Here is a 72089-nt window from a genome sequence, read left to right as displayed (position 1 = left end):
AGGGCCCTTCCAACCCCTGCCATGCTGGGATTCTGGGATTGTGTGATCCTTTAAATACACCTCAGGTGTGTTAAAGACAGCTGAAAGCCAAACTGGATGTAAATGACGTCTCTTTGGAGCTTCTTACAAAAGCCCGTCTCAGGGATCCTCTCCCTTGAGTAGCGACACAGCCTTTTTGCAGAAAATAGCCACAACGCTAATGAATGCCAGAGAGCTGGCAACTGACACCCCAAAGGCAGCACTTCCTGACAAACAGGACGGCATGTGGAGTCACCCTGCTCCCATGCCAGGGACAGCTCGCTCTCTGTCAGCTGAGGAACCGTCTCTGCATTGCCCACTTTTAGCTTAACTCCTGATCTACGCTTCACCAAATCTCTGGCAGTCAGACAGATGTGTTGTGTCACTTGCCTTGATCAGGAAGACAAGGAGCTGACAGGAAAGCCCCTTGGCTAAACAAACCCCAGCTAACGCCAGCTTGCCATCTTTCACATCCCTGTCATCATCTCCCTGGTATGTGTTAATGACTGGACAAGATCAAATCACTGGCAATGGTCACAGACCCAGCTTCTGAACTAGCCCTTGGAGACGTGGGCTAACTCCTCAGCACCTGACAAACCACCGAGCACTCTGTGAGAGGTATCACGATGCTCCAATGCAAGGCGCTGACCAGGTGTGCTCTACATTTTGTTCCACCAACGGTGAACAGTGCCACCCACTACAGGAGTCCCACGGCATTAATGTGTTCTCTGGCTCTCCACTCCTAGCAACGCAGCACTTTGTCTAAAACCAGAAGCAGTCCCGCTCTCCATGCAGCAACAGCTCCTCCTTCAGTGCTGAGGGCAGGAGAAGAAAAGATGCTCACCTTCACTGAGTTAATAACTCCGCTGTGCTTTGGCTTGCACTGTTGACTCTACTCCCACTCAGACAGAAGCATCTAGCTTGAATTTGGTGATGCCTTAAATCCAAGCCGAGAAAAACAAGCGGGGTAAAGCTAGAGACCTACCGACTTCCAATCCCCTTCTTACAAACAGAAAGTTGGACACTGAAGTGCTAGCCATCAACTGCACGTTCAGTTCTTCTGCTAATGGAGTCACTCCACAAGGTAGATGGTCACAGCACAGGGCAGTTTCTGCTCTTTGGAGAAGGTAATAACTTGAACTGAGTAGTGTAATGAAGATAAGCATTGTATTCTCTGCCAACTGCCTTTCATTTACCCATCTTTCTCTTAGCTCCAGCTGCCTGCTCCCCTCCTTTGAGACCCCAGACCTTGCCTTTCTGACCTGCAATCTGTGCTGTGACTGTTAATGCTATTTTTACAAACAAAATAATCAAACTAACCAAAATAGTTGCTTCAGAAAATCTTTTGTATCAGTCTATATATCTGGCACCTACTCTATCACTCCTAATAAACTAGTATTTAGATTTGCATCTTTATCTCACAGTTCTCTACTGTTGTGTTGATGACTGAATACAGCCTTAAGTGGACAATTCACATTTAACAGGAGAGACTTTGTTATGATTTTTGCCAAAGCGACTTCAGGGTAATGGGCAGGTATCGTCCCACACAAACCTCACTGGCCTCCCCTCTTGTGCTGGAGAGGAGGAATTGCCTGTGTGCTGTACGTGGGTAAACCCTGCGCAGAGCACGCCGGCAGACGAGCGCTTGCACCATGGTTTTATTTCTCCACGAGCCTCCCCGTCCATTCACTTGTCAATAGGATGGAATATGAAATCATGGCTCTCCCCTTCTGAGCAAGAGGCCAGACAGGTCAGCTACAGCTGTGTAAAAGACCCGGGCTTTTTCTTCGGTCACGGGAGACCCAGGCTCCGTGTAACTAATTCAACCTGCCTAAGTCAAATACAACAAATGCTTCTAGTGCCACACCTTGCAATCATTAGAAATATCCCAGAAATTAAAAGCACAAACCTGGTGTAAATAAAAATCCGGCAGTGGGGAAATCGCCTTCTTTCCACAGACTGTTTTGACATCTGACGACAAACTATTCACGTCCTGAAAGGGAACCTCATTTCCATCCCAGTACTCTGTCCTCTTGAGAGCCTGGGATGGGGGCGTGGAGGGGTGGTAAAGGGAAGAGACTGCAAAACAACACAGGGGAAGTAACCTTCCAGAGATAATCAATGGCTTCGTAAGGAGCAGCCGACTCGACTGAATATTGATTAGCTAGCACTGGCAAGGCTCTGCTCCAGGGAGGTCAGCGCTCCTGCCAGCTGCCTTGTGCGAACACAAAGGAGGCCTCAGCAAAAGGCAAATTGTAAATGGCAGGTTTTATATGAGAGGCACCATTCAGGCCTGCAGTAGAGGAAAAAAAAACCCAAAAGTATGGCCACAGCACTAGGAAGCACAAAGCATCAGCAGTCCTGCTAACTTTTGTTACGATACTGTGCTATGAAGAGCAATCCCAGGTTTGCCCTTGTTTTAAAGCCCATCACTTGCAAATACGCATGATCCCACGCGTTGCCGCAGGTTCCTCTTCCCAAAAGATCCCTTCAGATCTGTGAATGGAGTGCTTTCACTGACATCCACCCTCAGAAGCTCTTCCCACGTTACACCTCAGCCCACGCAGGGTACGTTCACACAGCTGAAGGCGATACTGTATGCTGGTGCCTAGGCCAGCCCTAAGCACACTTCATGCGCTTGAAGCAGCACAGCTGTGTGTTAGTGCTCCATCCTTCTCACAGTACTCTCTGTTCTTAATGTCCCATTAGGATTTTAGTATATTTCTTTCTTGTATAAAGAGTTAGATATTAATTTTATGATTACAAGCATTGGTAGATACACACAGAACTTTTACTGCTGAGGAAATTAGCTCTTAGTGACTAAAAGGTTATCCTACCTTTTCAGAAGCAGACAGTCGTTTCTCATAGGCTTTCTGTGGAAAGAGAAATTGTGACAGTCAGGGGAAAGAGATCTGGAAACTGTGCTCTTTAAAAAAAAAAAAAAAGAGAATAAAAAGAAAAGAAAAAAGTTGCAGTTCCTGCCTGATGTAACTCCTCTGATTTCAGTGGGGCTGTCCCAGGGTAGATTCGTCCCTCTGTCTTTGCCAAAAAGCGAACAGGAGCCAGCCAAAGGCATCTGCTTTTGCATTTCCTCAGTGAATCCGTTCATTATACTCTCATGATAGGGACGCCGTAAACAAAGGCACTTCACGATGTTGCATTGTGCTATCCATAATTACACTGTATGTGCTTCATCCGTGTACATGCTTCAGGGCACATTGCAAAAGCTTTTCATGTATTCAGGACTCTTTCTGAGAAGGTGGGTTAAATGACGAGAGGGAAAAGCTAACAGTTAAAACAGAAAAGGCAAATCTAACAGTTACTTAGAAAGGAGCTCAGCGTAAGAGGGAGGAGAGGAGGCTTTATGGACACACGCTGCAAAGAAAAGACGCCAGTAAAATTCCTGCCAAGCATTATCCCAGTGAGTTTGTGTGCTTTAATGCTTTCGGTTACCCTTTCTCCTTCAGATTACAAGCCCTCTAAAACAATAACCATGTTTGTGCAGTGCTACCACATGAAAACCTCAGTCTGGATGGGGACTTTGAAGAACTTTTGTAAAACAAAAAGCTCTGGACCACAGACGGAGGTAGCAAGCAAGTGTGAACACAGGGGTTGGTGGAGAGACAGAGTTCTGCAGCAAATTCTACCTTGTATTACCTGTGTGCACACATAACGTTTTCTGCTGCAAAATCCCAAGCTTAGATTTGTTTGGTTTTCAATAGAAGCAATTCTTTGGAAGTGAAAAGAGACAACAGAACGTGACCTATCTCAAAACACACTGAAAATGGCACTCAACAACGTCAAATTGTTTTAAATGCTAGATTTCACTGTGGACTATGGAACAAAATAGTTTCCAAGTGCATACATCAAGGTATGTATGACTAGTTTAACAGAAGAACGGAAGACTTCTAAACTGTGCAATTCCACTTTTAAAAAAAAATTACTCCATATCCCAAGTTTTTTTATCCATATCCCAAGTTTTCGTCTGTTACTGTCAATTGCTCCTCTGCTAGAGACCGCATAAAGAAAAGTTCAGACAGTTATTTTCTGTTACATAAAGGTAAAAACTGCCAGGCCTGTGTTACTTGAAAAGTGTTTACAGATGAGTAACTACAGCTAAACAGTAGCTGCTTTCTCTAGAAAGGACTGCACACACACATGCTGCCATAGTCACTGCTCAAGTGACAACGGGCACGAGGTATGTTGGGGAGCAGCCAGTGACGACTGTGTCAAAGTGACAGGGGAAGTAACCTACTCATTTCTCACTAGAAAATCAGAGACAAAAACTCTGCCTCACCTGGGCCCCAGGGTTTAGCATCTTACTTACAGAGCATATCCCAGCAATTCTTTAACAGGAGCTGGCTCTGAAGGGAGTGGTTACATGGCAAGCCTTTACAACCTTGCCGTTAAGAGCTGCGGACTTACTCCTAATGTCATTCTTTAAAAGGTGCTTGGATTTCTCCCCCAGTCATCTTATTCATGAACTTGCCCTTTGCAGAGAGGAAAGCAAGCTGGCAAAGGACATGAACAGACATTACCATGTCAGAAAACTCCCAGCCAAGGCATAATCACTCCATGAAAATTCCGAAAGTTGGAGACTTGCTCAGCTGGAATTTTGAGGTTATGCAGTTCAGTGTAACAAAGAGGAAAGGATACTCAACATAGTGAAATGGTAATACACTACTACTTTGCAGCAAAATATAGTCACTTCATAACAGCTGTTGTAGAAGTCCTCCCAGCATTTATAACAATAAATTATTATATTAATAATTATTAATAACATCTTACCTAGCTATTCAACTCCACAGATGTCAGTCTTTCATGAAGAAAGGAGCGTCGTTTGCTCGTTTTGCATTACCTAAGGTTTGACCCTGCCATCATGGCAGGCAGCCATATTGTGACTACTGGCACAAAGCAACCCATGAGAGCTGCAGGAACCAACATGTGGCCTCTGCAAGACATTTCCCCAGACTTTGCACTATACAGAACAGAACAGAGAAACCTTTTAGACTTTTTGTGAAGGAATCTACTTCTAAAGGTCAAAAAGTCTTTAAGGATTAATTTTTTAAAAATTCCTTCGGACTAATTAAACCAGAAGAATGCTTAGGAAGAGTGCCAGTGTGCACCCTTTGCAATTAGTTTGGGGTTCTCCGGAGCCTTAGTGTAGGCGTGAGTTTGTTCTGAATGAAATTACCTGTGGAAAACTGGATGAGACCACACCTCGCCGCACCAGCTTTGAAGTTCAGCTGTATGGATGTGTCTGTAATGACCATCTAGCTCAACTGGAACCCCAGTCATCTATCCAAGACAAGTATACAATGCTCACCATTGCTGTGCACTACTACGAGGCCATGGCTAGATGTACCCTGCAAGTACTGAATCAGTGAAAAGTACAGGAGGCTCCATTCGCCGGGCTTTAAGCAAAGGCTTCACTCTGGGCGAGCCTAGGTCCGGGCCGCAACGAAGGCTGAAATACAAAGCTGCATGCAGCCAGAAGTGCTGTGTTTCAAGTGGCTTGGGATCAAACCCATCCTGATCTGCACCCAAACCATATACCATTCCAGCCTTGCTTGAAACTTGGCCAGCTGTTGCTGAAGGGTTCACAAACTTTCGTGAACTCGCCCTGAACTTTGCATTGGAAATGAAAAAGTAAAACAAAACTTTCAGACTACACACTTTCCCAGATTTCCTTCTCTATATGTCTAAGGACTTTCCCCGCTTCATCAGCTTCACAGAAACTATAACCTTTAAGATGAGGAAGAAGATCTCCAGCTACAGAGACACTGTAGGCTAAGCATAATTCTTTCACTCCCAGGAGTAAAATCCCTCCATCCCAAATCGCTTACTTAAGTAACAAGAACAACAAATTCTTAAAGGTTTTCCAAGGCAAAATGAAAAGTTGCTTTCTATTTTTATGGAAAGTCATAAAACAATATAGAAGAACTTTGAAAACTGATCATTGTCCCATCAGTGGTAGTAGTTCCAAGTTTCGATTCACAGGTTCAGTTATGTGCCTTTATTTATCACTCTGCTATACATATAGCCCTTTGCTATTCACCAGAAGTTACGGCAGCTTTGAATCTTCCCAGCGGCAAGGACTCCGCTGTTTCCCTGGATGAGCCCAGGTTCTTCTTGATGAGGTACTTCCCCTCAGTTTCAGCATCCATTTTTAACACACTCACTTAAAATCTCTGTCTTAGAATAAGCACTGCAGGTCTGGGGAGCTTTAAGATAAACTGCAAAGCAGTTTGCAAAGATGAGAAGCAGGGAGAGTGAACCATCTGTTACTATATGGAACTCCTGAAGCTCTGTTTAGATAAATAGGATTTACTTTAAAGCAAAATCAGTTTACCCCTGAACAATGAAGCTTACCAAAACTTGTCCTAGAATAGCCTTCAACACTACTCACGTTTCTCCATGCTCTTTTTTTAATCTGTTCTAATTGTCAGCTTCTTTTTTGATGTAACTCCCTATTTTTTACAAAGAACTAAAATTTTTGTAGTGGCAGTATTAAACCACTTTAAAAAAATAGCTTACACAAACCTCACTCTGATATTCTGAAAATAAAAAACAAACAAAAAAAATCCACCACTAATTTTTTGTAAACCATTTCACATCATCAAGAATTGCATATTTGAAAACAAAGAAGTTATCAGATTCCTGAAAAATACATTTTTGATCCTGCACACTTCTGTTTCTGTAAGGCATTGCATAGTCATTTCTTGAGTTTTGCTCTCAACCTGAAGAACTGCTGAGTAAGAACGGTTCCTGTCTCTACCCTTTTCTTTTTCACCTGACGATAATCCACTCCTGCTGTTGCTCAAGGGCAGAGCAAAGTGACAGCAGGATCAAACACAACATGCAAATAACCACGAGTCACTGAGGTTTCTCCTTTGATCTACTGAAACAATGATTCCTCTCTGATAATTTAACAGAATCTTCCCTGAATCTTTTCATATTTGGTGTGTATTTTACAACATGGGTCCTGACCATGTCTAGGTAGGTTTGGTTTTCTTGGAAAGACTTTCTGACAGTTAATGAGAATGTGGTACCGTCCCGTGCTCTCGTGGCAATGACGGCGTAAGGAAATTCCAGCTGACCGACATCCATGCCGGTGTTTGTGCTGCTCATGGGACTGTGCTCTGAAACATGGCACTTCCACAGAAGTGAAAATGAACTGGGGCAAGCGAGAGATAAATGAGGTTTTCAGACATGTCCACACCCTGACTTGATTCTTCGTGCATCCCACTCAGAGTTGTGTTGCTACAACTGTGTGTGTGGAGGGAAGAAACAGATTAATACACAAGCAGTTAGGGGCTGGAACTTCTCAAGGTACGAGTACCACCAAAAAAAGCACTTCAAAGCCAAAAACAGTTGTGAAAGCTTCTCAGCAATATTCTACCATTTTTTGTTACACAGCTCTAAAAGAAATCTGGAAACTCCAATGTTCCATTAATCTTAGATGCTTTTTAACTTACAAATTGTAGATGTCATTCAAATTCCAGTTCTTCACTCCTGCTACCAAGAAGGCCTCCTCCTCCATCTGCCATTTGTCTGTAATGCAGCTACAGGCCACTTTCCAAATTAGGGACTTGCTATACAAGGCACATAGACACACACAGTCTCCCACAGAGCTGTGTGCTTTCTGGTGGGAATAAGCAAAGATTCCCTGCAAGAAGAAGAACTGAAGCAGAGATGAAGCAGTTTGTCAAAGGCTCTGTTGAGAGCTTCAAGCAGAAACAGGAGTGAAGACCGATCTTCAGTGTCTTCACACAGGGTTGTACACGTTTCTCAGTCTGGAAAGGATGAAATCTGCTGTACTAGATGCGTGAAGCTGGCTCGAGCAGATACAGTAAGACAGTGTTGTTGGGATGCACATCGACCCACAGCGCAGGTTTCTGGAGGCCGGGGTTTGCACAAAGGTTGGCTCCTGTTCCCTGGGGATCCATGTTAGCGGTCCCCAACACAAACAAACATCACTCCCACACAGGATTTTGGAACATAAGACAGTGAAGTCAGAGGTGTCATCCTCTTAGGGCTGACAGACATTTGGAAGTAAACAGGATGGAAAAGAGCACATGTCCGCTAAAACAAAGCTGTTTGCAGAGCTCTAGTTTCAGTAAGATTGGAAACACTGCGAGATCACATTGAGATAATATTATTATTATTATTATTGTTGTTGCTACCATATGTTGTCATCCTCATCTCCCTAACAAAGAGGCACTCAAGCTAAGACACTTTCTAGAAGTGCACTGATGTACTCAAAGAAACAGTGGCAATTCAAGAGGCCACTGTCTTCTCCTCAGGAGAGTGGCAAACCCAGGTCTTCTGGACAATGGGAAACATTCCACCATTTATGACCACAAAAGTTCCCAGGACGTCTTGTGGGCAGATTTGCTCTGGGAGCCTTCACCTCCTTCCAGCAGCTTAAATTCAAATTTGATTTTGGTTTGGGGTTTTGTGTTTTTAGGAGGCTTTCCCCTGTTTCCAATGTGTTTTGCTGATGTCAGTGCCCCTGCACTCTCTCTCTGCTGGGCATCCTGGCTGGTTACTTACATGGGATGTGAAATTAAAGCCTGCACTTTTCCAATGAACACTGCTATACTCACACCATTTAGAGTTTTTATTTGGACTAAGCAAAGAACAAAAGTCAGTCCAGCAGCTATTGTAATCAGCATCTTTTACAAGTTGATCCAAGCTCCAGAACACTTGCAGGATGATTGACAGTTCCAAGGATGAAAGCTTCATTGTTTGAGAACTTCCCATTGCAAACTGATATTTCAGTTTTCCTCTGCAATTATAGCACTTTTTTTTTTTTTTTTTAAATCAGACCCTTATGCAGTCACTTGCCTCCAGGAGCTCGGACTTCAAGGGAAAAAACTCCAATGTGAAAACTTTAACTGCCAACATTATGAAAGCTATTTTCTCCTGAGCATTGACATTAATATTTCTTGCATATTCTAGTTTACCACCCACGCGCTTCTCACCACACCTAAGGGCCGGGTCTCTTTTTCAGCAGGGAGAGACTGGCTACCAAACTGTACCAGGGTTGTCCATTTAGCTAACAGGATTAGAGCAAATAATACCAAAAAAACCCCACTTATTAATATGGAAACAGCATTAATCCATTCTGCCTGCCCCACCCCATAACTTTCTGTCTGAGCACAAAAGCTGTGTCTGTTTTGGCAGCAGAGAAACATTTAAAAAATGTTTCCAAATACTAGGAGTCTCTCTCCCCCCCCCCCCCCCCCCCCATTCTTTTCAGTTTAGCTCTGCAGGAATACACAGACAAAAAGACTATTACATTCTCTCTCATGTAAATAATACAGGGCATTTGTGTTGCTTTCTGGGAATAACATCAAATATAAATACCAGGAACAGGTGGAGAAAATACAGAAGGACCTATGAATAAAGCTGTACCTTTTATGGTGTTAATTTCGTGTCTCCTATGCCACCATAGTGTGTTACTAATCAGTATGTACAAATTTTAGTAACCAGATTTGCAACACTTACTAGCCCAGTTTTCCAGATGATGTCCAAGGGATAGATTCATATCACCTGGCCAATATCAGTGGATGTAATACTGACCTTGCCTGAGTTAGTGGGTCTCGCTTATATTAATGCCGAGAGTCAGCTGGAACGGCTGAAGAAAACAGCAATGCTGACTTCAGTTTATGTTAACGCATCTGGACGTTAAAAACAGTGGTTCAGGGTGGCAGAGTCACATCCCACCGTACTGTCCCTGCGGCAGAAGCAGTCTGGTTAGGAGAATTTGGAGTGGGAAACCTGGACAGACAGATCTTGAAAATCTGCCCATGAACTTGTGTCTGTGCTCAGGGCTTGCACCTGAACGATGGTAAATAACTCTCGATTCCCCTATTGCCTGGAAGTTCTTTAAACCCCAAAACGACAATCTCATCTACTGCATAAGGACACAAAAGGTGAGCTACCAAGGTTTATCTTGCCATTTTCTTTTGCTGGAATCAAAATGACAGTCCACTTAGAATGACCATCATAAAGGTTATACTATTTTCTCTAATCCACAAATGAATTCACTGATTCCATCCAAAAGCAAAGCTGAAAGTTAAAGAACAAAACCTGCTTTTAACTAAGGAAGAAATGCAATATTTCTATTAAAATGCAAAGCAAAGGAATAGCTTGCTTTCTTTTTGTTGTTGTTTTAATTCTCCATATTATTCTACACCACTTCTACAGGAACTGGGGTAGTATGACTGGAGGTCCATGGCCCTACAATAACTAGTTTTTTCACACTGAGACACACTCTTCCTCAGTGCAAATGCATTTTTGCAAATAAATCAGAGTCCAGTGCAGGGAAAGAATACTTTTGTTGATACTTGGAAGTTCAAATTTTATTTTGCTCCTTGTTCCTGAATGGCAGAGTGATCTAGCTAACTTTTAATAATGCCCTGCCCCAGCATTTTTGTGGTTATTTATATGTCATGCTACCTGGCACCATCTTCTTCAAGGCTTGCTTTTATTACACAGCTGTAACACCACAAATTCTTCAATATTTGCCAATTTTCATCCAGTTTTGTAAATAATCACACTTGAAGCACCCTCCTCGAAGCATCAAGCAGGAGGTTTTATTTCTGTACAACACCAGCTCTGCTTTTCTTCCAACAGAAAATACCAGGAGGAGAAAAAAAATACAGCACCTTCTTAGATATCTATAATAATGAGAAACTTTCCAAGAAGAGCATCGAATATTCCAGTGTGCCCAAGAGGAAGTAATTTGTTCTCAGCCATCTATTTACAGGTTCTTAATCCACCCTGTGTACTCTACTAGTCATGCAGGATTTCAGTCAAATTTTTTTTTAACCTAATCATAAAGCCACAATTCAGCGACAAAGTTCTGCCCCGATTCACAAGCTCCAGTGCTGCAGCAGTCTGCAGGTTCATTGCAGGAACTGGGCTTAAATTAATAGCATGAAGAAAACAATACAGGTTTGATTGATAGCGGTTTTTGAGACCTGTGATAGCTGAGAAAGACACTTTCGCAGAAAAGCCACAACTGAACACAAATGTACATTCCCCTGCACAAACGAAGGTGCAGTCATTTTATGAGAATGAGATTGTAAAAAAGGGATGTGGCTGGCTTTTCTAGCGATAATTTCCCGGGCTTTATAAAGAATGTTTCAGAATTGATCTGCACATCAGTCGCTCACAGCCTGCACTCTCTGAACACACCAGTTGGAGCTCAGAGCTGGATCCAGGAGATGGCTTGTTGAATACTAAAGATACCGGAAAAAATTTCAATTCTTCGCTTTTTGGAGTGGGGAAAAGCGGAAGCCAAACTCCCTGGCACATGCTGAGTGATTTACACTGCCCATAAAGAACCGAGTCTCTGCCCAGAATGTGAAACCAATCTGAACCGAGCTCGCTGTCAGCTTCAGTACATTCCAATTTTCCCTCCACTGTTGTCCATTTCCACTGCTTTGTGTCTCTCCAGCACTTGGTCCTACCCAGCACTGTGAGTACTATTCCTGCATAAAACAGGCTGCTTTAATATTTGTGGCCCAAAGGAATCCAGAAAATTTGGGAACAAATACAAGAAAACTGAATCAGAAATATTTCCCCTGAACAAAATCAGTCCCACAGAACATCTTACTGATGTTTTAGGAGTTAAGAGTGCACCTAATCAGCCTGTGCACCCTAGCAGCTTGACCCTAAATAAAATACTGGCAGTTTTGACCAACTGAGTGAAAGGAGATTCAGTATTCTGGCTGACACATCTGAGACAGCTTAAAAAGTCAGAGTTCCAAAGGGAGGGGGGAGGGAATGTTTAAGGCTTCCTGAAAAATATCCCTCTTTAGTTGTCTCAAGTTGCATTTCTTAAAATCTTGGCTTCTACTTGGAGGACTGAAGGCTAACAGTAAGCTTCAGTGGAGTTCTATTAACAGCCAAATAAAAAACACTTTACTGAGAAAACATGTATTTCTGCAAGCAGCTGAACCAACATCGTCCTGTTTCCTACAGATCTGCAGTTCTCCTGTGTGCAAATGGAAATATTTTACCACATTTCTGGTGTTTAATAAGGGATAAATTTAAGCAGAAGCCCTTCCCTCAGGAGGGGCATTAGCTACGTCTCTGTCTCCACTCCCTGACTACCCATTTCTGCCTCCCTGATGTGAACTCTGTAACTTCTACGTCACTGAAATTTTGCTGAGATTGGCCAGAGTGTTCAAAAGTTATTAGGGAGGAGTTATAGACACAGCAAGATCATGTAAGCATATCTAGTAACTAAAAACACATCTTGTAATTTCCAACAAACACTTCTGTTAAGGTAGCTGGAAAATAACTGTGAAGGGAGCCAGTCAGCTCCCATTGCAGTATTTTCATTTTTTGATCCAGCTGCCACCGACCAGGTCAGGACAGGGATGGTCCACTGGTTAAGCCCCTGTCTCACACTCTGTATATCAAGGCTCAGCTCCCTTCTCTGTCAAAATCTTTCTGTGAGCATAGTAAGTTATGTTGGGAACAAATTAAAAAAAGAGATAGGAACCTCCAACTGGGTTTTTCAGAGCCAACTTTCTGGTGCTTAAATCTTGCAATAGTTAAGTGTTCTCGGCAGAGTACATGGAGGGTGTTAAAACAGAGTAACAGCATGCTTGGCAGGCAACAATCGTATCTAACCCCTACAAAAAAGTGACAGCCAGATGTATCTGAAACCCCTTTCCCCCTCACTAGAAACCTTTCTTCAGGGTTGTCCTTCGGAATCCAAAGAGAGATCCCTCTCCTGAAGAAATTACCCATGTCTTCAACTTCCAACCTGTTGTCTGTAGATCCAGGAATGAGAAATAAGGTATGGAATACATAAGCAACGTCTCCGAAAGGGGCCACACTCTCACTAAAGATCTTTTAGATAACAGGAAATAAGAGAAGGCTAAAAATTGCCTCTCTGCATCCTTTTTTTCCCTCAAATGGATGGCAAAAGCAGGCAGGTAGTGCCTCCACACTTCCTTGTGATGACAGCTTAATAGCTAGAAAATTCATTCACAGTATAGGAAAAACAGGCTCCTCTTTCCCCTTGAAAGGGATTCATCCCGTACACTTGAAACGCCTGCCTGCACCACTGCCACATACATACAGAAAGATAATCCAGCCCTACAATGTTTATAACCAGAAGTAAAAATCAAAATTTAAAAAACATAAAAATAATCAAACAAATTTGTTACACCCCCTTACAGGCAATAAGCTGAGCCAAGGACAGTAAGGTAATGAATACAGAGTAATAAATCAGCTGCACAGCTGAGAATTAAGCCCTTATGCCCTAAACCATAGGACAATGATTTAAGTACTTCTATCTTTCATTTGGGATTCATTCTGGTAGTTTTATGTAACATCTACAAGTTCATAGTGTTCAAGTCATTATGCAGCAACAGCACCTGGAAGCTCCTTAGAACAAAGTACCCCAAAGTATGCACACAGACAAGAAATTAGATCACAAATCTGCTTCACCATTATTTTGCCCTTCATACGGTTTTTAGACTGTTAAAAGAATACCAAGTGAGCTGACAGAAAATGCCTAAGGTATAATAAGTAACAGGGAAATCACATGCATTAACCAACTGTTTTTGACGTTCAGAGGTACTGGATGTTACTTGAGAGAATCAGTTCAACTAAATTTATGTTAAATCTGAATTACAGCCTGCTTTTATTTTGAGGGGCTCTGCTGTTTATTCTCTTTCACACAAGCTTAACTTATTAACTACCGCCTGTTTTGAAAAGTTAGTGTGACCTGAAATCAGTATGGAACATGACGTCCATCTCCCTTCGGGGCTACTTTTTGTTTCAAAGTGTTTCAGAACTCTTTATTTTAACAACTTCATTTAGGCTAGAAAGACATCAGCTTATTTAAATCAGTATAAATCATCCTTATACATAAAAAAGGGATTGCCCACAGGAGACTTCACTAATTTAATCGTTCCTAAAACTTCTCTCAAGTTTATAAAGCTGTTTGCTTCTTTGTGAGCAAGTACCTTTGGACATGATACAGGTAAGCAGCCACAAACTGAAAACTGAAGAGATTATTTGTGACAGGAAGGACTCACAGAACGAGGAGAGCCCCTGTTCAGCAGGTGAGAAACCAGACATGCATCTGTGTATAATCTCGTGCAGTTTGACACCAGAAATCTAGTTACAAAATAATCAAAGTCCACCTGTGTGCAATAGCAACACACGTAATAAAAATGTCGGGGAAGCACTGCCCAAGCCTGCGATCTGGCAGCAGACCTGCCCTCACGGGCTGTGCAGCTCAACCTTAGAGATCCAAGGGGTTTCATTACGAGTAAGGGCTGCCGGGTGTGAAACCTGTTGGCCCAAGTGGAGAATCTCGCCATTTCATGAGACAGCTTGAAAACAACCACCTTTGTCAACAGGTGGAAGATGAGAAAAGCTCTTCTCTCATCCCCACAAGTTGCAGTTCTCATCCCCACAAGTTGCGGTGACCCCTAAAAGCTGCAGCCCACCTTGGGGACACACGAGCAAGAAGCTTCCCCGACGACAGCTTGCAGAGGACCGGGTGGGTGACATGGCTCTCTCCACACCACTTACAGAAAAGCCACATACCTCTGTTTCCCCTTTTGGGGTAACACTGATGACAAGCTATAGGGAGCTCCTGATGATTTCCAAGTCATAAGCACCTGGAGCCCTATCTGCAGCCAAGAACTGGAATAATTTCGACGTACAGGGGATGCACACAGGCTATTACAAAGGGTGCCTCTGTAACACAGCAGCACCCTTTCAACGCTGCTTGCCTTGCCTCCCCTCCCCTCCCACTAAGGCAGGCTTGATAGGTTCTGCCAAGCTGCAGAACCTGAGAAAAAGCAACACTGTGCTGCTTTTGTTCTTGTGAGGGGGAAGGAGAGAAAAAATAGCACTTTTTGAATGAATTAAGACTTGGGAGAGACTGAAGTCATGGAAGAGCGTCAGGAAATAAGAAAATAGGGTCTCAAATCTGAACAGTCTTTAAGAAATCTCAGCAAGAAAGAAGATTAATAAATTATTAGATGTTGTTGTAATAAAGAGGTTTAGTTGTCCTCTCAGCTTAGTCAGGCATTGTAAGATTCTCAGAGAGCTTTCTGAAGTAATTTGTGATTTTAACAGAAGCTACATTACTTCTCTTCTCTCTACATCCACGCAGTATGAATTGTTCCTTCCCGACTCAAAGGGCTTATGTGCACTGTGCAAATACAATGCTATATGCTAGCAGATACAACCACAGGCAGAAGCACCTCTCCTAGCTTATGAATTTTAATAACTCTTCCTGTCATTCAAGAAGTAATATCCACACAGAAATGGAGTAAACATAGCATACTCCAGATGTGCATCTAAACGAAGTATTGAATGATACCATGTGATTTATGGTTTAGTCCACATGGAGAACTTTGTGTATGTATGGGCTTACCTAGAGAAGGAGCTGAGCAAGCATCAGGCCTCCTCCGTCACACACTGTCAGTCCCTGCTTCCCTGCACTGTAGTGACATTTCATGTTATTTCTTGCATCAAGCTGTAGCTTCTTTGTAACAGTCCAAACCCAAACAGTTCATTTGCCACTTGTCAAGTTTAAAAACAACCATTTATCCTAAAGGATAATATGTGTGCACAAGGCCACTGTATGCATGCCACTCAGTGTTCCCTGCACACATCACAATTAACGCACAAAAAATCTACACATTGGCTTGAGTCCAAGGTATTGAAGCTGTTGCACAGACCCAGACCGACTAGTAGATGCACAACCACTAGCTCTGGCTCATTCTGTAACACAGGTACAGCTCTTAAAACTTACAAATTCACTGGGTGCAAACAGGTCAAACCACAACAAACCCAATCAAACCAATTAGAAACCAGACAAGGTGCAACCTTCCCATCCTGGACCAGCACTCTGCAAAGCCCTCAGGAAGCTGTGCCTGCCTCACAGGATGGCTCTGACCTGCTGCCCTCGCATCTGCCCTAGGGCTATTTACTCCCCACACAGCCCTACGGATTCCTACCCCTTTCAACTTCACAACAGATCCCTGCAGCAAGCAAGCAGAAAGATTACAAGGAAAAGTCATATGAAATAAGTGTCTCTATCTGCCCTCTAATGCAAGGAATTAGCACCACAGGACAAACCCTACCCATAGACAAAAGCAAGAGCACCACAGATATGGAATATATATGGAAACAAAGCTATCTAGCAATCTAACAGACAAAACTGTTAGCACTGTTCAGGTTACATTTTTCTGTTACAGTTTTGCACAGCTATGCTAGTAAAAACCCGAGGTAGCTACTGCCACAGAACTGTAGAGGTGCCCGTGGGAGAGGGCTCGTAGCTGTGGAGGCACCACCGGGCCCCCACCTGCGGTCTCCACCCCACCATCACCACATTATTTCCTACCTGCCACTCACTCCAGGAGAAAAAACAGCCAGCAAATGTTGCTTTGACATTTGTTTCGATCTATCTGGTGATCTGCCCATCAACTAAATGCCTCCAAGAGGAAGACTTGAATGTAATAATACAGAGGCAAAGGAAGACATATTACACATTCTAAATTTACTACTTTAGCATTGTTATGCATAAAAACACCAGGATTTTAAGCTCAGCTGTCTCAGTGCTGCTCTGTTTAAATCTAAAACCTTAAACCTATCACTTCTGTAGGACTGAAGGTTTTCTTACTTGGATCTGAGTATCAAAGCAGCTTTCTGCAAGGTGAAATGGAATGAACTACAGCGTTTATACCTGGTCCAATGCCTCGTTTCTTCGCTATTCAGTAACACACTAGGCAAAAATATTTTAATTAGACGTGCCCAGGTCACATTTAAAACAAGTCCCCCCACAGCCTCAAGGCTGATTCCCTATTACAGTTGACAAAATGTTCCAAACTCCTAACTATTTACTTTGAAAATGTGAACATTATAAAGACTAAAATACATTCTGTTGCTCATCCAACACAAGAGATGACTATAACCAACGAAGAGCACTGCAAGAAATTTCACCTAGAAATTAACCTAAAATAATCTCAAATCCCTTGCAACGACGTAACAGTATATAGAGATAAACTGGCCAGCAATTCCTAGTGCATTGCTTTGTGCAGTACTCCATTAATAGCCCCTCCAAGTTTTCCCTTGTTGGATTGCCTGTTTCTGGGTACAGTGTCAATATTTAGTAACAAACCACGAAGGTAACCGTATGGTATGCATTAATGAATTATCAAATGCTCCAGCAAATCTGGATCAATTTGTCTTTCAAGCACATAGGAAGTTAACTAAAAATCTCACATATTTGTACTAAAATTCCTTACCTTGCAGAGCTTCAGCAACAGCCAGCACGTCAGGTACGCTGTCAGAGTGAATTTCGCTTTCATGTATCTCTCAGGCAAACAGGTAAGGTACATTTGTACCAAATCCAGCTCTTCATGGACAACACTACTTGCCGCATTATTAATATCGTTTTCCCCACCCTCTTGTCTTCCGTTTTTCTCTTCTGCTGATGCACCCAAACATCTATTGAACTCCATCTCAAAAATGTTTTTTTCCCCCCTTCTCCACAAAGCCCTGATCTTTCCGGAGACAACTCAGGAAAGTTTTTATTTCCTATCAGTAACGAAAATCCCCGATCCTCCACAAGTATGTAGCCTTGTCTTTCAGCCAACCCAAAAAGTTAAGACTACGGTAGAACAAACTTTCTTTAAACTACACTGGCTCTTTGCCTTTCTCTTGTTGAACAACCTCTTGCAAATGTGTATACAGCTACAAGATAAATATAGCACCAGCTAGCCCTGTCATACAGCACAAGAATACTCTTGCTGTTGCCAAGAGAGAACAGAAAGATTCCATTTATTTAAAGAGCAAGTCGTCGGCATCAGTGCTCCCTTGTTCATTCGGGGGCGGGGGGGGGAAAGATGAAAAAATCTGTTATCTTTGAAAACTTTTTGGGGGCTTTTTGTGCCAACTATGCTTCCTCAGAACAAATCCCAATTCTGCAAAAAAAAAAAATATGTTCTTATGGAGGAGGGTTATATTAATTCCAGAGACTTCTAGCCACAGTAATTCATTGTCTGTGATATCGCAGATGCCAAGCTTGCAAAGGCTACAAATTTCAAAAGAATAAATGAGGTCTTGCAGATGGACGAGAGCCAAGACATTCTGAAATAACAAATAGCCCTTCCATAGCCCAAAATATGAAGAAAATATGCAAAAGATTAACTAAGTAATTTTTAGCTAAACATTAAGCAGCTCATCTGTGCCTTGTGACAGCTCAAATTTGTACATTACAAACAAATTTTAAAACCTTTAGCCTACTTTCAGTGACAGTTAGAAAAGACCTAAAGGTTTAGGTTTAATTGTATCAATTAAGAAGATTCAAAAGCATCAATAACTAAAAGACATCATTTTAATCAATAGATTAACTTTGCTGGTAACTTCATGCAGAAAGTTATGCTTCCTTCAAACTATTTTCCCTCCCGCCCCAGGGAAGATATTGAAGTAAAGCAAGAGATCACTGTGGTTTGCTGAAAAACTAATCAAGAGCTCTGATATCTTGAAACATTGCCCTTTTTAACATACAGAGGATCTATTACCCAGAGATTCCATCACCTTGAACCACTCTTAAGCATCAGACACAGCAGTTGCCCACTAAATGCTTAACATCCAATTTTATGATCTTCAACCATATTAAATACTGCCTTGACCTAATCTCAATGATTTTCGTAGGACTACCTGTGAGTTATACATTGTATTGTTAGAATGGGTGTTTCAGAATATAAAAGTTAAAAACAGAGCTGCTACACACCCGTATACAGTCTGCCCATAAGAAACGGCTAACGAAACACAGCAAACCTAACACATTTCTATTGTCTGATATATTTTGCAAGGTGTCTGGCTCACCTGGTTCCTCTGATGGGTACAGCTGCCACTATTTCCCTCTCTTTTCATGATCACACAAATTTGAGAGAGAGAAAATACCATGAATTACAGAGCCAAACCTTCCTGTGATAGCTTGCTGTAATAATGCAGAACATCATTTCTATCCCTGCAGGCAATCCTGAGTACAGATGTTGAAGGCAAGCTGGCTCTAGCAATTGCAGAGGAGCTGGATAGCATCCCAGTGTTCGCTCCTCCTAGCCACATCCCTCTGCTGCCAACAACACGTGCCTGCAATTCCCACATCATGCTTACTCTGATACAACACAACTCTGAGTAACTCCCAGCAGCAGTCCCTACCTTTTCCTGCTTGCAGCTGACTAGGGTACTGCTCATGGAGCTTCAAATGTCTGCAGGCAGCTCCTACAGCCTTTGTGTGGTAGGCTGCTCCACACAGGGCCAAGCGAGCACTCCTTGATCACTGGAGCAAACCAGTTCATGTGGAGGAGAGTTTCACAACTCTTGCTTGATCTCTTGTCCCTAGAGGTGAGTAGCTTACCATCGTTGTTTGAAAGCAATCACCACTGAAAGCCTGTATCACCACTGCTGCCAATTGTAAACACATTTAAAGAACATTCGTCACAGAAAATGGCAGAGAAGGAGAAGTCAAACCAAAGAAATGTCAAGAAGCAAATAATGGAGCAAGCTTATAAACTTCTAAAACACGGTCAGCTGAGCTTAAAATTGCAAGAGTGGATGCAGATAAAAAACGCATATATTACTAAGGCACTTTCCTTTAGTCTGTCCATGAAGGACATGACATTGTCACACACTGGCAAAGTTATAGTATTTTCTTATTTTCATTGCTTTCAACTCTTTGACCACTAAGGAGTTTATACAGGACATATTTTTACCCCTAATATTTCTTCTCTAACCCTCACCATTTATGATGAGAATAACGACATATGAACCAACAAAGACAAGACTGCCCAAGCTGTTCTCTGGCCCTGGTAAGTGCAAATGAAATGGTAGTTAAAACAAGATCCACTCACACCCTTCAGGTAGCCAACATTCCCAGCACTTCTATCCTAAGCAGAAGCCATGATAGCAGGTCTCAACAATTTCAGGAATATAAGTCATATAGAATTGGACCAAGCCTTAAAGCTCCTTGATCTGCAGTTCTTACACTTTGCTGTAGTTAATGTGGCCATTTTCAGCCTGCCCAGATAAGTGCTAAGTGGACGTCTTGGGATTTACATCAAAAGAATCTAGCCCTGCACTGTCACACTGTACACACTTAATCTTCAGCTTTAAAATCTTCATGCAGGTAAAGGTGTATTTCTGTGTTCACTCATATCTGATTAGATACCGTCTCTCACCTGTCCACGGAGAGAGCTTTTATGACTAAGTTGTAGGATTGCTTATTTTGTAATTTGAAAAGCAAGCTTAGAGCACTAGGGTTCTCTTGAAAACACACACTACAAACTGAAAACTACCTAAAGTCTTTAGATAGTTGAAAGTCCTGAATTTCTTCCAAATTTTCATCATACTTTTAGAAGTATAAAAATCCCTTTACTCCTCGTAATAATTTCCTGTTGCCTCATTCAGTGATAATATCCCTTCTCTAGTCCCATTTTCCATCCCTGAGTGGGCCAGCTCTCATATCCGCAACACCTTTTCAGGAATTTCCAACATGAAACAAAATCAGAATGACTTGTAGAAACTGAATTAAAAAGCAGTCCGCATGCACTGGCCAGATAGAGGTTTTGCTTGTCTTCATAAAGTCTGGTATCTGAAATGGCTTCAAAGTCTTCAGATAAAACAAATTTCTCAAATAGTAACTTCTTATTATAACTTAATGAGTAATCAATGCAGTTATGAAGAATTAATTTTAGTGCCCCACTGTGATAGGTAATTTTCCCCTCACAGCCTGTAGGCACAAGTCCAATGTGTTGGACATGATTACCGTGCAGCTCCCCCAATCTCTTCAGCACAAAGTGTACTGTAGAAAAATGGGCCCAGGCTCTTCGTTTTTCTGTTTAAAATTAAAAATTACTCATAGCAAAAGCATGTTACTCTCCAGACGAGTGCGTGTAAGCTCCTAGCAGGTCATACCCAGTTCCCTGCACCGTTCTACCCAGCTTGAAGAACAGCTGCTTACAAGAGCTCTAGATAGGACAACGCTTCCTCCTCCTAAAAGTTAAAAACAACCAGCACTCCCTCCCAAAAAAAACAACAAAAACCACCCAAACCACTCCATAGTTTTGATTTCTATTATCCTCACCTTCACCTCATTTTCTCATCTGTTTCTAAGTGTATTATAAGGCGGCTTTCTGCAAACTGGGCTCAGAAATTAACTTTGATTATCTTCATGCCAGTGTTTTTGCTGCCATTCTTGGGCATTCAATTAACACATTCAACATTACTGTAGCATTCAGTAGCTACAGTCTGAGGTATTTAAGAGATGAAACATGTCTGATGCGAAAATTGTCACAATTCCATGTTAAAAAGTAACTAGAGGCTGTACAGAGGAAGCTGAGAAATTTCCGAGGAATGGGATTTTTGAAGTGCAAGCTGCTAAGAGCTATTGAATTGAAATGCAAGGTAACAAACACAATTTGCAGACTCATGGTAACACCACATAATGCAGTTGAGAAGCTGCTCCAGTTATGAAGGACAAACTGGTAACAGTACTGGAATGCCTTCTTAAGTTAGGTGATGAAATAAACCGACAACACACGAACACTCAGCACAAACACAACCCTTCCCACCTTCAAACGCTCCAGCAATTTCACCTAATTAATTCTTACAGCCCTGGGAATGCAGCTAACCTTGACTTTACCCAGAAGACTGCTCAACCCCGATGTTCCCCCAGAGGGCTCAGATAGCTTACACGGATATCTTGTGATTGTGTGTCATATTAAAGCTCCAGTTCAGAAAGGTTTATAGTAAATACCTGGTTGCATACAGAGTACAATTTGAGTTTATATGTATATACTCTCTATATATTTACACTACTTACCACATCTATGTAGCTGATATAAGCAGGTTTCAGATGAGTAACTGATGGTCACAGGCTCTACTAATGCGCAGTCGAAAGGCCCACTGAAATGGCAATAAAGAGCATTTTAAACTCCTATAAACTGTCTAGAATCTATATAAATAAAATCTTCAAATGGGGCATAGCCCATTTAAGTCCTACCATGACTGGTTACTCCTTTTATCAAACTTGTTTCTAGCAACAATAGCAGCAATCAGACACTTCTAAGCTGGCGCTAATATTAATGGTACCTAGAATGTCTGCAAAAAACTACCTCCATCTAAATCACCCCACCTCTCACTGCAGGTTCTTCTATCATTAGCACAATGGGGATTTTTCTACTTGTTCGCATTTTTTCATAACTGGAAGAACCTTTTTCTTTCATTGTTATGGTACAGGTACAGGGGAAAGACTGGAATAAATCCTTACAGGATGAGACAGCTCAGGACCTGAAACGGAACGTGAACCTGCCTCTTCCTGATGGAGACTTCACTCCTTTACTGACTGCCAGAGCATTGCCCCTTCCTGCTCACAGCGACCGGCCCTGAGCACCCCGTGACCACAAGTCGAGCCGCAGAACGGTCAGAGTAACACATCCCCTCCCACTGCCAGAATGGAGTTTCTTGCATGAGTATTTCAGAGCATTTTACGTTTGCTCCCAAGATGTCCTCCAGGACTGTGATGGTTAAAAATCTGATTAAAATGAGGACTCTGGCTCCTCGTAAGTTGCTTGATTATGGACAGGGAGGCATTAAGACAGATAACATTGTTTGTAAATACAAGTTCTAGCATGAGCGAAGAGCACTGGTCCTCCACACTCCCTCTGGTATTTCTGCAGCTAGGAAGTACTATCTCGTGACTTGTCTGAGGTTCCAGGACCTGCCACCCTCCAGTCTTGCCCTAGTCCCCTCTCCCTTTCCTTTAAGGAAACTTGACATGCCTTAATGGAATAGGATGGAGCTAACCTACTGGAAAGCTGCTGTCTTCCCTGCCCTCCTCATTGCCTTTTGCTAAAAGACCAGAGTTTTGCTTTGCTGCATTTGTCTTCTTCAAAACTCTGGCTCTTCTAGCCCTACAGACAGCATCTTAGCCACCAGAAATCCTAGAAGGAGCTACAGGGCCCTGAGCAGAATTCCTCAACTGTCTGAGCAACCTCCCAAAATAGCCAGGACACGTGATACTTCTGATTGTTTTGAACCTGCTGGCAATCCTGCACTAGTGCTTAGAGATTTATTCAGCATCTAAGAAGACAGAAGAGCTTCCCTAATCTGCACAACGATCCAGGGATGCACTGGAAGCAACGGAGTTTCTTGCGGTATTTGATGGACTATTTCCATCTGGCTGGACTATTTCCCAGCACACTGCTCTGAGCTTTGTAACGCTTCCTCCTTATTCGCAAAGGCGCTGCAGTATTTAGAGCCACTTCTCGCACGAGTTTTAGCCATCGCTGGAGAGCCATCCATTAAAACCTCCACCGGGATATAAACAGCAGGCAGATGTCCGCACTGGAACCGAAGGTGTGACTACACCACATGGAAACGCGCCCAAGCTACTGCTAATTCACCAGCTTGCACGCCAGCAGCAGGAGAGCTACGGACTTCAGCTTAGGCTGTACAAAAACCACCGAGCAGCTTTGAAATTCATCTGGTGGCCGGCGTGCATGCAGATACGTCACCGCTGTCGGTGAGAGAAAGCCAGGACAGGAAGGTCTCTGCACACTACGTTCTGGGGAACACGCAGCCTGGGTGCACGATGCTTTGCCTCACATTACGGGAAGAAACTGAATCACGTGAAAAAATACGAGGCTTTCTCACGTGAAGGGCTATATGCGAAAGGATTCAGCACTTCGGTTTAGCTAAATGTGTAAGGCTGAAAATGTCGTGTTTCTGTGACCCACACAGACCACATGAGCCTCACAAAAAGAACCCAAACCAGGATATCTGTTGAGAGAAAGCAACATGTTTTTTAGCATGCTCTCTGCCACATGCTGCTTGGGCCTGGGTCAGCAGCGCTCCAAGAACAGGGATACTCACTGTGTTCTCCTACATCTGGTTCTCGTCCCAGCAAGTGTGGAGAGGTGTGAAAATGAAAACCAGCTGTGCTGGAAGTTCACCGGGCTCCTCTGATGGCCAAGGAAGCTCAGCCCGGGTCTCAGCCGGCAGCTTGCGGTTTGGCATGGGAGAGGCCGTTCCCGTTCCCCGATGCAAACACCTGACGCGAGCATCGCTCTTCTCCGGGAGATCGCTGGCCGCCTGCTCGGGGCTTCATCCCTGCTCCTCGCTCGCTCGACGTGCCCTGGGACTTGGTGAGGAGGACTGGCAGCAAACGCACGATTTGTTTGCTGTTTCAGATCACCTCGGTATCTTCGCTGCACGCCCCAGGAGAGGGGAGGAAAGCGAGAAGGTTTCCACACGGAGGTTTTCCCCCTTTTTACCTCAGGGTCTCCCCGCCCGCTCCGCACCGCGCAGCTCCCCGCGCTCCAACCCCAGGCACAGCGGAGCGGGGACCTCAAGTTTGCTGGCCCGTCCCCAGGGCTCTCAGAAGCAGCCCTTTCCCCCCTCCCCGCCCAGAGAGAGCCTTACCCCGGCCCGGCGCCGGGCTCCTTCCCCAGCCACCGCCCTCGCCCCCCGACGGCTCCCTGCGCGCCCTCTTGGCGGGCCGGGCGGGAAGGGCAGCTCGGCGCCCCCGGGCCCCTCCCGGCCCCCGCCTCACCCGGCCGCCATGCCGCGGGGGGGCTGGGTGCCTTCCCGCCCCGAGGCCGGCGCCCGCCCCGAGGAGGGCGCTGAGGGGACGCGGAGGGGGAGCTCGCCGCCGGAGCCCGCCTCGGGGCACTGCGCGGGGGTGAGGGCGGGCGGCCGCCGCCTGAGGAGCCGCCGGGGGCGGGAGCGGGAGCAGCGACCCGCCGGGGACCGAGGTGAGGGGCGGGCGCTTACCGGGCCCGCGGCGGTGGGAGCCACGCAGCGGCGAGGAGCCGGGTGATGAGGTGCGAGGCTGAGCGGGGCGGACCCCGGGAGCCGGCGTTGCCTGAGAGGAGCGTCCCGGCGGCAGGGCGGCGAGCTGCGAGGCGTTGTTCTCCACAGCTTCGCACAGCCCCTGGCGCCGCCATGTTTGAGCCACGCACGGGCGAGGCGTGCGCTTGTGAGCACCTGCTAGTAACTGTGCAGCGATGAGAGTTGAGGCAGAAGAAGCTGCTCATCGGCAAGCAGTCGAGGCTGTTACAGAATCCCAGCGTGGCAGGGGTTGGAAGGGCCCTCTGTGGGTCACCCAGCCCAACCCCCTGCCCAAGCAGGGTCACCCAGAGCAGGCTGCACAGCACCGCGTCCAGGCGGGGCTGGAATATCTCCAGAGAAGGAGACTCCACAGCCTCCCTGGGCAGCCTGGGCCAGGGCTCCGTCACCCTCACAGGGAAGAAGTTCTTCCTCATGTTCAGACGGAACTTCCTCTGCTTCAGTTTGTGCCCATTGCCCCTTGTCCTGTCACTGGGCACCACTGAACAGAGTCTGGCCCCATCCTCCTGACACCCACCCTTAACATATTATAAGCATTTCTAAGGTCCTCTCTCAGACTTCTCCTCTCCTGGCTGAACAAGCCCAGCTCCCTCAGCCTCTCCTCGTAGGAGAGATGCTCCAGTCCCCTCATCATCCTCGTAGCCCTCCGCTGGACTCTCTCCAGTAGCTCCTCATCTTTCTTGAACTGGGGAGCCCAGATCTGGACACAGCACTGCAGATGGGGCCTCACCAGGGCAGTGTAGAGGGGCAGGAGAACCTCCCTCGACCTGCTGGCCACACTCCTCTTGATGCACTCCAGGATCCCATTGGCCTTCTTGGCAGCCAGGGCACACTGCTGGCTCATGGTCACCCTGTCGTCCACCAGGACACCCAGGTCCCTCTCCACAGAGCTGCTCTCCAGCAGCTCAGCCCCAGCCTGTACTGGTGCCTGGGGTTGTTCCTCCCCAGGGACAGGACCCTGCACTTGCCCTTGTTGAATTTCATCGGGTTCCTCTCTGCCCAGCTCTCTTGCGTGTGTCAGGGGTCAAAGGTGTTGCTGTGGATAACCGGTGGGCACTCCATGGGCCGAACGAATGGTGAGGGCCATGGCAGAGCGGGTGCCTGCAGCCATCCAGTGAGCTCCCGCTCAGCCCCCCGGCCTGCTCCGCCTGCGGCCAGCTGCCGCTGACACCCGCCGTCGCGCAGAAGGGACGGAAGAGCGTGGTGAGTCGTTGTCTGGCACATCCCTGGGGCATCACCTTGCATGCGTTTCCTGGGCTGCTGCGTGTTTCTGCAGCTGCAGCAGTACGGCTCGCTTTGTTCTGTACAGTATTAAGGAAGGTGTTCGGCCCTCTTGTTTGTGTTACCATGCCTGGCATTACCTTCCTCGTTTTTCAAGATGGGGACGGTTCTCAGCTCCTGCTACAGGCCCACCGGTAGCAATGCGTGGGTTAGTGCTTTCTTCCATTTGAGTGAAGGTTGTACCAGCCTTCAGCGTTGCATTGTGAAGAGATTGGCCTTCTTCCTTCCCTTTCTGCAGTTTTCTTCTTGAGAGCATTAATGCATGGATACAATTATATTAACATTAAGCAAATTGTCGCCTTAAAAAGCCCTCGTAATTGAGTGACAGCTGCTTATGGCTGAACCATTTAAATACTCAATATAAAGTTACTATTCAGGGACCTGCTTAGCATCCTGAGTACTCACCGACTTTCAGGTGGAGATGCTGTGGTGATCAGCACCATACAGAGTCAGTTTGGAGTTAGAAAATATACTATAATATGCTATAATGCGGTAGAAGTTCAGGTGGTACTTGCACTGTATGTGCACACTTGCACTTGCAAATGAATTGGGAACTATGGTAGAGTATGGATGAACAGTTTTATAGTAGTGTAACGGTTTTCTTTTAAACAGTCCCTTTGTGGTAACAACTGAAGGAACTTTTCTGCTAGCTCTTACTGCGTTGTGTTAAAATATTTATAAAGCTATGAGACCTGCATAAATATATTTAAACCATGGCTACAGAAAACTAAATCAAGAAGTGTGTTTTTTCAACTTAAAAAATGATGCATCTTTATCTTGCTGAAGTTTTGAAGTATTCGTAGGTATCCTTTTGCTTAAATGGTTTCCCACAGCTAGAAAGGCAAGGCAAATATAATGGGCATGTATACTTGGTTAGTGTTAAGCTTCAGACTTGAGTCTGTGCTCTTTTATGCCAGATTTAACTCTTAATTTATTTTCTTTGTTTCCTCAAACAGTTAAGACTTATGAAGATGGGAATCTTTAAGATTTACGTGGAAATTAGTACTTTCTTCAGGGAGTCAACCAGCTAATCTATAAAGCATGTTGTAAAAGGTAGGGATGAGCTTTTATTAAATAATTAGATCAGGACTAATTCCGCAGAGAGGCCTGAACTTTCCTGCTTCTTAAACATGGCACCTCTCAAAGCACGAAGTGCCTATGTTTAGAAACTAATCCACTTTCCAAATGACATACATTTGATAATCTACTAACTTCCTCAGTATAAGATTACAGTAGGTAGTATTTTGATCTCAGTATTCTGATTCTCTCAGTGCTGATTGACTGATAAACCAGGTTCTTCTACAGAGAGGAGAAGAATTAGAGAAACAGTGAATTTTTCCTCTCTAAGCCTCTGATATAGGCTGAGGATTTAAAAAAATTTTTTTGGTTCTTCTACAGAGAGGAGAAGAATTAGAGAAACAGTGAATTTTTCCTCTCTAAGCCTCTGATATAGGCTGAGGATTTAAAATTTTTTTTTTTCGTAGGCAAGAGGGGTTTTTATTCTGAATAATTTGCAGTGCTGGAAAATAGTGATTCATTAATGTCATGTAAATCAGTAAAGTGATGTTGATAAGAGACCAACATAACGTAGAATCCAAGTGACTTTAATATGTAATGTAGAATATGATAACTAAAATATAATACATAAAGCATATGTACATCAGATATGACATATATGAAAAATAGTTAACAAAATATGTTAAACAGCATATAAATGCGTGTATCTTAGTTACATAATAAATCATATATGTACTGAAAATTTAATTAATCTGCTACTTGGATTTGTAAATGGTACCTGCTTCAGATTTCTGCCCTATTCTTAACAGGTTTGCACAAACCCTCTTTTTAGGTGCGTATACACACTCATTATGCATGTATAAGTACCATGCGTGTACATCACCCATCCAAGAGTAGCACTGGTCTTTATCCTTTTCATTAAGTAGAAGCCAGAGTAAGTAACATTGTTCTCTCCTAAATATCTGTCAGTTTACCTGCAGCTTTATTGTGCATCCTGTGCATTTGCTGCAAAGCGTAAGCCTTTACAATACCTTGCCACCAAATGCTCCACCTTGCTTAGAACAATGAAATATTGTGAGGCAAAATATTACCCTAGGACTTGTTGCTAAGTTCACATCATTTACATTTGACTGTAACACCTGAACGCCATTTTAATAGTTTGCTTTTGGAAGGAACAATTACATGACAGTTCACGTGGGTCTGATATTTCTTCCTACGTATTTTTCCAGACATTTTTACTGGTGTGAGATTATTTACGCTCCAATTCTGTAAAGCGGTGAGCGCTCTCTCCATTCAAAGCAGTAAGTGAGGTTTTATTAAGGGTACTCAGGTACCTGGTCTATGTGCTGTGGGTTCCCAAAACACAGAATCACAGAATCCCAGCATGGTAGGGGTTGGAAGGGACCTCTGTGGGTCATCCAGTCCAACCCCCTGCCGAAGCAGCGTCACCTACAGCAGGCTTCTCCAGTGAACTCTGCATTAAAGGAAGGGAAGTCAAGGATTGATGTCTTTAGCAGAATATAGCTTTTTATAAATAATTTTTCCAGAACATTCTTCTACATTTTAGTGAACCGTGAGAAGGGAAAAAAATATTTTTTCTTCTTTGGAGGTTGTCTTTAGCACAAAGGTATTGCTTGTCTTCAAATTATTATTCTGATCTTATGTGTGGACACAACTGGTCACTGCTTCCATTCTTGTAAAAACAGGACAGGAAACAGACGAGCAGTTTCATAGAGCTGGTCTGAAATTTTGTAGCCACAGAAGTCCATGCAAAGTTTTTCATCATTTATCTTGATTTTCTGTATTACCCATTTAAAAATTTAAAAGCCATCTAACGTCAAAAGGGAATGACAGTACGTTAGGCTGAAGGCAGGCTGAAGGAACTTGTTCTCACAGCTACACAGTGTGATAAATGAATGCTCACATGTATGGGTTCATTTCACCCGCACATCTTCATTTCCTGAGGAGATGTTGCTCGTGTAATTAACGAGTGTAATCTAAAGATTTTCCTCCAAACTAGTTTACAGCCAGTCTTGGTAAACACCTTATTCAATAGGCTCTTGAGGAGGTAATTTTTCTTTTAGTTCTTTAAACGGAGAATGATTAAGCCCTACAGATTTTTATGCTTTCCCCAACATTGCACTAGCAGTCACAAAACTCCACGGGGAGAACTAGAATAGACTACCCACAGGCAATTTTTCCGTGGTGTGTAATGCAGATCCACAGTTGCTCTTTTGGCAGCGTGGATTGAACCCAGGACCTTTGAATCTCAAAGTGCAATACAGTTATTGCTAGAACTAGATGTGTCGATAAGCTCAACGGCTGCAGGTGGCTCATGAATCTACGTGCCTCCCCGCTGCCCACAACAGAAGAGTGTGCGTGTGGAGCTGTGGGCTATGTGTGTCAATGCTGGGCCTGCAGAAGAGGAGTGAAAGCCCGTCTTCCTTTGTCTGCACTCATTCCTCATGATTTGTATCACAAGGAAACCACTGTCCGGGCACTGACAGTGCCACAGAGCCCGGCTTTAAAGTCACGGAGCAGAGCAGAAGTACTACAGAGGGAAGCTGTTTGCTTGTCTCTGCCTGAAGCGCAGAGACCACAGGAGAGGAGATCTGCGTCATTTTGATATAAGTGGCAGCAGGGACTGGGTGGCTCTGACAGAGGAGTAGGACTTGCAGGGAGACAAGCAGCAGAAGAGAAAGAAGACACCAGTCTGGGAAATAGATAATGTTAGACAAATCATTTGTTGTTCTGTGCCTGTAAGGCAGGGGAAATAATAGTCTCCTTTGAAATACTGTCTGCTTTGCTATGTAGCAGCAAAGTGACTTTTCTCCTGCTATTGCCTTTGTTTTCCTCCATGATGTTGGTTGCTCAAACTGAAATCCAGATGTGCAGTATGCGACAGGGTTGAGAGATTCTGCCTTTCTGCTCCTTTGAGGCTCCATATGCCTTGTTACAAGGGAGTGTTGGTGAGCGAAGGTAGCAAAGGAGGCTAGCGTAGTAATTGCAGAAGGAAAGGGATCACTCGTGTGAGGAACAGCTCATTTTTGTGCAGATTCTGTCTGTTGCTGGAATGTTGAGCCCTGTGGTTATTATTATTTGATTAGCCCAAAATCTAACGTGTCATTTAGTATTTCAGGAAGGAATGCCTGTATGATGAACTACTTGGCATTTCAGGCTTTTACAGGTTAAATGGCAAGTTCTTGGCAGCCTTCAGAAATATAGTTTTATGCTATAGGAGAAGGCCTTGGGCACCTATATTTTATGTTTTAAGGAGATACTTGTAGTAAATTGACTGCATTCTGAAAGTTGACTTGTATTGGTAGTTTTGGGGTGTTGGAGAGAGAACGTCTCTCTTCTTGGTAATTGTAGAAATACAGAATTCTTAGTAATACCAAGAAAGTGCATGCCCTATCTAGGGGACGTGATTTCATCTTATAGCATCATAGTCTTGATGCATTATGCTTTTTTTGAATCCGGATTCTGCAAAATGCAGACATCATTTAAATACCATGGTTGCCTGCCATTATAAATGACTTCATGTAGAAATTATCTTTAGACATCAAAATTCAGGCATCTAATCTATTTGTCTAAGAGCTTTATATTGTAAATAGAGAGAGTGGAATGTTTCCAGACAATCTTTCATCAACCTCTGTAGTTATTTGTCATCTTCTGTTCACTACAGACAAAGTACGGACAGTTACCTTGATGAATAAAGCTGAACGAGATTAATTCCGCGCCAATTCTGTGAATTTTAGGAATAAGGTTACCTTCTTCTGTACCCAGATGTGAGCTCCCTGTTGAGTCAGGAAGGAATGATTTTTCCCTTGCTCCAGTCCCCAGCCTCATAGGTCCTCCTTCCACTTTTCACCGAGACAGCGAATCTCAGGGCAAGATACTGTCTCTAAATACTCTCTGAGGCAGGATACCAGAGGAGGAGGTTGTTCAGATGTCTTCAAACATACCGTGGCCAGATGGGACCATTTGATCATCTGGTTCTATCTACAAAGTGCAGTTGGTTTTTTTCCGATTTATTCTCAGAGTATAAAACAGGCAAGACCAGATTTGGACTGGGGTACGAAAATAATGACTGTTTTGTTAAACTGACTCCAAGGATGTCACAAAAAGATGAAAACTGGGTTAACAATGTATCCTACCTAGGACTTTGACACTGGTTTTTAGATTGGAAAAAGAAGAGTTTGTATGAGATTAAGTACAGTCATTATTAGGGGTATAAACAGCATTTTTTCTCTCCTTTAAAACAGAATCAAAGAAGTTGTCTTTCTGTTGGCAATTTTCAAGTATACCTCTTTATCCTGTTCACCATTTCTGCTACGTGATAAATACATGTCTTTGGACAATATAGGGGATAATATATTATGCTCCCTGATATTTTTATTTGTATGTTTACAAAATTCATTTCCCCAGGCAGTAAATCTTGCCATACTAATGTAATCTGCTCTCAAGAACCTTGTTGCTGTAAGACAGTTAAACAGTTGCCATAAAATATATAAAGCATTTCTGTAAAATTCAAGAAAAATTGGTACAACAGAAAACAATTTTACCCCTTCAAAACAACTGCCCACGTGAATGCTCATTCTGCACATACCTGTGTTTTGAAAATAAAGTGTTATTTTCAGTTGTTGTATGGCACAATGTGACAGAAATAAGCTAATCTTTTTTCCTTAAATCTTCTTGTCATGGCAGGACTTTTTTCAAAATCCTACTGAAATAGGGTGTTTTTTATTATTTTAAAACAGAATATTAGTTGCCACCCATCTGCAAACATGGCTTCAGGGGTGTGTGGTTGTCAGGAACTCGTAACTAAATTAGTCAGTTAGACAGACTAGCATGATCTTCTGCTGCAACACCTCTTAGTGTGATCTGTAGAGAGAAATCCTCGTTGATTCTGACATCGGTGCAACGTCATGGAGCTATGTCATGCTATATTACACATGGAGGGGCAGCATCCATATCTACAAGTGGGTTCTTCAGCGTTCCACCTGCAATATAAGCATAAACTTCTTAAGTGTTCACGTATTTATTTCAGGTTTTTATTTAACAATATATTGTTGAAAGAGTGAGCGGAGGAAAATAACTAAAACCAGAAATAGAAACTGGCTGCCACCAGAGTGCAGCCAAGGCCAGATTAGCAATGACATAAGAATTTCCTGTTTTGTTGATTCAAAGTAAATACTGTTTCAGACCCAGAATATTTCAGTGCTTAACATCAAAGTTCATCTCTTCCTGGAACACCAGTAAATCTGTTACTTAATGGGCATCAAGTATCTGCTGCCGTGACACACACTGAGCATACTCTTACAGAGCAGAGGGTGCAAATGCTGTGAACGGTGTCATTGCCTTGAGCTGTGGCACAAGAAATTAAAAGAGCTGTTCCCCCCCCCCCCCAGCCAGATGCCAGGTCTTGCTCTCATTTTGTCCCATTTTTGAAGTTCGAGTCACAAGCCCCAGTCTAGTTGCTCTGTGCACTTCAAAGCTCCGTGCTGTGGCTCTGTGTGGAATAGGAAACATGACTTCCATGCTGGTGAGGACAAACTAGCCTGGAGTAACTTATCAACTTTGTACCACATGCCATCTGCATCTACCTGCAAGTGTCTTTTTAGCAGGATTTTGGTCATTAAGCTTCTGAATTTTCATGAGAGAAGTAAAGCACTGCTCAGAGCCCTCACCGCTCCTAAAATTGGGGTGATGTTTTTTTATGATTCTTCCCAGTGCTGCAGCTCAGTACTTTCCCAGCCTTTTTGCAGAGGAACCTCACTTTGAGGAACAGAAGGTGGAGATCTGCGATCAGGTCTGTTTGGCTTTCATATTGTCCCACTAACTGCAGCTTTCCCATTGCCCCCCCTGCCCAGCCCAGGCCTCTCAGCCATTCCTTTCTTTGATGCTCTCCTGTTTCCTTCCCATGACATCTCTGTCTCTGCTGCTGGCTCAGACAGCAGTGGTGCTAAAACTGAGCAAATAATACATCTGGACAGATCAATCTGTTTCTCTCTGGTGTCACTCATGTGTCCTCTTCCAGGCCTGACAGAGTCCTTCTCCAGAGCTCATCTAAGTGACTTGTTTCATGGGGTGGAAGGCACTAATTTAAAGAAGTCCAGGATTAGGTGTAGAATGAGGCAAATGAGGAGGCCGCAGCAAGGTCTCCCCAGAGTCTTCTCCAGGCTGAACAGCCCCATCTCTCTCAGCCTTTCCTCACAGCAGAGGGGTTCCAGCCCTCAGATCATTGCTGGGGCCTCCTCTGGCTCTGCTCCAGGTCCGTGTCTGTCCTGTGCTGTGACCTCTGTAGCAGCAGGAGCTCACTCCTAACATGTTCTCAGTGCAAGCTCTTAAATAAAAAACAGTTAATTGTCCTCATGCTGTCTTTATTTACATTTCAGTTTATATGAAAGGAAGACACCTCTGTACTCCTTCAATACTTAGGTGGTTATTTGTACGCAGAAACTCATGCTTAGGGTCTCCTGTACACAACCAGTCTGTCAGCTTCCCTAGGCAGTAGCACCAGTGGCTCCCCAGTTTGTACCCGCATTCAGAGTGGCTGGGAATATCTGCATTCCTGCCTGCTCCCCTGACCCAGCCATGCTTCCCAAGCAGGGAGGAGGCCTAATCCTTCAAGAATCCCAAACACAAGTACTGCAGTGGTATTTGGCAGGCCAGCACAGGAATTTGTGATATACATAAGCTTACTGTGGTTTATTTTCCTTGATCTGGAGGCTGTTTTTCCATGGGTTAAAAGGCACTGATGAACCAGTTTGTCCCCTCTAGCACTGTGCAGGACAGTCTGGAAGCTGGCGGAGCGTGTCCAGTTCTGGGGGCAGCGATGCAGGATTCCTCGCAGGAGGCTGAGCAGCAGGACCGCCGATGGAGCTCTGACACCAAGAGGCTGATCCATGGCTTCCAGACCCTCGGTACGTTACCTCCATTCATCTCTGCTACGGCAGCTTCAGGGAGCAGAGTCCTTGCTGCAAGATTTTTACACAATAGATATGTTTCCCTGGTTGGGCTTTGTGTGCCAGGACTGATGAGGCCAAGTCGACTGCAGTGAGGAATTTGTCAGGTAGATTCCCAAGTTGTGTCATTCCAAAGATTTTTTGCTAACAGGCACAGTTTCTTTGCATTGCCCCGAGTCATTCAGGATGCTTGCCAAAAATGAGTTTTGGCACCTGAAAATCCCCACATAAATTGAACGTTGGCAGTCCCTGAAAAAGCAAAGAGGCTTAGCATGTGCCTGGAAAAAAGATGCAAAAAGCTGCGAAGTGCAAAGGCCTTCTTGAGCTGTTTGGATTGGGGTGGCTTCCTTCTGTTGAATGCGCTCTGCTCAGCTCCCAGTGTGTGCCCTGTCTTCGAGAGGTGTTTCTGTCAGCTCGTGAAGTAATGTGGTTTGCGGATCTCTAGAACCCCATCTGCTGTGAAAAATCACACCAAAGCCCTGTCACCCTGGTGAAATAAATGTCCTGTCTGTTTTGCAGTGAGGTAAGTAAAAGACTCAGGCTGTGATTTGCTTATTCAAAATGCTACGTGTCAGCATCAGAGTTGGTAACAGGACAGGGAAGTTCTTAATGTGCATCCCCTGCCCTGGGCCTTGGGACGTGCTTCTTGACAGCCCCGAGGACGAGGACAGGAGACAATGCAGTGGTAGTAACTGTGAGAAATGTGCAGTTGTGAGAAATGAGATCTTACCTGACGATCTGAATTGCTATGAACTCAAAACCCTTCCTGTAATCACTGAAAAATTCAAACACATCTGTGAGCACCTTCGTCTCCACCAGAGTACAGCCAGGATTTTGCTAGCACAGCGTTCCAGGATTCCTGTGTCCTGCTTCCAGCTGTGCCACCCGCCCCAGGCTGCCATGGGCATTAGTGTGGTCCCAGAAAGTTTAATTCAGAAGGACTTCAGCGATGATTCTGCGTTCTCAGTCGCGCAGTGAGCTCGCTTGGTGCCGCGATGTGCTGCCAGCCAGCCAGCACACGGTGGCACAGCGGAGCCAGAGCACCGGGCGGCTGAACCGGGACGGGGGCTGCGGCCCGGCAATTAACAAATTAAAACCGTGGGATAGCCTCAGTCAGTCCTGACTCTCAGTTCTTTCCTCTTGCAAGCACAACTGAAGATTTTTCTTGTTTCTGGTATGACTTTTATCAGCTGAATTTCTAAGCTTCGTTGTACATGCTTTGAATTTTTCGGTTATTTTTCTTTTTGCATCATACAGTTTTCTAGAGGTTCCCTAAGAAACATATTCTAATCTTTTGTTCAAAGCAGCAGAACACTGGACCTTTAAGGCCAGAAGGGATGTTTTTCAAGATCAGTTGCTCATGTGCTTAAGGAAATCTGTTTAATAATATTTGATGTAGCCTTTGCTAGAGACAGGAGTGTCTTGGGAGCTATTAATGTAAGGGGCAAGTCAGCATGTAGTGCCACCGATGCCTTAAGGGCCTGGGATGAAGGATCTTGTAGTAGGGAGTTATGAGGTTTCTCCTTCTGTTATCTTTGAGACCCCCCAGGAGTCCTGCGTCCAGCTCTGGAGCCCCCAGCACAGGACAGAGCTGGAGCTGCTGGAGCGGGGCCAGAGGAGGCCCCAGCAATGATCCGAGGGCTGGAACCCCTCTGCTGGGAGGAAAGGCTGGGAGAGCTGGGGCTGCTCAGCCTGGGGAAGAGAAGGCTGCGGGGAGACCTCACTGAGGGGGCCTGCAAGAAAGCTGGAGTGGGGCTTTTTACAAGGCCGTGGAGTGACAGCACAACAGGCAATGGCTTTAAACTGAGAGGAGATTTAGATTAGATATAAGGAAGAAATTCATCCATTCTGAGGATGGTGAGGCCCTGGCCCAGGTTGCCCAGAGAAACTGTGGCTGACCCCTCCTTGGCAGTGTTCAAGGCCAGGTCGACAGGGCTCTGAGCACCCTGGGCTGGTGGAAGGGGTCCCTGCCCACAATAGGGGGGTTGGGACAAGATGATCTGTAAGGTCCCTTCCAACCCAAACCATTCTATGATTCATTCTATGATTCTCTGATCATAGATATGCAAAGATATGCAAAGATATGTCTGTGTTCTCAGCCTCAGAATTGAGAGTGATTAGAGGAGTGAAGTTAACCAAGTATCTAGAGGAAAATTGGGCTAATGCGGACTCCCCAAGCTAGGAGAAAAGCCTACTGATTGCAGTTGGAGGTGAACAGGACAGGGAGATTCCAAATAAAGGAAGTCAGGACTGGAAGCCTAACAACAGCATCAGTTAAGAGATCAGTGTAGACCCCAATGCTCCCCCCCCCCAAAAGAAAAGCAAGCTGATGAACTTAATTTAAGTAGGCACTGAGAAAGGGAAATTGAGGCAGGCTCTTTGCATGAGTAGTTTCCACCATGAGGGAATGCCCTGCAGCATTCTTTGTCTAGGCTGGCCATTGAATTGCTATAACCTTCATGCCAAGGTTATTTCATAGCTCTGCTTTAGCATTATCACACAGAGCTAATTGCTCCAGCTAGTTGTGTAGATTAGAAGCTATCTGGGAATTTTCTGGTGGAATGATTTTCAGATGGGGAATACACTATGTTTCAAAAGTGAAAATTCAGTTTTACTGGTACAAAAAAATCCTCCCAGGAAAATAGAAAAAAATGCCTTGAAGATTTGCCAGCTAGTAGAGGAGAATTGATCATAAGCAGCAGGCACAAAACAGATAATCTGTCTCAGTGGTCTGCCCTGGAGATATTCAGAAACACCCTGTCCATGAAATGTATAGGTTTAAAACACTATAATCATGAATTGGTCCAATTTTTTTAAAAAACAAAATATTGTGCAGGAAGGGCTTTCATTCCCAATCACCTCAGTTTCTCAGGACGTGTTATTTCTGAAAAGTGCCTTGAGCACACTAAAAAGAATAAATACTATGATTTCTGTTCAGAAGCACATTTTGCAGGAAACTCCCAATACTTCTGGCCATACTGGGTTGGATGTCAGTCCTGCTGAAGACTGACCACCCACACAGAAAGAGCGCAGCCGTGCTGGTGCCCTGTGAGTTAGGAGGAACTCCGCGCCAGGGCCAAAGGATCTTGATGTTGTGAATCAGTCATTTGTGTAAGATTATAACTCTGACCGCTGTGCATTTTTGCTTGCTTATAGACCTCAGGTTCTCAGCCCGAGTCAGAATAAGCTTTAGATAGGGGAGAAATCCAGTGCATGCTCGCTGTGCTTCTCCAGCCTTTACATGCCACTCTCGAGGTTTGAGCAGCCAAAGCAGTGTTTCCTGGGTAGAACAGAGGTTGCTCCATAGCTCAAAGGCTGGGACTGTACTACAGATTTTGCAGTTATGCACAGAGCAGCATGCTGCGGTGCAACCTGACAGAACTGCAATGTTGCCCAAAGCTGCTTGTGTAAAAAAGTCGACTTGTCACTCCCAGGCAACCAAGAAATTATACAGTAAAAACTTTTTTTTGCTGTTACAAGCTGCCTCTGCCTCAAAATGCTGTGCCAGCATAATATACTGCAGAATATTATAACACATAATACCTATGCTGACAAAGCACGCTGAGTCTGGACCTAGCCTAATCTGCTAGCCCCTCCTTTCCCCAAGCTACACAACAGAAAAGGCACAGAAAGGATAAAAAGACAGAGCCTCTTGAACTGTTTCTTGCTGGAGAAGCATAGCGATGTAGTAGTAATGCGGTCCCTGCTTGTTCTGCGATTCTGAACAAGCTGTTCAGATCAGTTTGCATCTGTCCCCAGAAATTAGTGACAAACTGCAAATGTTAGGCAGTCAATCTGCCTGCCTTTCTTAACTGCATCACGTGTAGTTTACCAGAGACCAGTGTTTTTCTCTACCTTCATGACTATGTTCTTTCTTTGAATCTTTTCATGTCTGCAGACCCACCCTAAAAAATTTCAGAGCAGACCATCTTCTGATGAGTTAGTGGAATTATTTCATGAGCCTGTGAACAAATGGGATTATCACAATGTGATAAAATAACTGACATAACATATGGAAATTTATCTTCCCTTTTTATTCTTTTTTCATCAGAAGTGACTTGAATAACATCCTTCTAAAATGTTATATCTGAGAAAAATAACGTTTGAGCTCTGTTGTGCTTTTGTAAGGACCCAACTGTCCCTGCAAGTTAAAATATCATCACATGCTTAGTGCACTTGATTACGGGGGCAGCGTCAGGCTGCCAGAATTTGTCTGTAATCTCTGATTCCAAACAAAGTTTGCGGTTTTGCTGTCGGCAGCTTGTTCCCATCCTCATTGTCTGCTTCACAGATCACGTTCAACCTCTGAGTCAAGGTCACAGACAGTCTGAAAATCAATTTTCCATGCCTCCATTATGCCTTCCTCAACCTTATTTCTTTTCTTATCTCTCTTTATGAAAGAGCTGCCTGCACAGACCTATGTCTGATGCATAGGACAAGTTCACATGTGCAAAATCTTTGACAAATAGAATGCCTATAATAAAATAGTCTGTAAATAATCTCTTCCCCTCGCTATCATGAGCCTTTCAGATTATTTGTATTGGATAGTCATTTGAATCTTGTCAGTGCTGCATTGTGCTGCTGTTGATTGAAATGGTAATGAATGCAATACAGTCTCTCAAATTCTTCAGTTTGAAAAAAAGATATAATTTACAGGCAGTTATCCCTGTTACAGTTGCATCTGGCTCATTGATTGCTCAGCACAAGCTGGCTGTGTCTGCAGGGCAGTCAGTCTCGATGCAGTGAATCCTGGGTCATCGTTGTGTTGCAAATCTGTGGTGTATTTGCTGACTTGTTGAAGTTGGGGTCAGCAAATAAGACCCTAACAATCATTAGTAAGTACCAAACTGGTCTAAGTACATTTGCAATTAATTTTCCTGAGCCAACTCCTTCTTTTCTGCAGGGTACAGCCCACTATCCTGCAAGTCACTGCAGTGCTCTTTGACTCAAAATTCTCCCTCTGTTCTCACATCCAGACTGTGTCTGCATCTGGTCTATTCTGTGCGTAAAATCCTTTTATCCATATGACTAAGTCTCTAATTCATTTTCTGTTCATTTTGCTTCCAAGGTATCAAAATTTCCTTTCCTTTTGTCCTTGATAAGCACAGTCTTGCCTGTTCATCTCCACTCAGAATGTTGTCACAAAGATGGTATTTTTCTGTCTGGTTATACTAACCCAAATACCTGTCGCTTGGCGTATTTTCCCTCACTTCTCTTACTCCATCATTTGGTGGTTGACTTCCCTTCAAGGCTTCTGAAGGCCAATCTCTATCCTGTCAGTTGTATCCTAGTCTACCTAAATATTGATTCTTGTTTATAAGTAGTCAAAAATACCAGTATGCATTGTCTCCTTGTTACGTTACCAAAGAAGAAATTTAATATTTTGTCCTATGGGGCTTCTAATGTTTGGAAGTCCACCCCTAAAAGTATGATAACACTGGATGACACTGTTTCTGATGGGCCAACCGGTATTCTCTCATTGTTTCCTTGTACTTTTCCATCTGTCTGTATCCATCTGTGGTGTTTGCCTAGAGTTTGTCTTTTCTAGACATGCCTTCTAGATCTGGAGTACAGACCAAAAAAATGATCTTTGTTTATACAGCACTTAACGTGAGGGGAGAAGGAGGGTAAAGGGGAAGGAAGTCAGACATCTGAGTCTCGAATATGTGGGCATGGCAGCAACAGAAATGATTACTTGATCTTTTTTCTTTGATTTTGCAAAACTGAAATTGAAATTGACTCTTGCCTGAATATTCTCTATGGTCAACTAACCTTGATGCTATAGTTTACAAAGTCCTGCTTGTTTTTACCTCTTTAGTGTATTTATAAGGCCAATTGTTGTGATACTGTTTTGGTGGTACGCAACCATTATACAGATCTGTGTGAGTTTTTGCTAAGCTTCACTGGAATGGAAATTTACATGAAGCAGTGATGTGGCACACAGAAGAACAAGCCTAATTTTCCATCTGGAACAACTGCAGATTTAAAATGAATGCTTTCACTGTCAGGAACAAATAAATTTCACTTCCTCATATTGAAGAAGGCCAGACAGCAAGAAATAGAGCTAGAGAGAAATTGCCAAGTGTTACATACAGTTTTATTGGCTTCATTTTGAGCCATGATGAATTAAGGCAAATCCTTCATTTTTTCTGTCATAAAACATGTTGGGTTATATAGAGTTTTTCAAAGAGGCAAAAATAAACTGGAGCCATTTCCAGTTCAGAACTTCAGTTAACGTGTCGACCCTTCCGCAGAGGAGTGAGACTGCCTGGGGCAGCCTCTCATACTGAGGGAGGAATATTTAATTCCAGGAACATGTGAGAAGGGTCCCATCCCTGTACCAGAACCCCTCTTTCTGACAGAATGGGAAGGCATGCAGAGAGAATGGCGACTACTTGATGCCAGGCTCACATGCACTGCTTCATGGAAGAGGTCTAAAAATCTGTAGGTCTCTCTAGTAGCAACTCAGAGGAGTTTTCTGTGCCACCCCTGAGAGGACGTGGTGCCTATCTGAGCTCAGAGGCTGTGGAGCCCACGTGAAGAGACTTTTTGACATGGTAATCTTTTCCGAAGAAGATAAGTGTACTATTAGAGAAAATTACACTCTCAAAGAGGGTTATTAGCAGATGAAAAAGCATTGCTAACAAAGTTCTTCTTCTTGCAAGTGCCTGATAGACACTTTGCAGGAAAGGTAGACTGAGGAACCCATCTATACCTCTGGGGCTTTAAAAATTGTTGTGTTTAAAGAGCAATTCACCAAAAATGCTTCTCTGGAAGTAACGCTAAAGAGACCTGGTAGACTCGATAGATGGCAAGATCTGGTTCAGGCAGGCCAGGTGTGAGGTTTGGTGACAGGTATCCAAATTACAGTGCCACTCAAACCACTGTCATCAGATCCTTGACCTTTGTCTCCAGTGCTCCAGAGAGAGCGTCTGTCCCAGTGTCTGGATTTGTGTCCAGATAGGCTAACAAAAGGTAGCTGCAGAGGAGGCTGAATTAGGACACATGCTGTATTGCCCCATCAGACAAAGCTGGCTGAAGTGGGTTTGGCACTTCGCTGGGACTGCCGAGAGCTCCAGGCTCTGCACCAGCCAGGGCTGTCAGGGCAACACTGGCAGTTGGACTTGCTCTTTCTGGTCTTCAGCAAAGTCAAGCATTGAGGACCCTACCACACAGTTTTCCTTTACAGTCCTGCCAGTATAATTTGTTTTGCTGGCAATAGGAGTATTTTCTTTTGTTGACCTTCCCACACCTGGTAGCTGTGTTTCTAACCACGATTCACACATTTGACCGCCTAACAAAGAGCCTAAGCATTAAAAATGTATGAGGCCCTGGTGAGGGGGGCAGCTGAATGGCTGCATTAGCACTGAAGCTGAATTATTGATAGAAAGGGCGATTTTTACTTTCCTTTTAGCTATTGAATAATAGATTAAAAGCTGCACAATAAGATTATTTTCATTACATAAATGACTTGTTCAGTTAGAAAGAGTGAGGAGAGCAAATGAAAAGTGCCCTGGGGTGGCAAATATATCAGACATAAACTTAGACACATGTTCTAAAGTATTTGTTCATTTTGGACATATTTTCCAATAAATGTTTTGATTTAACAGAAGTAATAAGGAATGTTTTGTATAATTGAGGAAATATAAATATACTTTGTTTTCTCTGAATGTAACTGTGATACTATCAGTGAAGTTTATCAATAGAGAACAACTGATGCGTTCTGTATTATCGGGTGCCCTTGCTAACCCAGATTAAAAATATTGTTTAGCAGTTGAAATTACCAGACTGACTAATATCTGGTCTTTATAATTCCTGTTATTGAATCCCTCTGTCTTCCTGTGTGTGATATGCCACACTGAGACGTCACCATCTGGGTAGCCCTAGAGAAACAAGAAGTTTGTTTGATTTTGCTTTTCCTGTTTAGTATGGTTGCAGTAAAAATAACGCCTATGTAAATATTTTCACAGATTAATAATCTGTTTGGCTTCCTACACTGCCTTTGGCTATCAGATCTCCTGGCTGGTTATTAATGTACCCAGCAAGAATCCTGTTGCAGATTTCTATTAATTAATCAACAGCATTCTCACTGAACGTATTAGATGTCATGGTTGCCCTGAATTTTGAACAGACGGTTGCTTCTGCATTTCCACTTGTGCTGCTCTCCTGCAGGGCTGGATGATGTTGACTTTGAACTGGACAGCTCCTTCTCTATCAGCTTTGAAATTTTTTCAGCAGACTCAGCAAGTATCTGGTAGGCTGACTGGGCAGCATTCTACTTATATCCCTGTGGCAATAATTTGAAAAGAGGCAGAAAGAGCAAGTTTCCTTTAACTGAAATTATTCAAATTGTTTCATTACAGCCTCTGCAGAAAAGCGGGACTTCCAAAATAGTGCATTTCCATTCTTCTGCTGGTATTTTCTTAGTCAAAGAACCAAAAGTAACACAGCTATCAGTATTGCTTCATATAAATATCTCAAAGTGTTTTGTTTCAGTCATGTTAGGTACTGATTTAGAACCCACTGAAATCTCTGGAAAAATCTCCCTGGATTTGCAACAGTCTCTGCAAAGTCTGTTGGTGAGAGGCCTTCCATTTAACGCAGCAGATCAGGGTCTAGATTCATGCAGAACTGTCCATTTTAGCAGCCACACAGGCTTGTTTCCTTACACACTCCTAGCTGATACAGAATAAGCAATATCAATGCACTTCTCAACACAACCTTCAACTATCCAGCTTCAATCCCCATGCATTTTCAGATCACAAAGTCTTGACTGGGATGGGAGGATCTGGTAAATCTTGTGATGCTGAAGGCTCTCTGGTAAGAAGAGAAAGGAGCCAGTCTGAGTTCGCTGTGAGTAGGCTGCTGAGTGACTATCCAAGGGTAAAATAGAACTATGTACCACTGACCTACTTAGTGTTGAAAGTCTCCATATTCCATTATTGATGAGCTGTTCTACTTAATGCCCTCCTTGTTGCCTGCAGTTACTTCAATGGCAGGAGGATTTCAACTATTCCTTCATTTCTGGACTAATGTAATTAGAATTTCTCTGTTTTATAGCCTGATATTCTGACCCAATGGAATACGTACAGCTGAAATATATAGGCTGAGTCAGACTTTTGGATCTGCTTTTAAAACATAATTTTAGGCACACAAGACTGTAAATCTTAGTCTGCATGGTTTGATAAGGTCTCTCAAGAAAAGCACTGATGGTGCTGAAGTCTTGTGCTTTGAGCTAGCAGTTTAGAACGGATCGATTTTGCTAGAGTGTTTCTTAAAAGGCAGTTTCTGCAGGATTCTAAAGTATTGGCATGGTATTTTTGTTTTTTGTATGGTTAGACAAACTCTAGCAATAGATCATGCTTTACTTTGTTAAAGAAACTCAGTTGCCTCTGACAAGCTAAAAAAGCAAATGGCGATCCCAAGAAAACTATGATTTTATTGTAAGAATTTCATTTTTTTAGTGTATTTTAGAAAGAACTATTTTCAGAACTTGCTTTTAGGTTCAGTATATGTCACGAAGGTAGCTAGAGACATGAATATAGAGTTACATCTTACCTAGTGTAAATGACTGTTCGCATTGCTGAAGGAGATTATTTTAATTTTGGAAGCTAACTGCATTTTTTAACTGTCAGGGCTGCGAATCTGACAAATGTAGCTGTCAGCTGTGCCTGGGGTGGGGAGGAGGGGACAAAGAATTCTTCCTGTGCTATGTTTAGCAGTGTTCATGACGTAAAAACAGCAATTGATCTGGGCTGTAGTAAGTTCTTCGAGTTTTACGACCCTGTTATTTAGAACTGACTATGGGTTTAACTTAATAGCAGGCTCTGAGAAAAACAGGAAGGAAAACCAGTGAGTCGCTCTAGGACGTGCCTTGGTAAACACCTCAGGGTAGGCAAAAGGCAAATGCTCAAATGATTTCCTTTGGGCTGCGTAACTTCTAGGTTCCTGCCAGGTTGCGTAGCTTGCCTCGCCAGTGGTGGGGTACAACAGATCACAGGGGCTGTGAGCTGTGGAGCAGATTTTACGGTGAGGGATGAGCTCATTTCCCTTCAACAGGAAGTTGAGTGTCTCCTACAGACTCCTGTGGAGTGCTGAAGAAGTTGAGCCATCCCTGGCTTTTCTGCTAGGTGAAAACCTCATGTTAAATTAGATATTCTGCAAACCCTTCTGTGGTTGAACATACTTCTTTTCAGACGCTGTGCTTTTTTTCTAACACTAAATGTTAAACACACCACTTCTGGGTGGAGACTGGCAAGTCTTGCTGTTGTTACCACCAGGAGCCTGGTAGAGCGAGTCACAGATGCTGAATCCAGGCAAATCTGCTTGGATAATGATGGAAAACACGTGAGGTACTACTCGTGTTACTGGACCTGCTCTAAAAGCAGGCTTAACCCAGAGGTTAATGAAAAGATGGAAGCACAAGTGCAGCTGAGTTTTCTGCAGTAACAGTCGAGCTGTGCCCAGCACTGCACTGAATGGAGAAGACAGTAGTTCTGTGTCATCTTTCCATTCCTCTTTTCAGTCATTGATGTAGGCTGCTCTGATGCTCTCTTGTTTCAGATCCTATGGAGTTGCTCTGCCTACTGGAAATCAACAAATATGAATGTGTGAACCAGAAATGTTGCCTGTTTTTGATAATACTGTTGAATACTTTTTCTTGGCCATCCAGGTATTCCCTTTCCATACAGGCAGTCTTTGGAGAGAGGACCCACTGGATTTACAGTCCTTAATCAAGCCTAAGAATCTGTTCTGTGATTTACCGTCATCTTGACTACCCGTCCAGGTTGCTCACCCAGCACTTTGTCAGAAAGTGTTGAACCACTGACCTGTTTTCATCTCGTAACCACAGCACAGACTGTTTTGTTGCCCTTCCCCACCATGTCCAGAAATTAGAACACAGACTGTTGTAAACTTGCGTGATGTGAATGTGGAATGGGTTGGACTATCTGAGAAATTAAGTCCAAGGGTGCCCAACTGCAACACGATCAGCTGAACATGGCATTCTTCTTGCTCCTTACCTTCTGGGGAAGGGAAACACTACTTGATAAAGGCAGATGACTAACACAGTTATAATTTGTGTTTCATAAGCATTTATATTCTTGCAGATGAATTGGTTAAAAAGCCACTACATTGTAACAGCAGATCTACACAGTATGTGGACATGCTGTTTTATTTTGAAGATGAAAAGTGGCTTCTTAGACATCATAACTGAATAATTTGTTGCATTGTCAGGTTTCCATTTGCATCCGCTTCAGAACGTGAGCAGAATTAAGTTTTCTGTATTTTATGGCTAAAATTTCTAATAAAAAGTTAAAGAAAGAAAAGAAGGGGATACCTTATGACACCTCAGTTCCACTGGTACACAGCATACTGCTATGCTATCATGACGTGATAAAAAATATGAAGATACTTGTAGAAATGAGGTGTGTAAGTTTCAAGGAGAACAGTTAATATTCCTGTTGTATGCGTGTTTGCGTGTTACTTTGCAAAGATGACTGTTAGGAATGTGAACATAATCTGTGAATGGTAGACCACTGGTGAAAAGGGGATGATTCATTATTTCACAGGATATAGGGAGTAATAGGCTCCTGAATACTGATGAGGCAGTAGATGTAAAGTATGTAATTATTTTGTCATACAATACAAAATTAAACTGTAGAATTCATTAGCATAGAATGTCATACAGGCCAAACGTGTGTATTGGTTCAAAATGAGGTTAGATAGCAAATGGAAGATCGGTCTATTTATTAAATGCAATGGCATGAAAATTGTTTGCCCTTATCTTATATAGCTTAATACCCCAGAATGCCCTATTTTTATTCTCTTCCATAAGCATTCACTCCTGGTCACTAATGAGGAGAAGATAAATGGGGCATTCATCTGCTCCAATATGGATGGTTTGGACATTCACATAAAAACAACTGGTTAGTGTCAAATCTGTTCATAAAAGTATTCACCCTAAAAATCAGTCTGTTTCTGTCTGTCATAACTCTCTGTGTATCGTAACTGCCTCTGTCTCTTTTCCTCTCTCATTTATGAGAACAGAAGTGCTCAGAAAGACTCGCGAATAATGGAAGCCGTAGGTTTGGCCTTGTGAAATACTGGGAAGAAATTCCAGAATCTTGTTATTTCTGTTAAAATTTTTTGTTACAAATTCAGTCTAAGCCTTCATGCCTTGCTGTTCTGTAAAACCTTTGAAGTGAACCTCACTAATGCCATGGATGAGATGAGCAGAGGTTTTCCAAATTTGGAATTTTGATAAAAACACAAAGATTTTATGAAGGTTGTCAGTTAGCTCCCATGCCATAAAACAAACAAGAGTTCCAGAAATGGGTGAAAGACATTATTCAGTGCATTTTATAGTCTTCGGTGTTTACGTTCATGGAAATGCGGTGAAGAAATAGTGCTAAGTTATAACTTCATTCAGAGTTGCCACTTTGGAAGGTTTTTAGCAGGCGTGTACAAAACAGAAGGAAATCAGTCCTACTGGTGATCCCTTTCCATGTTAAGAGACTGTTTGAAGAAAGGCCTGAGCCCTTGCAGCAAAATCAGATCCAGCCAGCTGTTATCCAGCATTGGTTGGTTTGTGCTTTTCCCTAACACTGGATTGATCTTTAGCACTGTTCAGTAGGAGGGAGTTTAGCCCATTACCAGCAACAGCTTTCAGTGTGGAAACCTCCATGAAGAGAGATCAGAGAGTGGTCACAGGAAAGTGGAACTGAGTTTTCTTGAAGCAGCAGATGTAACACCACTGCCCATTAAATAAGCCACTTGAGAAATCTCTAATTTTCAGTTAAACTTGGGGAAATCGCTGGGTTTGCCAATTAATGGAAGGGAAATTTGAAAGCATAGCTGAAAAATTGGCAAAGTATTCTAATAACAGGACTTTTCCTATTATCTTCCCAATCTTGCTGTAATATGGGAACTGCACAGGTGGAAAAGTGGAGAAAAAAACTAAATTTATAGCAATGAATTTTTCTGATTTTTTGGGCGAATGCATGTATTTCTATTCTCACTGAGATGGATTTTTCAGGTATGCCCCAAAAACATGAAGAAATATACTGTGTATCAATTAATAACGCAGTAGAAATTTTTTTAATTGATTATGCAGCTTTGGATATTTATGTTGCTGTAGAATTATGTCTAAGTACCTAAGAACTAAGTAACTAGTTCCTGTAAAAAGTCAGGAATGTCCTGTCTGCAGGCATAGTAAAGCAAGGTTTTCAATGTTCATGTTGCTTAACTTGATAATATATCCTTAATTGACTTAAGGATTTTCTTCCTGGGTGCTAGAGAAAGCACTCTTTATGGTAGGATTTTTTTCCACTATGAAGTGGTTTGTATTGGGCCATTATTCATTGTTGTATTGTGCTCACTTTAAATTTTTATGCCTTTAATTATAACACAAAGTGTATTGTGATACAATGAGCGATAAATTGCTGTTAGGGGAATTTTATTGATTTATATTCTGTGGATGATTGCCATATGACGTTCTCATTAGATAACAGAATACTTTCTATAGATTTCCTGAGCTGATTAAATAAAATGAGGATGGAGACAACATCACAATGCCTGCAGGTCATCTTAAGGGTGGGGTGCTCTCTCTGCTTTGAAGCAAGGAGACATGTAGTTCAGAGTGCAGATGCACCAGTAGCAGCAGAAGAGGGTCAGGAAGTCCCTTCCAGGAAGACCTTCCTGGAAGTCTTGCAGCTTTGTGTCCAAACAACACACAAGAAAAGATAAAAGGGAGATGGAGAAGGAACCGTTCTCTCTGCGACCTCTTTCCTGGGGGCAGCACATGAAGTTAATGCTGGTTCTAGCAATGCTGTCTCCAGGCCTGCGTCTCTTCCCCTCCTGCAGGAAGGAATCAATGCTAAGACAGGTGAAAGAGGCAGCCAAAGCAGGGCTGTCACACAGAACTGTGAAGAGGTTGAGTCTGATTATTAGAAGTAAGATAATTTGGCACCATACCCTAATGTAGAGTGCTCAGGGTCTGCCAAGAGGCAGTTTTCTTGAAAAAGACTGGTTTTGCTGAACTGGTTTGGTACAGACCGGTGGGGAAGCCAGTCTAAAGCATATTTAGGAATGCTATCTTCTTTTTTTTTTCCTGAACAATAGTTTGGTGCCACAGAGTTGCAAATAAACTCATCTATTCTAAATAAAAACTGTCCCAATTCCTGTTAATTTAAAATGTCTTTTTTATAACATTTTTCAAAAGCTTCATGAGTAGTTAACTAAACAACAGAAGGTCAGTGGTAGTTTACTAAGCCACTAATTTTTGTAACTCAACATTAGGAGGTGGCAGTTCATTGCTAACAATGCTGCTGTTGTCTGAGTCCTTCTAGGCAAAGAACCAGAAAACATTTCCAAGCTAATTGGAAGCTACGTGAAGCATTTTAACACTGTAGCATCCCGTCAGAAATCACAGTGACTAACAGTGCATTTATTAATAAAACCGGCCTCAAAGCCTGAACAATTCACCTGATTTGAGCACTGCGACTCTTGGGCCAAAGTCTGTGCCCGCTCTGTCTCACAGACACGCTGGCATGAAGAAACTATGGGATGGCTGGGCAGTGAAGCAGATTGTGAAAAGAGAATGTGAAAGGATGGTGCATGGCCTGTGCACTGCAGGGAACAGCGCTTTTTAGCAAATCACTGCACGGAGTCAGAGGTGACCGGTGGCTTTGCGATTACGGTTAATGCTGCATGATCCGTGGGCAGTTACTCAGATTGTGGATTAAGCAGGCTGTGCACACAGGGCTAGCTAAGGTGCCTCACCATGTAAGTGTGTGGGAACGTGCTGTGTGTGATGCCGTGCTCTCCCAGAATGGAGGTTTGTCTGGGTTTCTTAGCTGCTATAGCAAGCTAGGCCAGGTGGAAGCTGTTCCATGCAAAAATCTTTTGCTCCCACTGCAGTGCCCTCCCAACAGCCCATGTTATCTATGTCTTTTCCCCTATCCAGGTCTTCCCAGCCCACTAAAAAGCCCAAGTAATGGAGAGCTGACAGCACCTGAAGAAACCTATGCCTCAGAGGAACATAGAAACAGATGTTGTGTTGACTGGGGAGGACCACCTGCCTTGCACACTGCCTGTGTATCCTGGGCATATGCAGGAAGGAGGTATGTCGTCTTGAGAAGCATCACAAAAGAAGTGCCTGTAGGACAGCTAAATTGTGCTGCTTAGGTTGTTGCCAATGTTTTACTTGTGGGTTTCCCAGATACCAGTATTTCATTCAAATTTTCATCACCTTTTTTAAGATTATACAGGTTGCAACATTCCTTTAACTTCCTTCCTCAGTGTCAGCTCAGCTACAGTAACTGTAGCTCAGTGCAGGGGGTCTGGCCGCTGCTTCCGTTCTGGAGTCGTATCAGTGGCTTCCTGAATCGCCAAAAGGGCCAGCTGGTATACGATGTTCATCCTGCCCACGCCAAGCGGTGCTGGCTTGCGGGGGACTGTGTTCCTCCCTCTGCTGACTGCTCATTGCTGGCTTGCTTGGTTCTCAGTACAGGCGAAGAGTGACCCAGCTGTTCTCTTGTGGTTGCCTCCCGCCCTTATCCCCAGGCCTTTTCTGGGTGGCGGTAGTAAAGTGCGTAGGTTTAGAATGCATTCCCACGGGAGACTGGTGGTACCTTGCAAGAATTTATCTCTAAAGCTTGAAGTACATAGCTAGGGTAAAATTCACTGTTGACTTTCAGCATCAAGATTTTTCTGTTTGCTAGATGAAAAATCATAATTACAGTCTATACCCAGCCAGTTGATGTATGTATATTAATTTGAATTGCCTCATTTTCCATTCCTTTTGGTAGACTGTAAGGTATAATATTAGATAAAGAAGTGGAGTGTTAATGTCCTTTTTTTTTTTTTTTGCCAGCACTGCCTGACAGTGTGGGCAACTTTGAAGTTCAATCATCTATCAGTAGAGAAGCCAAAATACAGCTAAGGTCACTCTGCGACTCAGGATTAGGCCAAGAATAATTACTACAATTATAGACTTTTTCACTTCTTCTTTAGCAAATAAGGGAAGATAGCATACCTCCTGACACAGGTCACGTTTCAGCTCAGGGAAGAATCCTGCCCTGCTGATCTGGGGAGACAGAACTCAGCTCATGGCTCTCATGAGCATACACATGGCAGGGATTAGTGAAACTGATTTCTGAGGAAATCCCACAGGTATTAAGAGCAGTATCCTATCAGTTTAAATCAATCAAATTTCCTAGTGGTGTTTACTGGTTGTTAGGCTGAAAATGAACACCAGGATTTAGCCTTGCAAAAATACAGCTTCCCTAAAACACAATTATGGCATAGAGAGGAACAGCAGAATGGGAGCAGTGTTGCAGTAGGCGACGGTGACTGGTAAGGGGTAGAACCAAGCCAGAAAGAAGCAGCTTTTATTGGAAGGTGGCTGGAAAGGTGGAACCTTCCTTTTCTGATCATGAAATCTAGAGTCGCTGGAGGCCTCGGAAGTGCACTGCAGAGCAGCAGTTTGCAGTTTGGGGTGCTGGGGTTACTACTGGTCCATAATACATTAGAACATGGCAAGTAAAACAATTGAGAAAATATAGAGAAAACCAATAATTTTTCCAAGAAAACAAACAAAAAGTAGGAAAATGGAAGTAAAGTATGAACAATGAATATTGAGACTAAATTTTATTCAGTGAAATGAAGTTGCCTGGTCTCTGGACTTCTTTTAAAAGCCTGCTTCATCTTTGTATTTTTTTTCAACATTTCAAAGACTAAATGGCCCCTTGATTAAGTAGGTTTGAAATATGCTGCAACAGAGACTAGTCTTACTTGGGAAACAATAAGCTGCCCCCGCATTTTATGTTTGTATAGTTTGATGGCTCTTTGTTTGAACCACTGTGCATCAAGGGCATTACAATTTTTATATATGCTGGTGAGTACGCTATCTTTATCTTTAAAAATATAAAATGTGTAAGGTTCAGAGGTCGAGGGAGCAACAGAGAGAATTCTTCCTTTAAAGTGCCTGTACATATGTTTATCTCTAAAATCTCATAACATAAAGCCTTCATGTTTCTGTCATTCACATCATACAGTCCTCAATCAGCAACAAATGTCATTTTTAAATAAACCTCATCCATTCTTAATTTGTGTTTCAAGGATTGCACTCAATCATACAGTCTAGCTGTCATCTGCTTTAATAAACAGTGAAAGGAAAACTAATGTACCTTTCTCTAACAGAAAAATTATTTATTGGTTTTAGTACATGATTTTTAAGTAAAATACCTTTTGAATTGTGGAAAAAAGCTAATGACATTTTTAAATCGCTAAGTATGATTCATTAGGTGTTCCAAAATTTCATGGATTATAGCTGAGGAGTGCTTTTGAGAGTTTAGATGATTCAAGCACTGTCTTGTTATTGATTGAAGCTTTGAGAAATCGAGCAAAAAAAGCCTTGAATTGCAACCCTGCTGTTTCCTGGCATCTTTTTGCTATCTCAGTAGCAAACTACTTCCAAATAGCTAATCACTCTTGCAAACGAACGTAACCAGCCTTGCCCTGATCAGATAGACTCGCTGCAAAAACATTCAGTTGTTACTCGGGAAGCTGTAAACTTGAGGTTTTGGCAAGATGGATTTTGTAGCTGATTAGACCACCATCTTAATTATGAACAGGTTTCAGGGTGTTGGTTGCTATAGCAACAGTCTACTTAGTGCTTCTTTCACAGCAAAACCCAACTTGCCTCTATGTCCAAGGGAAGACAGAGTGGGTAAGGAAGGGAGGATGAGCTTATATTCTCCAAGAGCCACAAATTGCAGCATCCTCTATTTAAAGTATGCAGATGGGAGGGCTGCTCCTTTTCCTCAATGTTTTTCCTGCCGCTGATAAGCCCCATTTGATGTCTGTCTAAAATACAACCTTCCCTTATTTCAGAAATGCAACTGCACCAGGGTTAATTAAGGCTATCACCCAATCGAGTATTTCCTAAAAGTGCAGCTGAAACCAGAGGGCACAATCTCTCTTGAAAAGCTGGAGCTGTGAAAATTTCTGATGCAGTGTTTTGTCTAGTGTCTCCTGATGCAAATAAGGCTCCCTCTCCCTCCTTACGAAAGTCAGATGGAATTTGTTTTGCTATTGATTCTCTGCAAACATCTCCCTGGTGGTGTATCACAGCCCAGAAGCCATCTCGGCTTGATTTTTTTTCCTCTCTGTTGGCTGTGAGATGGAAAAACATAACAAAGGAGTTTGGGGAAGGGGAGGGGGAATCCTTAATCCTGCCTAATCTTAGGTTGTGATTCTCCCATCTCTGCGCCCTTCAGTCACCCTCTGCACCTCTGTTAATGTGAGCAAAGCACAGAACCCAAGGCTCAGTTCCGTGGCTGCTGTTGGAGTTAAACAGAGCTTGGCTGGCTTTTGCGGGCACGGCACTCTGGGTGCTGTGCAAGCCTGTCTATTCTCATAGTGTGCTGAGCACTCCATTTTCGTTTTGTGCATAATCACAATGAGCTGCAGGTTGGGATTCTGTAGAGTCAGCACATTTCCTTCACAGAATGAAACAGGGAGGAGGAGAGAAGCCTGTGATAGCAAAGGGCCAGTTCAAAATTATGGCTTTGCTTCCTTTGTGTGAAATTCCTGTCCCAGCTGTTGCCCACTGCCTCAGACTCAGTGAGATGGGGATGCAGGGATCTTACGAGTCTGGGGAGGAGGGTGCCTGCCTGGAGAGGGGTTTCCAGGCGCTTCAGGGTGAGGAGAATTGTCTGTGAGGGGAAATGAGATGCGAGAAGGTGTCAGCTTGGCAGGCCTGGGGGAAAGGGAAAGAGCTTTTGGAGTAGGTTCCGTCGCCAAGAGGGAGCAGAAGGAATGTACAGCATGTGAGAGGAAAGAGTTGAGCCTGTTTGGGGCAAGTTAAAGGGAAAGTTGTCATAAGGGAAACAGAGGTAGATTTGGAAAGGAAAATACCACTGTTAAAGAAGTCTAGTAAAGATGAGATGGGACAATACGATCTGTATTTTTCCACCTTGTTCTCTGTTGTGAAATGAGAATTGTTCTGTCAGAAATAAGGACAAAGAGGACCTTCCTTTTTCTTGGCTCTCCAGTAATCTTCGCCACATCTTGACGTGCACACTGACAGTTTCCCCTTGGATGATAGAATCACCTCAAAGGAGAGGACAGATGATTGTGGGAAGAGAGAAATTGCTGGCTGCAATATCGTGGTACCATTTGTGCAGTTGTAATCGCTGGCTGCCACTATTATTAGGTGCCACAAGACCTTTTTAAGTTTTACCTGAATAGGGCTGCCACAGTGCATGTAGAGGGAGGCTTAGATTTAATGCCTTACTCCACAGGAAATATCTAACATACAGTACTTTTTTGCTTCTCTCTACCCTGAGCTGTATTGCTGCCCAAGAACTGCGAGCATCTTTCTCACTTTCAAATGTTGTAAATGAGATGCAGTCCCCACGTTTTGGATGGTGTAAGAAACTCGCCACACCAGATGTATGCAGTCTAGCCTTTCTTGGAGAGCCGACAAGGACAGTTTGCTTAAAGCAGAACAGCCTTCTGTAAGACCTGATGGAGAGCTGTGTTCGTTGTGGACATTTACTTAAAAGAGTGCAGGCTCCTGGTGCTGCTGTTCATGAGCGCTGGCTCGTGACAACACTGCTTCGTGCCTCTCAGTGTGATGGTCCAATTTTTTGCTCTTACTTTAGCCAGATTTAAAATGTTTTGGCTTGGGGTTTGTTGGTTTTTATTTTCAAAAAAATGCAGAAAATCTACGGGTGGTAAGGATTTCTGTGCTTTCTGTCTGCCTGGACTATCAGTCTTTGTTTACACAGAGACCCCAGACTTACACACTGAAGCATGGCCTCTGCCCTGAGTATGCGATCACAACAGTGTCTGTAATCTCCCAAGTGTTGCCAGGCCACAAAAGGGACAGGGCCTGTTCTGGGGACAAATAGATGCCAGAAAAGGAGGAATATCAAAAGGAGTATCTTGGAAGTTTTACAAAGCAAAATTGATACGTACAGCACAATAGACATCAGATTTTAAGAGGTGCCTGAAAGACATACAATACACAAACTAAAGGATCATAGCACAAATTAGAAGGCTTTGAAGTTCATATGCTGAAGTGAATTTGCAAAAGCGCTAAACCCAGACATCCCGGAGGAGCCACTGTCTAGCTCAGAGAGTGCTGGTTGCCATGCTATGGGAGGTTGGTGATTTCAGGCTTTAAAACTCTCCATTTGCCCTGTTTCTGACATTCCTTTTCCAAGCACCTCCTGCAGCCCATTGGCAGGGGTAGGATGCGGTGTCGTTTGGAGGGCTCTGATTCTGCCCCTCTCTGCATGTTCTGATGGAGGGAACAGAACTAGAGACTTCACACTTGAGGTCCAAAAAGCTGAGGCTACCAGGCTGTGCTGCTACTCATTTTCTACTTGCTGGCTAGTGAGCATAAATGCCATCAGATTTGGACAGAGCGTTCTCGAGCTGAGGATCTGCTCTGCATTCAGTGTCTCCATGACTGTACTCCAGATGGGGTGAGATTCTCTCCTGTTTGAATGAAGAAGCCTGCTCTGAGACTGGATACTAGTCTCTCCCTTCCCCCTTCTTCCCACCATTAAGACTTCCTGACCATCACAGCTAAAATGAAGTGAAGCAGATTTTCTTCAAAATGGAAACAACGGATTCATCCCTTCGTTTCAACAAATGGGGTGATATTTGGCCCACTCCCATGCAGATAATTATAAGGTCTTCTAGAGCCGAACTTCTGTAGCCAAAACCTGACTTGTATTTTTGCAGTTAAGTGTCAGGCAAGACACTAAGCCTCTGAATAAGCCGTTAATTTGTTTGCATTCTGCCCTGACTTCTCCCCATTTCTCACACAATCATATGCTCTGTCCCTCAGCCTGCGCTGCTGTCCACAGAAACAGTTTTCCTTTTCTTTTTTCTCTCTGTCGCCATCCCCCTGAAAATCTCAAATTCAAGGCTGAAGGAGACTGGGAGCCAACTTCTGCTCTCAGGGTTAAATCTGGGAATTGTTCCCCTGGCTTCAAATTTGTGCTGGTGCAATGAAGATGAGAATTTAGCTTTCTGTACTGTTGTCAACGGGGGAAAAATAGAGTGCCTATAAGACTGTATCCATGGAAACCATCCTACTGCAATAGCGGGTAGAGCAGCAAATCAATTTTCTCAGTTTTAAAATGAAACACATTTAACAACATTATAGTGCATCTGCCATTGAAGAGATCATCTGTGCTGATAACTGTGTTGAAAAACCCTTCTCTAGCAAATAAACGGGCAAGAACATTGCTTCCTCCGGACAGAATTCTGGTTTTGATGACAAAGTCCCACGAAGACAGTACAGCGAGACAGAGCCAAGTCCAGAGGCAACAGCGTTTAATGAAGGAGAAAATTGTTTAATTTAGCATTTAGCCCAAGTATCTGGGCGCATGGTGACTAACATTCAAATGTATTAGCAGAGGCAGTGGCCTGTCACCTCTGTCTCCGTGCTGTTTGCTCCCGTGGTACCGTACGTGACCAACAACGCATCTGTACTTTGCGGTGCATTGGTCTGAACAGGAGGGTGTGCGCGTGTGGCTGGTGGCCTGTCAGATGAGATCTCGATATCTGGTTCCGTGCAAGATGATCTGGGCAACTCACATTATAAAGGTGTATGTTTCAGAGCCAGAGGCATTTCCAGTGCAGAAAATGTGCTGGCTGTCTCTGCATTTTATTGTTTTTTACATGTCATCATGGGAGACTTGAGAGAGGACCTCTCTGCTAGGCCATGGAGGGAGCATGGAAGTATATGGATTTCTTACCTCAGGCTTTGAATGTGTTACCATACCCTTTCCCTGCTGTGTATAGACGGATTCTGCCTTTTTTTTTTCACCTATTAAGGCATCTCTGGCCATTTTGGGAAATAATACCTTAGTTTATCCAACAATTGCCTATGTGTAGATGAGGCTCTGCTTTGCCTTTTGATCAAACCCAGATATTGCAGTCTACCTTTCCTACGCCTGGCAGAGAGAAATGCCTGTCTGGGAGAAATGCGACCTTATTTAAGACAGAGGGAATAAAGCTGAACCAAGGGGGAATAAAAAGCATTACAGAGATTGCCTAGACTGAGAGTAGCCCTTCAGTTGGTGAGGATCAGATACACATTCCTCTGTCACTTTGCAGTGTCTAGGCTCTATTTTATCTGCTTCTGAATCTCAGTTCCTTGACAACAGCAATCACATATGCCATACTGTCTTCTTTTATCTACAGCTGCCCTATCCCTTATGGCCATCCCTCTTTGACTGACAGTTATCTATTTTTTCCTGACCTGAGGGCAAGCTTATTGCTATGGGCTCCTTTTAGTGCTATCACTGAAACACAACCAAAAGCTTTAATTGCTGCATGATGTGGCGGTTCAGCATCTGAATGAGGTGAGCATGTATTGTTGGGAGCACACGTGGGTTTTGGTGCTCTGCCACGTCTACCAGTTAATGGAAGACACAGTCCAAACCACGTCAAGTGGTAGAAATGGCGCAGTGCTCTAAAATGCTGTTGTTTGCAGAGAGTGCTTTGTCCCGCCTGTGTCCAGCTGCTATGGCAGGCAGTGTTGTCTGCCTGTTTGGTCAGCTCCAGAGATTTTAACGGTCAGGAAAAGACATCCCAACTCACTGCCCTAGGCCAGTGTTCCCTTGTTGAGGATGAAGAGTTTCCTGCTGGAAAACATCTGGTCAAAAAGCACAAACATTTGCAGCTTGGTTTCTGTGCTCATGAATATACAAATCTAGGACCTCCTCCCTGTGTTCGGGGTATGGACTGCATTCACTTCCTAAGTCCTTGCCTTTCAATATTGAAGAATGAAAATTATGCCTTTCATTGCACTTGCTACTGGTGATTCCCACCTTCTGCATCAGCCTTCTGTACCCCCATGTGGGGATGCCACTTGCCACTGGGGTTCCTTTACCATCAGGGTGCAAATTCCTGGTGAGCTCAGATAAGAGCATTTGAAAATTTCTCTCTAAAAATGCCAGGGAAGGGAGAAATGGAAGAGGAACTGGGATTGGCACTTCTTGTACCATTCTTCATCATAGTTGTGCGTCTGTGTTCAGCAGGGTAGAGAAGGCCCGGAGAGCGGGCACAGCTCAGAGGAACCCTGCACACTGGTTGGAGCAGAGAGGGTGGTCTCATTTGTTACTGTGCATACCGGGACATGTGGAGATGGGGTGACAAAACCTGGAGATTTTAATGGCTTTTGATATCTGCTTTTCCTCTGCCCCATGATACATGGCAAGAAATTTGACCTTCTCCTTCCCAGCTCCTCCACGTCAGGCCTGGGAGTGAAACTTGGAGCATTGGCCAGCAGGTCGAGGGAGGGGATTCTGCCCCTTTACTCTGCTCTCGTGAGACCCCACCTGGAGTCCTGCGTCCAGCTCTGGAGCCCACAACATAAGAAGGACATCGATGTGTTGGAGCAGGTCCAGAGGAGGGCCACGAAGATGATCCGAGGGCTGGAGCACCTCTCCTACGAGGACAGGCTGAGGGAGCTGGGGCTGCTCAGCCTGGAGAAGAGAAGGCTCCGGGGTGACCTTAGAGCAGCTGCCAGTGCCTGAAGGGGCCAACAGGAAGGGTGGAGAGGGGCTTTGCACAAGGGGGTACAGTGACAGGACAAGGGGGAATGGCTCTAAGCTAAAAGAGGGCAGATTTAGATGAGATATGAGGAAGAAATTCTTCCCCATGAGGGTGGGGAGGCCCTGGCCCAGGTTGCCCAGAGGAGCTGTGGCTGCCCCCTCCCTGGCAGTGTCCAAGGCCAGGTTGGATGGAGCTCTGAACACCCTGGGCTGGTGGAAGATGTCCCTGCTGATGGCAGGGGGGTTGGAACCAGATGATCTTTCAGGTCCCTTCCAACCCAAACCATTCTATGATTCTATGATTCTATGATTCTTCACGTATATATAAGCTCTGGGGGTTTGCAGAGTCACATCCAGCGTAGGAGCGTTTCTCGGTGATGTCTGTCTCCATGGATTCGGAGGTGGCACCATGTTTGCGTGTTGCCTCTCTTACACTACCACCCCTGTGATTAAGGCAAAGATCCTGAGTCACCCTCAAAAAAACCCAAAATTTTTGGCAAACCTGTAGGCTGTCTGTTAATGTGGGCAGGGAAGAAGATACTGGGTGGGAAAACTCAGTCACATGGCAGTGTTTATATCTGGCACCACAGCCATTTCTTTAACCATGTTAAATGCCATTTTAATTATTTTCTAAATTCTTTTTCCGTAAGAAATTGGTAATGAACTGCAAGCCTGTAGTGAAATGAGTCCTTGAAATCAGACCCTTCCTCAAGGTCACTTTATGAATATGCAAATCCCATCTATATTTTAAAATTACACTCATTTTACTGTTAGAGAAACCTCTTTCAAAAATCAGAAAATCCCTTTCAGAAAAAACTTGAATTCTCTTCTCTGTGGGACTCAGGTGGTGTCATGTGAACCGGGTCACGTTCCTGACGCTGCAGGTGTCGGTGCTGACACGTGGTGGCATTCAGCAGCTGCTGTTTGATGCAAGCAGGAGGAAGTGCCTCCAGTCCAGTAACGTCTACTTGAGATACGTCTCGTGCAGTGTAAAGACAGAGTCTGTTACTGCTTCTGACGGTCACGGCAGCTAGGACTCCCTTCTCCCTTTCCACCAGAAAACGAGTGACTCCTCAAAATTAGAATCCCTCTGTGCGCCTCCAGCCTGCGAAGGCAGCGATATTCTTAGCAGTGCCTTGCGGATTAATATTCACAATAAACTAAAAATATCAGGCCAATGCAGACATTGGTCTACTGTTCTAACCCTAAAAAGCTGTGCCTACCACTGGTTTCTTAGATATACTAGCTGTGATCACAAGCCTTTCCTTGCTTGTATTGAATTTTTGATTTCAGAAATAATCTAATGGGGAGGCAAGTAGTTCTAAGAAATATGGTGTGTGCTTGTATGGCAAGTTCTGTCCAAAAATCTTATGACACAAGAATGCAGCTTGCTAGTTAGCCTTGTTTGCAAGAAAAATGGAAAAAAAAGAAACGCTGTTTTCACTAGAGGAAGAACCAGTTCACTGTTGAACGGGTTACAACTGGATAATGTGTTAGTAAAGGGTATTCAGGCCTGACAGTCTTTGGCCCTCAGCTTCATGCAGACCCCTGAAAAATATCCCTCCCTGCATTGGGAGACTTGTTAGTGGGGAAGGGCACTTACACGAAGATGTAAATAGCAAAGCCTGTGCCTGAATCTCCGAAGATTCGAAAAGGTAAGGATGTTTTTGCCTCATGCAGAGAGAAATACAGTCCTTTTCAGTTTGTGCTGCTTGGGAAGCCTTTAGAGATGACCAGAAAGCAGTCACACTGCTGTAAGCAGCAAGAGCCAGAGAAGTGGTGTGTTCCCTGGGTCCCTCCGTTCAACAATTCTCTGTCCTGGCCCTTGCTGCGGGCTCCTCTCCATCCTCCACAGCCTCCAACAGCTCCTTCTCCGCATGCCAGGGCTGGGCAGAGTCCAGCCAATCTGTCAGATTTACCCGGGCACATGACAGAGAATTTATAGAGGTTTTATATTTTTAGGACAGATTCCTCTCCCTATACTATGTAAATGTGGCTCAAGGATTTTCAAAAGCCTGAGGTGTGGCACAGACCCTGTAATTGCTCCCTTGAGGCCGGTCAGCCTTGCATGTGGAGCGTGCTTCGGCTTCAGCCCCTGCTCTGCCACAGCACGGTGTGGCTGGGGCTGCTGGTGCCTGCTGGAGGGAGGCTTCAGGCTTGCAAGAAGGAAGAGCATCCTTCTGGTGCGCGTCGCAGCAGCAGCGCAGTGTTACGGGCTTTACCCTGGGCTTCAGGGCTCTCCGTGTGTACACGACTGCAGGACAGGGTATGTCTGTCTGCCCTGGGACTTAACGGTGCAGATCTCTGGCTGTCTTGTGTGACCCCCTGTGTAGCAGCTCACGCGTCAGGACTCCAGTAGACAGCCCTAATATCCAGTTACTACAACAGAGGGGAAGCAGAGCATGATTTTTATGCTGTCATTATGTAGCAAGAGGATTTCACGACCTGGTGGTGAGGAATCTGAGCTGAATGCTGCCTGCAGCCTGTGGCCAGGCAGCCATACCCACAGTGTTGTTCCAAACACAGCAGATCCTGGAGTGGGAAAAGGCAAAATTTTCCCTGCTTCAACTGGTGTGAAAACTGCTGCACCTGGGTGGAAGATGGGGCTGCAACCTTTGCAGGGCACTTGTAAGACTCAGTGAATGTGATACCTGCTATACGTAGTCCTTGCTTTGGGGAATCGTGTAAATTAAATTCTGACTACTCTTACCTACCACGCTAAAGTGAAGGCTAAGAACAACGACAGCAGAAAACTGAGGACCCTTGAGCAAATATCAGACTGTGCTGCCACGTGGGTCTCCCTGTGCAAAGGGAACGGATGTTACTTGTCTCACATTTGATCTCAGACTTCCCATAAGCACTCACCTTCCCAGCGCAGGTGTGTTACTGGTGGTTCCTCCCCGTCATGGCTGTGTCTGGGCTTGCTGCCTCTGGGTGTGGGGACAGAGCGCTCCGTCCAGCCGGGCCCGGGCAGGGGCTCGCTGTGTGAGCCCACCGCCCCGGGCAGCACTGCCTGGCCTCCTCGGGCTGCAGCGAGTCTGCGAGAGAGAGCGGGCTGCTGCGTGAAGCTTGTGGAAAAGCAGCAGGTATGTCTGAGCAGACAGAGTTAAAGAGAGGTAAAAATGTTGGTCTGCTAAGAGCTGTAGCAGGGGCAGAGTCACTTAGACTGAGATCGAGTGTAAAGTCTTTTAAATAGGAGAGCGCTTGGTTGTTTAGCTGGGCATACTCAAAATTTATTTTGCTTCTAGTGACGTCATCTAGGATTTTTGCTCTACTTTTCTGATCTTCAGAGCAAATTTGCTCCCCATTTTGCTTCAGATGATACAGACTGCTGGGCTGGAAACTTGTTTCATAGTTGTATTGGTTTGTGCTAGGAATACTGGAGTATCCTGGATTTTGGGCAATGCAGTTACATTCATTTTGCAACAATAACTTGTTTTTGTACTGCGACATCTTATGAATTATATTGTTCATTTCATTCCCAATGCATTTGTCTTCCCCGTGGTTGGTTTCATAGCTGATTTTTAAAGATGCCACTTGTGTTACACAGCGCTCCAAGAGCTGCGCTATGTTAGTGCTGCTCTCCGTCGGTGTGGGGCTAATGTAGCTCTGGAAGCGTCTCAGAGTAAGAGGCTGCACTGGTTTGTCACAGGAGACGGAGAGAGAGTGGTGCAGTGGTTTAATTCTGTCCTCCTTCTCAAGGGGATCCAGGAGCGAGGTTGCAGCAGTCTTGTAGGAATAACATGATTCTACTTCATGATTATCATCTAACGAAGGGTTTTTGGAGCTCTGGGAGCCATTCTCTCTGTTCAGCTTTTCTGGCAGTGGGTTTTTATCTCCAGATGTCTCGCATCCTTCTGAAATTGTCACCTTCTCATTCTCAGTTGAAGACGTCTGCAGGTTGTCTCCATTAGCCTGTGATTGTGGTGCATAACTTGATGCTCTGGTGGTTTCCACCGTCCCAGGCACTGTAGGTGGATCCTTGTGGTGACTGCTTTCCCTTCCTTGCAAACCCAGGTTAGATGCATTAGGGCAAGACTCCAGGCTGTGGTCTCTTCCAGCAGCATTTACTGAAGAGGCCTGGCTTGCATGTTTGCTTTCCTCCACAGACAAATATAGGTTACATGTATTAGATTCTTCCTTGCTTGGTTTCTCCTGCTGAGCTTCTGTGCTCACTTTCTGTTCTGGACTGGGGCTGGGCAGGATCGATGAATCATTAGACTTTTCTGGCTGTGACTGAGGACTTTGAAGAGGGTCAGGGGAGGAAACAAGCCCCGAGTGTTTTCGCAGCCAGTTTATTATCCCCATGGTCAGTGAAAGCTCGGTATCGCAGAGCTTTAGCAAGCATTCTTTGCCTTTCCATGTGCTGTGGAAAAAACCCTGGCTGATAATGTCTAGAGCTGGTTGGGAAGCCATGTTCTCCTCAGCTCCAACATGAAAGCTGTAAATGGACAAAGGGATTTCAATGGCCTGTTCTGAAATGCTTTCAGATGTGCACAAGTCATCGTCTAGGACTGTGTTTATTTTGACTTCATTTGGGTCATAGAAGAGCTCGTAAAGGGCATCTCCGCTGTAGCTGTCTCTTGGAAATCTACCTGGGACCCCAGGGGTCTGAGTTTCCTTCATTTCATCCTCTTGTCCAGGAGAGAATGAATCATAGTAGCCTTCATCGCTTGTGGATGTGGACTCCTGGTTGTCACTTTTCGGCGTTCCTGTTTCTGTGGAGCTCTCTTTGGAATCGTCACCATCTTTATCAGGTGACACCTCAGGGTCTGTCACAGATGCAGCAGCCTGGCTTCTAGCCCTTTCCCCGTCAGGAGCGGGTATCGTCAGTAACTTCTTCTCAAACAGAGCGCTCTGATGTAGCCTTACCGATTTGTTGATGTTGTCCCAAAACTTTGCAAATTCAACGGTCTCATTCTGGCCAGGAGAGGCCAGCTGCTCCACACCCCCTTGGAAAGAGCCCATGGCGGGGCTGTCTTTGTGCTTGCTTCGTCTCAGCAGAACTTCTTTGCTGTTCTCCAGCTCCAGGTGAGCAGAGCTCTCATCAGCAAAGATTTCCCCACAGCCAGTGAGGGAGTCAAAGCTCTTCAGCGAGGCGACATCTTCACACAGGGCGTTGCAGCAGTCGTAGGAGGAGTCAGACTGCAGTTCACTGTCTGAGCAGTCTTGTGACAAGCAATCGGCTGCAAATGTTTCCCCGCTTTTGAAAAGATGCTTTGCAAGACGCCCAGACAACTCAGTCTTGCATCCAGGAGAGGACAGACCCTTGTCCTTCTCAACCAGGAACGTGAGGCTGTCTGGTTTATTTTTTTTGATATGAAATATATCTCTGAGCCCTTTCTTCGATCTCTTGAGGGAAATCCTCTTCCTGGGAATGGTTTTTGCGACAGCTGGTACAAAAGGCATCTGTGGCACAAAGTTCCTGTAATCAATCATCTGACTGCTGCACGCAGACTGGCTGGGGCTGACCACACACTCTCTCTTACTGCTGGAGCTGGACATCCCTGAAAAGCTGATGCTGTTGACAAGTCGGCCCTTACCCTTTCCAGAAAAACCTTCCTCACAAGCCCTCCTGCCAGGGCTGCACTGCTCTGTTCTGTCTGCCTCAGTAACGCAGTCATGGGTTTTACTCTTCCTTACAAGTTTGTAGGAGGACCCAGATGATTTTTCCAGGCTGTGGTCCCCAGCTCCATTCCTTGCTGCTCTGGTAGAAAATCTGTAGTTCTTGTGCGTGGCCAGACATGCCAGCTGGACTTCAGCTATGCTTTGGTTTCCCTCCAGAGCTGCCTTTTTGTCTTTCCCCATATCATCATTGTTGATAGGAACTGTGGGCACTGGTGGCACTTTCTCATGTTGCACACTTGATTTTATGAAGGTCTTTCCTCTCTTGAGCTCCATACTGCTTCGTCACATCTGTTTCTGTAAAGAAAACAGCAGAACAAAAATACTGTGAGGTTGGTGGCTAGCACCTATAAACTTTGAAAATAACGGGAGACCAAAGGGATGGCTATTAAGCGTTATAAAATTGGTTTTGTTTGTCACCAGAAATTTCCATCACTGAGTCACGCTATTGCATGAGAAACAGATCAAGTGAAACCGAAGGTATGTTGGCAACAGCTGGAAGGTCCAGCAAGCAGAAGACAGTATACATTATGGGTTGGTAGCTGAGGCTGAGAGAACATTTTGTCTGTTAAAAATGAGGGGGGTTGGGTTTAGGATTGTGACTTCAGGATGGCTTTTAACAAGACAGAGGTCCTATTCCAAAAGTAGAGGAGGCATCAACGGAAAGCAATGCCTGAGGAACTTTAACATGCAAGTGTGTGCATCAGGGAGGCAGCAGTTCAGACATCTGTACCTTTGAGGAGGACGGAGAGCTCAAGGTGGGAAATCTCCTGGGAAAATGGATCAGACATTTGACACGTGATGCTCACTTTACATTGAAATAATCCTTACCTGTGAATAGAAAATCCATAAACCTTGGTACCAGCCTGGGAGGCATGCTGACACTGAATTACTGTTTTTGCTTCCTCCTGAGAATAAAGTATCATTTTCTGCACTATTATTGTAAAAAGTCCAAAATGCCAATTGAAAATCGCTCTTAATTATTACAGAAGTGTTGTTTCTGATTTACAAAGACCAATGTAGCGTGCTGAGGCATTGCCACGTTGGGTCTGCATTGTGCATTGATTAGCTGTTTCTAAAAGTACTCTATTACCTGTATCAATGCCAATTTTGGACTCTGTCTGTTTAGAATTGAATCTGGTTTATGTTTTAATAAATCAAATTAGTCATTAATTATTTTAGCCATGACACTTGCAGTTTTCCAGCAGTTACAGACACATCTGATCCTTTCCTGCCTTGTATCAACTTGAATGTGGAGGAAGTCAATGGAGCTGCATCGAGGTAGGTCAGGGAAGGAGCAAGCACGTGCTAAAAGCTGTTAGAGAAACCAGATTTTTACTGGATGGGAGGCAGGACAAAGTGCTGTTCTTGAAAGAATGTCCTTGGATCTTTCCTTAAAACTTCAGTTAATGATTTGGCTTGTTTTGATTTCTTTAGATGTAACTAAAATCGCTTAGAACCATTGAGCTCTGCAACACACGTAAACAACACAGCGCTATCTCTAGCACTCCTTGACAAACAGAGCTGGAACGGCTCTGACGACATCCAAAATTACCAATCCTACTTTGAGAACAATCTCGGACTAGATCCCTGGATCCAGACCTGCACGCAGTACAAAGACAGCCAGGGAGATTTTAAATTCAGCACCGAGCCTAGCCTGTGTGCACCCTTAAAGTACAGCCTAAAGCAGTCTTTAGTCTGCCTTGAACTTGAACAGCTGTCTGTAGCCTCCAGAGGCTTTCCAGGGCTTGCTGGGAACAGCAACGCTCTGACCAATACCTCACAAGATGTGGGTCTGTGTGTCTGGGAGTTCCATCGCCTGCAGCACTGCTCCAGCAGACGGAGCAGTGACAGCCTGATTCTCACAGAACCTGCAAACTGGCAGGTGATTGGCAATATTTACCACTTAATGTAGGTCAGTGACAAACGGTGTAAAGGGTTGTCATCAGTGGCGCTGAGTCTAGTTGGAGGCTGGTAACTAGTGGTGTCCCTCAGGGGTCAGTACTGGGCCCAGTCTTGTTTAACTTCTTCATCAATGACCTGGATGAAGAGTTAGAATGTACCCTCAGCAAGTTTGCTGATGACACCAAACTGGGAGGTGTGGTAGACACACCGGCAGGCTGTGCTGCCATTCAGCGTGACCTGGACAGGCTGGAAAGTTGGGCAGAGAGGAACCTGATGAGGTTCAACAAAGGCAAATGCAGGGTCCTGCACCTGGGGAGGAACAACCCCATGCACCAGTACAGGCATGGGCTGGACCTGCTGGAGAGCAGCTCTGTGGAGAGGGACCTGGGTGTCCTGGTGGACGACAGGTTAACCATGAGCCAGCAGTGTGCCCTGGCTGCCAAGAAGGCCAATGGGATCCTGGGGTACATCAAGAAGAGTGTGGGCAGCAGGACGAGGGAGGTTCTCCTTCCCCTCTACACTGCCCTGGTGAGGCCCCATCTGCAGTGCTGTGTCCAGTTCTGGGCTCCCCAGTTCAAGAAAGATGAGGAGCTACTGGAGAGAGTCCAGCGGAGGGCTACGAGGATGATGAGGGGACTGGAACATCTCTGCTACGAGGAGAGGCTGAGGGAGCTGGGCTTGTTCAGCCTGAAGAAGAGAAGGCTGCGAGGGGACCTAATAAATGCCTCTAAATATCTGCAGGGTGGGTGTCAGGAGGATGGGGCCAAGCACTTTTCAGTGGTGCCCAGTGACAGGACAAGGGGCAATGGGCACAAACTGAGGCACAGGAAGTTCCATCTGAACATGAGGAAGAACTTCTTCCCTCTGAGGGTGACGGAGCCCTGGCCCAGGCTGCCCAGGGAGGCTGTGGAGTCTCCTTCTCTGGAGATATTCCAGCCCCGCCTGGACAAGGTCCTGTGCAGCCTGCTCTGGGTGACCCTGCTTCGGCAGGGGGTTGGACTGGGTGACCCACAGAGGTCACTTCCAACCCCTACTATTCTGTGATTCTGTGATTCTGTGAAAGCGTGGATATTCGACATCGAGAGTATGGATGCTATGGAAAACATGGTGGGGTGGTGATAGATGGGCGTCTATCGGTATGATTGAGATGTTGGCACATTCATTTGCATTGGGGGCTGCATGTGAGTATTGCAGAGCATTCTTAATGAAAGCCAGTAAACATTTTACTACACTGTCAGATACCTGGAGTTCACTGATGCTGCAGGAACTTGTTTTGCATATTTAGAAATAGGTCACTGGGGCATGATTACGCTCCTCTTCTGAAAAGCAAGGTGTGATTGAGAAGAAATTCAGTGTGCAGAACTCCAGCAGAGTTGTGAAAACGATCGGCAACAGCTGACGCAAGACTAATTGCTAATATCCCAAAAATGAAGTGCCTGACATCTCAGTCCTTTGCAATTGTAGAAGTAGGTAATGTGCCCCTGTGGGAAGTCCTGCTGCTGCGAAGCTCTTTAGAGGTCTGTGACATGGCAAATGCGAGCGTTATAACAATGTTATGTGGGACTCTCTGAAGTCCTGCAGCTGTTTCTGCCCATTCTGAGTATTAATCAAGGGTCATTTTTGTAGGAGATTGCATATTTGGGAAATTTTTCTGTGGGTGCATTAAAAAGGCTTCTAGAGATTGGTTTGTTTTATTGTCAAGTATCAAACTTACTAAAGCTAAGAATGCAGGACATCATTAGATAATCTTTTGAATAAAGAAATCTTTGATCTGAATTGTGTCTCCTTGAGAAGAAACACAATGGACTACCAGTCTGATAACTGGGTCTGGAAACTTCAAGGCTTGTTCTTCTGTCTTTTTTTTTTTTAGATCAGATGAACGGTTTTAGCATGAAAGCCCACATGGCCTGAATAAGATCTGTACTGAGAATATGTGTAGTATAATAATGTTAGATTCACTGATCAGTTTCCTCTGATGAGGAAAAAAGTAAGTTAGGTCTTGTTTCGTTTGTTTTTTTGTTTGTTTTTTTTTTAAATGTACTATACATATAGTCGCCAACTTTGTATTGTAATTGTTTGACATCTCTATTTAATCCCATATATTCTTCTTCTCATTTCCCCCCAGGATTTGTGCCAGACTAATTAGCATGTAGTTCATTGTGTCATCCTGCTTATCCTCTTTTAACACTGGCACAGCTTCGGGAATCTTCCCCATTAAGAATATTATTAAAAATGAACACCAAGAAAGAGAAGATCTCCTCAATCAACTCTTTGAGACTCTCTACCAGAGTCTGCAGATTTTTTAAAATACTCGTCTCAGATGCTGTTTTATAACTTCCCATACTGTGAGCTCCTCTTCATCCTCGTATGATAGAAACTATCAGCGAACTTCTTTCCAAATATAGAACAGAAATATGCAATGCTGCTCTCTGTCTGTATCTATTAATACTTTGAGCACTTTTGGTTGTAATGGACTATACCATGCTACCTTTTATTTCTCTCTGCAGGGACACAAGTTATATCTCTAACTCCAGAAGCTGTACCAGTGAAGGCAGAAATAGATTAAAGTGCTGTAAGGGGAAGTTACCCTCCAGTGGTTATGTAAAGCTAATCAAAATTATCTGAAAAATTATTCTAGGCAGTTAAAAAAGGGTGCATCTTCTCCGGGATTTCTTGACCCATACACTCAGCTACACTGTTGCCTGTCTCTGCTCCTTTTTAATTATTCTCCTCTTGGATTTAACTTGCAGCATATCTCTTCTTCCACAGGGACAAAGGGTATATGAGGGACTGATTTCCACCTTTGCTAAGGAAATATATTTTGCAATTAAAAATCACTGTAAAGAACAAAAACCCATGGAAACTAGCAGTCAGTCTAATAAGGCTAGGCTGTTCTGTTTTCAACAGTCTCTGGATGTTTTCTTCGTTAATATTACTTGACCTCTTTTTTTAATATCTGTAAAATTACTTATGGAACGCATGTTTAAATAGAGGACATCCTTGAATCTTACACTGGGCTACAGTTTAATTGTCAGTTACAATGACCTTAGGTGCAGCAGCATTGAGACCTCCCATCTACAGGAAACAGTACTTTTATCTGTCTTGATCATACCAGCTGCTCACTTTTTAGGATTTCACAAGTGTCCAAGCAGGCAATTAGATCTGGATTTTGGGCTTATACTATAATGGAAGCCAGGTTTTGGTATAGATTTGGTAATATTGCTCATAAAATAAGATACTTCATGCTCAAACATGTACCATCTGTGCAGGGTGTCTGACAGCCTTTTCATAAAAACAGAAGGTTTTACTGTGTCTGTGATTCATCTAAAAGTAAACCGAAGTTTTAGAATGGGAAGGTGAACATGTTCCTGTGGGCTGAGAAGACTTGGGTTTAGGACAGTCAGAGCAATTGCTTCCAGTCCTGGGTTATGAGGACCGGAACAAGACGGAGTTAGGTAACTGTTCTGGTTAACCAGAGCCATATTCAGATGGCCCAAATTCTACCTGAGTCCAGGTCAACAGACAAGGAGGCCGAAGAGGGGTGCAGTAGAGCTGGACTGGGTATTCATTGGGAAGCAGGAGGGAGATGGGAGGAGGCAGGATTCAAATTATCCGAGTATTGCCTCTCATGTGGGTCAGAGGAGAGAGGGGTCGCACTTGCCTCTGCCCATGGCCCCCAGCGCTTTCTGCCAGGCTGAGCTGCCTGCAGTTTTCCCTTTCTGGAGGAATGGGGGAGGACTTGCTTTGGGGTTTGGGCTGGTGTCGAGGTTATTATCTTGTACCTTACTAGCTTTTCTGACAGTGGAAAGGTTTGTTTAGGTTATCTTCAAGGCAAAGTAAAATAGGTTGTGCTTTAATGTGTCAGTAGCTAAAATAGCAGTCTTCTTGGACGTAACTCCAGGAAGATCATCCTACTGGGAAAGCAGAAGTATCTGCTTCAGTGAGATTGCATGGATAAAATAATAGTATTAAGAAGAGGAAATTTAGATCAACTCTCTGGCTCTGGCAAGTTTGGCTCAAAATTATTTTTGCCAAAGTAGGAGAAAAATATAATCAAGATTCAGTTATTCAAAAAATTTACCAGCTGTCTGGCTTGGATACTGCTACTTGTTTGTTTCATGTGTAATTTATATATAATTGTCTTTTTTGGAGATAGAAATAAACAAAATTCAGCATATGTTTGTTGTTTTGCGGGGGAGATAAGAGTGCACTTTCTGCTTCTTTCCATCTAGATCGTTCTTAAGATTGTCAGGTTGTGGATATGGTCCTTTGCTCTCTCTGGCCAAGCAGAATTCTGCATGCCACTTGGAGTCTTAATTTCACCTCCCTCCAAGGTTTTGCCTTTTATTAAATGAAAGAGTCGATAAACGTTGCATACTCTTTTGGTTTTTTTAATTTAAAAATAAGGAAAAAACCCTCTATTTGGACTGCTTTTATGTTTTAGGATGCAAGTTTGGAGTGAGTCCAAAATCCCTTTTCCGCAAGTGGCTTCATATCAATCAGACTGAAGATCCTGAGTATCAGTTACCTTTGAAAACGTTACCCAAACAAAAATTAATTAACATAATTAAGTTTCCTAAAAACGTATATCTGGCGTGGGTATTTGGACAAGTATTATGCTTAAAATGGATGCACTTTAAGATGAAATTAAAAAAAAAAAATTATTGAGAAATTATATAATAGGAAAGGGGGAAAAAAAACAGAGCACTCCGGGAGGGTCTGCTTTCCTCTGCCTAGTTAACCTCAGGAGGATTTTTGCTGGGCACCAGTTGGAAGTCCTCAAATGCAAAAACAAGCAAGCATGAGGTGGTGAAGCCACAGCTACTTTTAAAGTCAATGGACAATTTTTAATGCTTAGGATCTAATCAATTAGCAATGCATCAAAGAACAGCTGGTGCTCCCAGTAAAGTGTGTGTGTGGGGTGTTTATTTTTGGAATAAGACTGTTTATTTGCAGTCAAAAACCTTAACTCCCTATCTCAGAAGATAGACATTAATAATGGAAATACTTTCGAATAATCATGAGCATCTATTCCATTCTGTTAATTTGATTTTTAATTACAAAGCAATAAAATGCTTCCTTGCTAGAGCGTGGTGATACCCTGTCTGCAGTCATTGTAACACTGTTTCTAGTGAGCAAATAAACAGAACAGTTCCTTCCGTGAAAACCAAAGAGGATTTTAAAGCAGAGCTCATCTTCTCATGTAAACTGATTAGCCTGCTAGTGTCTCATCTCCATTAGAAAACAGAAAAGAAGAGGGTGGAAAGGGTGGAGGATGTAATCAGGGACAGTTATAATTCAGGAAACAGAAGAATGTTTATTTTTAAAGACGCCCGTGTGACACACAAACCTGCATTGAGATCATGCCTCGTGTTAGGAGCACTCCTCTCATCATCGTTAGCGGCTCTATCTTATCGCTCCCCTTAATCATTTGTCTCTCTTGGGTAACCCAGGATGCCTAATTATTTGCAGATACATTTAGGTCAGGCAATGGCTTTCTCACGAAGAACCAGCAAAATGCACATTGGTGTGTTTTTCTTCAACCTTAATTCCTCTGAGCACACAAAGTAAAATCTTACACTCCCCGGCAAAATCCTAGAAGGATGTGTAGTTAAATGTGTACTTAAATGCTTAATCGTATTAGCGGTGTGCTGTAGGGAAGCCTGAACCTTCGTCTAAGCCCTGCCAACTGTTCCGTGGAGCTTAGGATTTTTCATAGTAAAATTAACCACGTTCCTACTCCCAGCATACTGTCCTGCCGTGTGCCAAAGGGAGGGATCCCTGGGGGACCAGCAGCACCCATGGGCATTCTCCAGCCCTGCGTGGGGCACCCACGGCGTCCCCCAGCCCCGCGCAGGGCGTGCGGCAGGGCGGGAGGAGGCTGAGGCCACGACAAAAGGAGGCTCCTTCGCTGACAAAACCTCTGCGCCCCTCACTCAGTTTTCTCCCGATACCTGAGGCTGAAAGAAATGTGACTGCTTGAATTGTTCCAGTTACACCGTGTGAAAGGGCAGCATAAACTCCTGCACGGGGAGCTACAGAATCATCACTATTGCTGGGAGAAGGCAGCTGAGCAGAAATTTCCGCTGTGTACCTGAGAAGGAAACAGGGCATTTATCACTTGCCCTGGCCAGCAGCCTGTTGGTATCGGACAGCAAAGTGTTAATGCTGCCAGCTTTGGCTGTTTTCAGTAATGTATTGCTTTAAAAGGAGGTAGGACACGCATTTATATAAAGACAGGCACACACTTGTCAGGTACGTGGAAGAATAAGTAAAAGGCAATGCTTTAAAAACAAGCAGTCATCCCAAAATAATACTCCCTCAGAATCACTGTGTGAGAGCCAAGGAAACAGCATCCATTGCACCAGAGCAAACAAAAAGGCAGATCACAAAAATCCTACTCACCATGTTTTATCACTGAGCAGAAATCCTCTCTCCTAGCCTTGCCACTGGGGCTGGTCTTTATCCAGAGGGTCCTGTGATGCTTTTCAGATTCCGAGGGGCTGGACCACTGCTGCTCTCCAGTGTTACTCTCCACCCCCTGTCTTTTCCTCCTCCTTCTTCCTTCATCCCCACCCCCTCATTCCTCCTGCTCGAAGCTTTTTCATACCTTATGTGGATCCTGGGTTTCCACATGTAGCTTGTTTTAAGAAAGATGCTTATTTCAGCCATCTGCTCGATGCCGTGGAAATGCCTCCATTGCTAAGGAATAAAAGCCCAGAAGGTAAGCTCAGGAGTCCTGAGCCAGCATTTTGGTTCCTCTCTGTATGATTGCTTA

General features: G+C 44.0%; 1 protein-coding gene across 1 annotated transcript; it reads right to left on the bottom strand.

The window, feature by feature from the left end:
• Nucleotides 1-27799: 27799 nt before the first annotated feature.
• AMER3 (APC membrane recruitment protein 3) lies at nt 27800-71823 on the bottom strand. Its single transcript, XM_009934004.2, has 3 exons — nt 71717-71823; nt 60647-63703; nt 27800-32231 (listed from the first exon to the last, which is right to left on the bottom strand). Exon 2 carries the CDS (start codon nt 63680-63682, stop codon nt 60665-60667), a length of 3018 nt encoding a protein of 1005 aa, XP_009932306.2. The 5' UTR covers nt 63683-63703; nt 71717-71823; the 3' UTR covers nt 27800-32231; nt 60647-60664.
• Nucleotides 71824-72089: the final 266 nt, after the last annotated feature.

This window comes from Opisthocomus hoazin, chromosome 4 (assembly GCF_030867145.1).
Source record: "Opisthocomus hoazin isolate bOpiHoa1 chromosome 4, bOpiHoa1.hap1, whole genome shotgun sequence".
Classification (NCBI taxonomy): Eukaryota; Metazoa; Chordata; class Aves; order Opisthocomiformes; family Opisthocomidae; genus Opisthocomus; species Opisthocomus hoazin.
This window is presented reverse-complemented; position numbering and strand designations above follow the sequence as displayed.

Coding starts and splice junctions, on each gene's coding strand:
- AMER3 (XM_009934004.2), bottom strand. CDS start 63,682: ATGGAGCTCAAGAGAGGAAAGACCTTCATAAAATCAAGTGTGCAACAT.